The 72,089-nt window shown below is 35.5% G+C and overlaps 6 protein-coding genes and 1 long non-coding RNA gene across 8 annotated transcripts; 6 read left to right on the top strand and 1 right to left on the bottom strand.

Moving 5' to 3' along the window:
- Positions 1 to 4,130: 4,130 nt before the first annotated feature.
- Positions 4,131 to 5,457, top strand: LOC109802973 (proline-rich protein 4). The gene is made up of 2 exons (XM_020364416.3): positions 4,131 to 4,391; positions 4,486 to 5,457. Exons 1-2 carry the CDS (start codon positions 4,220 to 4,222, stop codon positions 5,166 to 5,168), a joined length of 855 nt encoding a protein of 284 aa, XP_020220005.1. The 5' UTR covers positions 4,131 to 4,219; the 3' UTR covers positions 5,169 to 5,457.
- An 18,174-nt stretch (positions 5,458 to 23,631) lies between these two features.
- Positions 23,632 to 24,333, top strand: ROC3 (rotamase CYP 3). The gene has a single exon (XM_020382415.3). The coding sequence runs from the start codon at positions 23,651 to 23,653 to the stop codon at positions 24,164 to 24,166; it is 516 nt and encodes a 171-aa protein (XP_020238004.1). The 5' UTR covers positions 23,632 to 23,650; the 3' UTR covers positions 24,167 to 24,333.
- A 3,557-nt stretch (positions 24,334 to 27,890) lies between these two features.
- LOC109817185 (putative magnesium transporter NIPA6) lies at positions 27,891 to 31,369 on the top strand. The gene is made up of 8 exons (XM_020382400.3): positions 27,891 to 28,191; positions 28,265 to 28,355; positions 28,435 to 28,595; positions 28,683 to 28,810; positions 28,888 to 29,025; positions 30,228 to 30,320; positions 30,428 to 30,545; positions 30,836 to 31,369. Exons 1-8 carry the CDS (start codon positions 28,011 to 28,013, stop codon positions 30,928 to 30,930), a joined length of 1,005 nt encoding a protein of 334 aa, XP_020237989.1. The 5' UTR covers positions 27,891 to 28,010; the 3' UTR covers positions 30,931 to 31,369.
- A 19,986-nt stretch (positions 31,370 to 51,355) lies between these two features.
- Positions 51,356 to 54,380, top strand: LOC109817188 (Pollen Ole e 1 allergen and extensin family protein). The gene is made up of 4 exons (XM_020382404.3): positions 51,356 to 51,493; positions 51,609 to 51,767; positions 52,794 to 53,235; positions 53,850 to 54,380. Exons 2-4 carry the CDS (start codon positions 51,617 to 51,619, stop codon positions 54,199 to 54,201), a joined length of 945 nt encoding a protein of 314 aa, XP_020237993.1. The 5' UTR covers positions 51,356 to 51,493; positions 51,609 to 51,616; the 3' UTR covers positions 54,202 to 54,380.
- Positions 54,381 to 55,024: 644 nt separating this feature from the next.
- Positions 55,025 to 58,589, bottom strand: LOC109817184 (uncharacterized). 2 transcript variants are annotated; one of them, XM_020382398.3, is made up of 6 exons: positions 57,856 to 58,589; positions 57,337 to 57,644; positions 56,912 to 57,180; positions 56,720 to 56,786; positions 56,556 to 56,640; positions 55,025 to 55,651 (listed from the first exon to the last, which is right to left on the bottom strand). In XM_020382398.3, exons 1-5 carry the CDS (start codon positions 58,508 to 58,510, stop codon positions 56,590 to 56,592), a joined length of 1,350 nt encoding a protein of 449 aa, XP_020237987.1. In that variant the 5' UTR covers positions 58,511 to 58,589; the 3' UTR covers positions 55,025 to 55,651; positions 56,556 to 56,589. The 2 variants fall into 2 exon arrangements, with proteins under 2 accessions (XP_020237987.1, XP_020237988.1); XM_020382399.3 differs by having other exon boundaries at positions 56,993 to 57,180; positions 57,856 to 58,585.
- LOC145957555 (uncharacterized) lies at positions 58,445 to 61,457 on the top strand. Its single transcript, XR_014433582.1, has 2 exons — positions 58,445 to 58,579; positions 60,834 to 61,457. It is a non-coding gene; the product is annotated as an uncharacterized LOC145957555 (long non-coding RNA).
- An 8,453-nt stretch (positions 61,458 to 69,910) lies between these two features.
- LOC109817189 (uncharacterized) lies at positions 69,911 to 71,381 on the top strand. Its single transcript, XM_020382405.3, has one exon. The coding sequence runs from the start codon at positions 70,258 to 70,260 to the stop codon at positions 71,209 to 71,211; it is 954 nt and encodes a 317-aa protein (XP_020237994.1). The 5' UTR covers positions 69,911 to 70,257; the 3' UTR covers positions 71,212 to 71,381.
- The last annotated feature ends 708 nt before the right edge of the window (positions 71,382 to 72,089 follow it).

Genomic DNA, 72,089 nt, shown 5'->3' with positions numbered 1-72,089 from the left:
TTTGTTGATTTATTTCTGAGGTGTGCCTCGTTAAAACCTTCCTTGGCCAAAAACCCTTTTCTTTAGTGGGAAAAAAGGCTGAGGAGGAAAAAGAGTACATCACTTGAATTTACAAGTTAAGAGAAATAAAATTTGAGGTGGGTGGAATTCCAAGTTCCAAATTTTCCTTTGGAGGGGTCTGTTCTTACTTCTCCCCGTAATCGCCAAACAAGGTCGCCAACTTTAAATGTTCGTGGCCTGACCTTGGTCTTGCTTTCCTTGTGGTTTGTTGCGAATTTCCTTGCGAAACTCGGCATGCTCCTTCATCTGGATGTACCCAGTAGCGCGAGCTCGGAGCTCGTCCATGTCGGGAGGGGGTCGTCGGCAAAGGCTGTCGACGAAAGGTCCTGGCTTCAACGCGATGAGCATGGAGTGCAGTGCTACCTCGGGGTTCAGATTCTGGATCTTTACCGAGATGGCAGCGAATCGTTCCATGAACGTTCGGAGTGGTTCATCGTCACCCTTTCGAAGACTGGCCAGGGCAGCTGATGTTATGTGATGAGGTCGGCTCGTCGCATACTATGCTGTGAACCGTCTGACCAGGGTGTCGAAGCTGTCAAGTGACTCGGCAGGTAGCTGGGTGTACCAGTTGAGCGCGGCCCCTTTGAGTGAGGTTGGAAGAACCCTACACAGAATAGCATCGTTATTAGTGTAGAGGTTTACCTGCGTTGTATACAGGTCGATGTGCTCATCCGAGTCCGTCGTGCCGTTGTAACGGTCGAGGTGGAGAGGTTTCCATCCGTGAGGGAGCGGCGTCTCCATGATGCCATCTACGAAAGGGTGACGGCGGAAGGTTGCTTGATCCCCCGTGACATGAGTAGGGGCCTTGCTGAGTTCATGGGCCGACTTGTTCGTCGGTGCATGAGACCGATGCGTGGCAAGTCGTGGAGTCGGTGCCCTAGTCACAGTTCGGGGCTGAGAGACCGAATGCCCTTCTTCCTCGTGGAGGTTGCTCGCCTCAGGAGGATGATCAAAGGGGCGTCGAGGGAGCTGGGCGCGAATCCGCTCATTTTCAGTGCGTAGTGCCGCTAGATCAGCTTCATTGGCGGTCCGCATTGCGGCTAGGTCGGTTTCGTGCTTGGCACGCATGTTTTACAGATCGACGTCGTGTTGTTGCCGCATCTGTTCGACCTGTTCGATCAGCCTTGTCAATGCCGCTTCGTTGTCCATGCTTGTCGTGCGATCTGTGTCGTCTGTTGCGCGTCTACTATGGCTTCGGGTGAATACCATAAGCGTGGCCGATAAGAGCTATCTTGATCGGCCCCACGGTGGGCGCCAAATGTTCTTACCAGAGATCTGCTGTAGAGATGATCCGCCTAGTAAGATTGGTGAGCCTCCTTTACTGGTACGTTGGTATTCCAAGATGGGGGTGATACCTGCAAAAGAGACTCCGATGCTAAAATTAGGGTTTGTGTGAATATGAGTCTCGTATAAGTAATGCACGTACCTTGGTGTGAATTAGGATTTTGTTGGGCCTTGGGCCTGAGATCAGTTTATGACCTAATTAGATAGCGAGCCGATGTCGCCTAGCGCGTGTCCGAGGTCGCTCCGCGCTGTGATGCCGAGATCGAGCTCGGCATAGTGGTACGGATAGTACAATAATTAAATTTATACAGGTTGAATATTATTTTAAGTTAAGCTGATCTGACCTATATTATTTTTGTATTATCATTTTTTGGTCCAATATGACTCATGTCGGACCATCAAGACAAATTGACTTAATTAAAAAATTAAATATAATTTAAAAAAAATTATAATAAAATTAATTGATACTAGCTATATACTAGTTACAAATGAGTAATCATTCAATCACATTTATATAACTTTAAGTAGTCATAGATGTTTATATATTAGAAGTCAAACATATTCTACCTTAAATAGTAGTTAACAATTTTTTTAGATTTTATTTTTTAATTAAAAATATTTTATTGCAATCAACTGTTGAAGTGTTTTTACAATTGAGTTTAAAATCAAGATTTAACACTTTATTTATTACCCAAATCCTCCAAATTCAACATAAATATATGAAAGATCAGGCTTGATAATATAACTAACAAGTACATCTCTATAAGTCTTAGGATCAAATTTCACTACTTCAATAAACTTTGTTATTCAACATGACTCAAATATCTTGGTACTTAGTAGATCCAATACATTTAATAATATAATGTCTTAAATGATTGATACCTAGAGCTGTCAAAACAGGCCAACCCGGCCCATGTGGGCTGGCCCACCTTGACCCACTTTAAAAACGAACCAACCCAACCCAGCCCACTTGTGATTTTCTATAAAAAAAATTGGTCCGGCCCGACTCACCACGGGTTGGTGAGTTATACAGGCCAGCCCACCAACCCACCAAAAATTAAAAAAAAAATATCAACAAAATTCAAAATTTTAAATTAATTATAAATTAACATAATAGTCATAAAATTAACATCATTAATACTCATAAGTCAATATTCATCATACAAAATTAAATACAAATCATGATAAAAGTCTAAAATAAAAATTTTCAATATCTCATCATACAAAATGGAAAAAATTACTTATTTTAGTGAAATTTGGAGGGAGTCTCAATAAATGAGATATAAGATGCATAAAATCTACGATTTTCAATTAGTTTCTGTCGATAATAAATATAGTGTTAGAAAGAGTCTTAAAATTTTTAACTATATATCATTTTCAGTAGTTGATGCTCATGTTAGGAGGATTAGCGTTTAGCAGTAAACAAAAGCATATATCAAGAACTGAACCAGAATTCCCAAGTGGCTGATTAATTCAGCGATAACAATTGCTTAATTAACACAACAATTGTAGCTGTATGTAAGTTGAATATATCTGTGCATATCATTAGACACCAAAGAGAGTCCAATGGAAGAAAAACAGGTAGTTTAATCGCAATGATCATTAAAGTGATATTTGGAAGTGACACATCACACGGTCGCAATTAACGATATGAAAGATCGTCATGGGTAGAATTTCATTGCAATTGCGACACAATGAAGTTGCTCTCCACGGTCACTGAGACCAACAGCTTAAATTGTTCATCGCACATTAGAGACTGGGGAATAATTACAATTTACAAACTCTGTAAAAATCGTCACTTGCCTCGGTATTCAATGACATAGTTATATCGTTATAGTTATAAACTTATAGTGTTTATGTATTCTAGCAAAAAATCCCAGCAGCTTCATATAATTCGAGCGCTTCCTGTTTTTCTTCAATTAAATCCATGTGGCGCTTCACATGGTTTAATTGAGACTAACAGATTAAAGATCAACTAACGACAATAACTAATGTCTACTCTGACATCAAGTTTGAATAACTGATGCATGTGTCGTAAAATTGATAGAACAGATTAAATCACTAAATGTGATGGGGTGTCGTAAAATTGAGTTGGCTCAGGTGATCGAGGGGGATATACAGTCTAACGTTCTTAAATGTACAAATCAATGGAACATAAATTTGTACTACTACTAGCACCCCGCCCTTTTTTATTTTCGTTTTTTAAAGTATTCTTTCACTTCCTAGACATAAACCCTTTTTCTTCGAGACAATATGTGTTAAGTAACAAATTATATCTGAAAAAACCTTTCCAATATAGAAAATACGAGTCACCTCTCTTTTAAGGGGATTTTTTTTATATATAAAATAATAGATATTGAAGATGACATCTATAAGACTATCAATAAATGTGGAAGTTACATATACATTTTAACTAATAATAAAGTAAAAGTCGGAAATTACTTGGGCTCCCAACCAACCTTAATGTAACATAACCAGTTTTTTTTTTGTTCTTTTGGTTAAAAAAAGTGAACAATTAAGTAGCTTGTAATATTGTACAAATGTTTATTATAACTTTTTGGTAGGTTGAGACAGATACTGTACATAAATCTACATTTAGCATGCGGTTGAGGACTGATGCATTGAATGATAAAAGTCATTTACTGCTGGCTTGCACGTTAATATCATTTCCCTTTAAGCATCCAAGTCACGTAAGGGCCACTAGCCCCACGTACGTGCCTGCTTGATTAGGAGTCGGTGAGCCATCCAAGTATGAATATGATTGTTATAAATTAAGCTTGGGAATCTCAATCTGCATCTCTCAATTCCAAGACTGCCTCATTCTTCTGTTATTGTTTATTGGCATTGGGATCCATATAACCGCAATTATATACCAATGCGAATTTTCATGGAGCGCCAAGGAGCACTTGCGTGCCTCTGGTTGTTGTCTGTGTTTTTAGTGGTAAGAGGCCTCAACAATGGTGACCACAGGACAGTCGAGGTAGTTGGCCTAGGAGAATGCGCGGACTGCAGGGAGAACAATATTAAGACTAGTCACGCTTTCTCAGGTACAATATAAGTTGTCTCATAGTGGTACATTGAATATGTTATATGTATTGAAAATGTTAATTAATTATTTCATATACATAATATTGTTTGTAGGGTTACGTGTAACGGTAAATTGCAAGTCACCACATGGAGAGTTCAGAACGAGAGGGGTTGGTGCCCTTGATGAATATGGAAACTTCAAAGTATCCCTTCCACAGGACATGGTAGAAGATGGTGAGCTAAAAGAAGATTGCTATGCCCAGCTGCATAGTGCATCAGCTGAGCCTTGCCCTTCCCATGGCAACTCCAAAATAGTGACAAAGTCAATATCTGATGACAAGAACAAACACACCCTTGGACCAGCTGCTGGAAAACTCAGATTCTCGTCAGCTTTGTGCACTTCAGCCTTTTTCTGGCATTTCTTCAAACACCCTAACTTCCCCTTCCCTCCTAAAGACAATGGGAAGCCACCTGTGGCAGCAGTGCCAGTGAAAAAGAAACCCCCAGCAGCAGTGCCAACGTATAAGAAACCTCCTTCTACTTCTACTCCATCTCCGGTTGTAAAGAAACCATGCCCACCAAAGAAAAAGACACCTTCTCCCACTCCCATTTACAAGCCACTTCCTCCTCCAACTCCCATTTCCGATCCCCCTCCCACTACGCCACCATTTTTTAAATTCTTCCCTCATCCTTTCCAATTCAAGAAGCAGCCCTGTCCACCTCTTCCCAAGATGGAACCTCCAAAGTACTTTTACCAACACCCTTGGTTTGGAAACTGGCCTCCCTCTCACTCATAAGTCATAAACTATATTGGAGTGTAAGACGCGTACTTGCATCTTTTCTATCTATTACTTTTGTGTTACCAAGGACGTACGTTGAGATTGATTAGTTCCGAATAAAGTCCATATCCGTGGATAGAGAATGTCAGCTATGAGAATAGAGAAAAACAAATGATGAAGCAGGGTCGTTTAGTTTGAGGTTTGTTGATCAAGTTGAATGTGTTACGAGTGAAGATTTATCTGTTGATGTTGTAGACGTATATATAATATAAATGCTTTATGAACCATATGTATTGTATGGTCATCATATCTAGTTTTTTTTGGTAACGTTATTCCTGCTGCCTAAACTGTTAGGTTGACAATGAAGACGGTCATCTCTCAATGAGTGCTGAGTGTACTTGTGATGCAAGGCTGCTAATAAGTAATAATTTTGATTAAATATATTTTTTAATTTTTTTAATTAATTTTACTCCATAAGTTTTTACCAATTTTTATTTTTATCCTTTAAATTTTTTCTTCGATTAACATTTTGGTCCCAGACATAAAAATTCATTGTTTATAAAGGATAATTTTAGGAACTACAATCTTTTAAAACTAAAGGAAAATATAAACTTTTGTTAATTAATTAACAAAAGTTTAGGAACTACAAACATATTTAATCTTAATAATTTAACACATTTTTTTTTCTAAATTACTTTTATCCATACTTTTCCTTCTCATTCTATAATTAATAATATTCTGTTTTAATATTTATACGTATCATTTTAATATTATTATTGTATCTGTTGTTTATTGCTATAAGAAATAAAAAGGAAATTTATTAATTTATAAAATAAATAAAAGTAAACAAAAATTAGATATATATGAACTAAAATATAAAAAAAAATAACTATAAAGGTTATTATATAATTTATGACACTATAGGACGACAACAAAATAATTAAACCTTGACTTTTCTTTGCTACAACAATTAGGACTAACTTAAAATACTACTCAAATTTCTCATCACTAAATTAACTTGAAATTTTTAAATTACTTAATTAGAATATGTCAGGTGTAAAAAAATATATATGTCAATGTGCTTTTATATTGATATTTTACGTTTATTATAAAATTAATTCTTCTGAGAGTAGAAGTGGAAATTTTTTTATCATCGTACATAAGAGGAAATATGACTAATAGTAAATTAAAAATAAAAACACGAATAATAGTAAACTAAAATTAAAAACCCGAAACAACTTAGAGATATTCAAGTTTTTATTTTAAATTTTTTTAAAAAAATACTAGCTCTTAAAATAATCTAATAAAAAAATCATTTTTAAAACAAAATATTTAAATAAAAACAAGGAACAAGTTGGACGGGTCCATCAAGCTAATGGCATGTTTGAGCCTAATAGATATTATTTCGATATATTTAAAAAGTCAAACGTTTTTAAGTAGTGTTATTTCTTATTTAAAAAAGTTAAGAATGAATTAATTTATAGTTTATCTTTCTTCTCAGGAAAGACTAGTGAAATTGACAAAAGAACTTATTAAATTTCATAAAAATAATACTAATAGTATCACATGTTTGATTGTAAACTTTTTATAATTATTTATGTACTGACCGTACCCGGGTTCCGAGCCCGGATTAGCGATACAAAGTCACCCCGGGCACACGCTGAGCGACATCAGCTCGGTATTTGGGCAGATCATTCCCGAATCCGGGGATCTCGTCCCAGATCAGAACCGCCCTCCAATTATATCATATCATATCTCATCATATCATATCATATCATATCATATGATATCTTATCATATCATGTCTTATCTTATGCCCAAGGCCCAAGACAACCCTAATTCACACAAAGGTATGTGCATTATTTATATGAGACTCATACTCCCACAAACACTAACTTTAGCATCGGAGTCTCTTTTGCAGGTACCACCCCCATCTTGGAGCACCAGCGTACCAGTGAAGGAGGCTCGCCGATCTTACCCGGCGGATCAGCTCTACAGCAGATTTCCGGTAAGAACATTTGGCGCCTACCGTGGGGCCGATCAAAACCAGCTCTTATCGGCCATTCTTATGGTTTTCACTAGAAGCCATAACAGACGCGCAACACACGACCAAGATCGCTCAACTACCATGGATAGTGATGCAGCAACATTGAGGAGGCTGATCGACCAGGTCGAACAGATGCGGAAACAACACACCGCCAACCTATAAAGCATGCGTGCCAAGCACGAAACTGATCTAGCAGCAACGCGCACCGCTAATGAAGCCGACCTAGCGGCACTACGCGCCGAGAACGAGCGCATTCACACCCAACTCCCTCGGCGTCCCTCAGATCAACCCCCTCCGCAGAGTAACCTGAATAAGGACGAAGGGCACTCGGTTTCACAACCGCCAACACCGGCTAGGGCACCGACTCCCAAGCCTCCCACACATCGGTCTCACGCGCCGATGAACAGGTCGACGCACGACGTCAGCAACGCCCCTGCCCACGGCACGGGGAATCAGACGACCTTCCGCCGCCATCCTTTCGTGGACGGTATCATGGAGACACCTCTCCCCTTTGGGCGGAAGCCTTTCCACCTCGACCGCTACGACGGCACAACCGACTCGGACGAGCATATCAATCTATACACCACCCAGGTAAACCTCTATACTAATGAGGATGCTATACTGTGCAGGGTTTTCCCAACCTCGCTCAAGGAGGCTGCACTCAACTGGTATACCCAGCTACCCGCCGAGTCAATTGACAGCTTCGGCACCCTGGTCAGACGATTCACAGCGCAGTATGCGACAAGTCGGCCTCATCACATAACGTTAGCTGCTCTGGCCAGCCTCAGACAGAGCGATGACGAACCACTACGGACGTTCATGCAACACTTTGTCAGCATCTCGGTGAAAATTCAAAATTTGAATCCCGAGGTCGCCCTACACGCCATGCTCATGGCACTCAAGCCCGAACTGTTTGTCGACAGCCTATGTCGCGAAGCTCCTCGCGACATGGACGAGCTACGCGCCCGTGCTGCTGGATACATCCAGATGGGAGAACACTCCGCCTTCCGTGACCAGGATCGCGGAAAACCACAAGGAAAGCAAGACCAAGGTCAGGCCACAAACATTTAAACATTTAAAATTCTGAGGTCGAGTACGAACCTTAAACATTCTTACCCGAGGTCGAGAATGAATGTTAAGTCTCAATTTTACCTCTTTTTGGATGAGACTTATTGAACAAATTCCACTCATCCTTTGAACCATTGCAATATATTTGTTCTGTTTTTGGTTCATTTTGTCTACAGATATAACTAACCCAAATTCAGCTAACAATACCTTAATACACCTCATTTTTTGTGCAGGTATTGAGCTAGTGACTTGAGGATTGAAGACTCTTAGGATTGGAAACCTAAGAAGCTAAGGAGCAGAGAAGAGGTTCTGCGCCGGCCTCAATATAACCCGCGCTAGGCGTGACAAAAACAGAGTATTTCATCTCTGCCAGTTATATTGCGCCGGGTGCAAAAGGAATTAAGCCGGACGCAAAAGGAATTAAGCCGGGCGCAAAAGGAATTAAGCCGGGCGCAAAAGGAATTGCGCCGGGCTTGTGTTGAGACAGAGAGTGCTTGACTTCTCTGGAAGAACTTGCGCCGGGCGCGAAGAATTGTGCGCCGGGCGCGGAACCCTAATATGATCTCCCAGGCTCGTATTTGAAGCCATTTTCGGGGATCTTTCTCTCCATTCTCACATTGGGCGTCTCCAGGAGCTGCGGAAGGGATTCCCAGGGCTTGGGATCGTCCGTGTGCGGATCTTTCCTTCGGTTCTTCACTTCCTCTTCCATCTCTATTTTGTATTTGCCCTCATTGTTGTGAGTGGTTTCACCCATTTTGTGGGGTTAGATGTAACCAACGTACTCTATTGTAATCTTTACGGTTTTAATGATATATATACATGTTTTATTCTTTGTTGTGTTTGTTTCTATTCGTAATGCTTGCTTTGGATTGATCACCCTTTGCATGATTTAAGGTTCCATGGGTATTGGAAAATAACCTTTGAAACTAGTTCTAAAACATATGCCTAGTGGTGATTGTATCTAGGGATAGAGCTTGACCCATTAGTAGTCTTAAACCCTAGCCCGTAATGCGGGTGTAGATATTGGGTACTCAAGGGATTGATATTCAATATCCGCACCTAGGCTCTTTCTCTAAGGGATTAGGTTTGAGTAAACTCTTGGGTTGACTAAGCAATGAATTCAACAAGAGATTAAGGATACATTAGTGTTACGTTTGGTGAAATCTGACCCCCACAACCTTACAATACCACAATACCTTTCCTTACCTTTTCCACTCACAAAACAATATTTATTTACAGCTTTCATTCCAATAGTCACAACCTTGCATTCACTGCACAAACTATGAAATTGGAATTATTCTTTAGTCACGAATAGTTAATAAATGCTTATATTACCTTCTAATCCCTGTGGATACGATATTTTTACTACTTGAACGGCCGGTATACTTGCCGTGTTTGAGACCGTTGATAGAATTAAACGAATTTACAAATATTAACAAAAGTGTTTCAACGGAAATCTCAACAAGTTTTTGGCGCCGTTGCCGGGGATTAGAATGGCGATTTAGTATTTATAGCTATTTGTGATTTAATCCTTTATTATTTTTTGTTATTTTTTTGTTAGCAATGAATTGATGAAGCTAACTTGTGTACTCTAGTCTTCAGCTTTCTCTTGTATGCAAGGTACTGTGAACTAAATTGACCAATCCTTCTGAGCCGCTGTTGAGCAATCATGAGGTTGAACACAGGGCAAAGGGGAACAAGAGCAACAGGAGGAGAAGGAGAATCAGAGCACTTCAAGTTGGTCATCGTCAGGCTCGGGACAATAAACAAGCGCTTCCTGGGAGGCAACCCAGAGATCTGAACTGTGTTTTAGATTTTTGTTGCATGTTGTTCTGTGTTATAAGTGTTGTTTTGTATTATGTGTTGTGTATTGTGTTATATGTTTTGTGGTATATGTTGTTTGTGTTATGTGTTAGTTGTTAGAATCATGTTTGAATGGGTAAATATAGGGTACATTTTGTTTGGAATGTGAGGAATGAGGCAATTCTGTGTCTAGGTGGAAATAAGGCCTGATCCTAATTTAAAATCTGGGCAAATTGACCTTTTAAAGTGACTACGCGCCGGGCTTGACTCTTTTGCACCCGGCCTAGTACTCAATTTTTGGTCTCTGGAACCACCACGCCGGGCGCGTTTAACGCATGCCCGGCGCGATATCAGATTCTGGACCTCGTTGAGTTTTACTGATATGAAGCCCGGCGCATCTGTTCTGCGCCCGGCGCAAAACATTCCTGATACCTTGTATTTAACTATTTTTCATTCATGTTTCTTTGTGTTCTGTTTGTGTTGCATTGTCTTAGTCCATTTCCGTGTACATGCATTTTGTGCTTAATTTTGGTCTAAGGATATTCTCCATTGTGTTATAGTTGCTTGGTCATCACTATGTATACATTTTTGTGCTCACCATTCTTTTTCATGCTTATACTCCGCGACCACTCTTGGTTTCTAGGACTTTCAGGCATATACTGGTTGGCCTGGGGACCAGGCTCCTAAGTTTGGGGGAGTGGAGCTGCTGATGCAGACGGAGCCGTTGATGGTGGAGCAGCCCCTAAAGATGATGATGACCAGACCCCATAGAGGGAAGTATAGGGAGCCTACCTTAGTTTACCTTTGTCTATTGCAAATTATTTTTTGTCTTTTAATTTCAGTATTTTAAATGTTTTTATATTTAGTTCTTTTTTGGTGATTACTTTGTTGGTTCTTTTGTGAATAGTCTGCCTTAGCATGGTTTTTAATCTTGTTGATACTTGTTCTGCTTGTGATCGATTCTGGATTATAGTTTGCTTGATGTTTATGGTGTGTGTACCTTAGACATTTTCAAGTCACATTAGATCTTTAGTTCATGACTAGTTGCATACGGGTTTCAATGTTGATCATAGAACTGAGCTGAGTTTGATAATTTGTGGATGCATAGCCGGGTGAGGTTTGAGCCTAAAACACTTATGAGTGAACTACGCTTAAGTTGCATGATAGACTTTGCTTGAGTTTCCCTGGTGGTTTTCTTATGTTGTGCACTTATATGATCAAGGCATTCATACTCCTCTATTTTGTAACCATCTAAGCCAAAAAGCCATCTCCACTCTTCACTTGACCCATACCTTTCTAAGCCTAAACACCACACCTTCCACTTGTCCCAAACCATGAAAAATTAACCATAACCCTTGCTTTGGTTAAGAGAGCAAAATGATGACATCAAATAAGTTTGGGGGAGTTGAAGAATGGAAAATTTTGGGAAGAAGAAAGTATGTGGTCAGCCATTACAAAACAAAATAATAAAAAAAAAAGAGAAAAACAAAGCAAAAACAAAAATATTAAGATGCAAAAATGTAAATATGCATCTCATAAAGGCTAATGGCTTGGATCAGGTAAAGGGCATGTGCCAAATTGTTGTAATGGGGTATGGAGAGGGACATCATTGTAAAATCTTATTTGCTCTCTTAAGCTATAGCACCTTCAATCCTTGAAAAACCATAAAACTGCTACCGCTTGACCCTGCTTGACCCAGATTGTCCTAATAAAGACCTTGTGATAAGTGTCTGCATTTGTTTTACCACTGGTTTCATTTGGAAACGAAGAGCAAAGTTGAATTATGTGGCGTGAGTAGTAGACTAGAGAGAAACACTCACCCTGATACACTAGTGTGCATAGAGAGAAACATTTTCCTAGTGAGGATGCATACACAGATAGTCATTACTCTTCTCAGCTCTTTGATCTCTTTTGAAACCTTTGTTTGCACCGTGTCATGTTCTATTGCAATAATTGTGATTGGAAATTCATCTGAGGTTCATGCTTGCGAAAAGAAGATACAAGTGAACTAGGATGTAGAAATTGACTCACTTGCATTGCTTGTTATCTGCTAGATTAATTACCTTTTGCTTGAGGACAAGCAAGGTTCTAAGTTTGGGGGAGTTGTTAAGTCTCAATTTTACCTCTTTTTGGATGAGACTTATTGAACAAATTCCACTCATCCTTTGAACCATTGCAATATAATTGTTCTCTTTTTGGTTCATTTTGTGTGCAGATATAACTAACCCAAATTCAGCTAACAATACCTTAATACACCTCATTTTTTGTGCAGGTATTGAGCTAGTGACTTGAGGATTGAAGACTCTTAGGATTAAGCCGCGCTAGGCGTGACAAAAACAGAGTATTTCATCTCTGCCAGTTATATTGCGCCGGGCGCAAAAGGAATTAAGCCGGGCGCAAAAGGAATTAAGTCGGGCGCAAAAGGAATTGCGCCGGGCTTGTGTTGAGACAGAGAGTGCTTGACTTCTCTGGAAGAACTTGCGTCGGGCGCGAAGAATTATGCGCTGGGCGCGGAACCCTAATATGATCTCCCAGGCTCGTATTTGAAGCCATTTTCGGGGATCTTTCTCTCCATTCTCACATTGGGCGTCTCCAGGAGCTGCGGAAGGGATTCCCAGGGCTTGGGATCGTCCGTGTGCGGATCTTTCCTTCGGTTCTTCACTTCCTCTTCCATCTCTATTTTGTATTTGCCCTCATTAACTACAAGAAAAAGTCAAATTTCCCACGGATTATTTCCCACGGACCAAAATCCGTCGGAAATTTCCCACGGATTTAGATCCGTGGAAAATTTCCGACGGAATTTCCCACGGATTTTTACATGAAGGAATTTCCGGCGGAATTTCCGACGGATTTAAATCCGTGGGAAATTTCCGACGGAATTTCCCACGGATTTATATCCGTCTGAAATTTCCGACAGAATTTCCCACGGATTTAAATCCGTCTAAAATTTTTGACGAAATTTCCCACGGATTAAAATCCATCTGAAATTTCTGACGGAGTTTCCCACGTATGAAATTATTAAATAAAATTTAAGCCAATTATTTTTCAAATGCAACCAATCCTAATCGCATCAATACACACAACAATGCACTATATAATGTTTTCATTATTATATGGGTGTTTTCAAAATATAAATAAGATAAATATAAATCAAAGTGTGTGAGGTATGACTTATATTACCTATATATAATTATATGTTTAGGTTATTATAAATTATAAACTAATTAGCGTAAATGTGTTTTTTGTTACTTATCTTGAAAAATACCAACACATGATGTTCAAATTTAAGAATAACACACATCTTTTCTTTAATTTTTAAAAATCACTCATCTCTTTGAAAATAACGTTATTAATTAAATAAGGGGGAAAAAGTTAAATTATGTTCTGCAAATCATATATATGTATCTATCATTTATTTCTAAATTACATCCAATACTATGTCATTTTGATGAAAACTTTCATTGATCTTCAATTTAGAAAATAAGATTTTTTTCAATTCATTTTTAAAATTATTACTTAAATTTAATATATTTTTTTAAATCACAGTGTGCATGATATTTAAAATAAATTTCAAAAAAGTTGAAATAATGAAATAAGAGATCAAATCTCATTTAATTATTGATATTTGTATTAATAAATTATTTTCTCTTAATAGTATATAAACAGTATTATCTTATATAAGTAGTTATATGTGCCTCTTAAATAAATAAATAAGAAAATTAATACTCACTTAAAAATTTGAGAAGAGATATATGTATGACGTTATTGAGAAAAACTTCAAGTAGGGGTTAATGAAATTTTTTCTGGATTAAATCTTCTTTATTTAAAACTTAAAACATTAAAGTTAAAATAATTACACTAAATAATTATTTTTGTTCCTAATAACTGATTGATTTAAAAATCTCTTTAAGTTGTAGTAATTTCTTAAATTTACATTTTATTTGATTTCTGAATTTTATATTTAAGTAAATCAGTAAAATACAAAGTAACGAGTATAAATATGAGTATAAATATGAGTATTTAAAACTTCAATGAATCTATATATAGAAAGTAGAGATAAAGACAGAGAAAATGAATAGAAGAAAAATAGTTAAATATATAGTTGTTTGATTATCTATAGTAATAGATAAAGGGTAATATACGTCATCTTGTAACTGATTTTGTCTAATTTTATTTGTAATAATATGATTATATATTTAAATAGTTTAATTTTAATAATTTTTTAACTATATTTTTGTCTTTCACTTAAAATATTTGAATTTCTATATTTGAATTTGAATTATTTTTTAAGTATATTTTTGTCTTTTTGTCTTAAATTTTTGAATTTCTATATTTTAATTTTAATAATTTTTATTTCTATTATTTATTAATTCTTTTCATTTTAAATATTTTATAACATTAATAAAATTTTATAATTTTAATCTCTCTAATTTTATCTTACTTTTTATTTTATAAATATAATTTGGATTATTCATTTTATAATTAAATTAAATTTTTTAAATTTTTTTATGAGTTTACATTCTAAGAATGTATTGAAATTCCTCAATATTTGATTATTAGATAGCAACAATATAGATATTCTGATTATTAGACATTATGTTATAATTCTACTACTGATCGTACTATATGTTATTTTTAATTTTGAACTCCTAAACTTTATTTGTTATGTATGATATTTTATTTTGTATGAATGAATTTGTTTTGATTTACATAATTATGATTGATTTAATATCTTTAAATAGGATAATTATTTAATAAAATTTTGAATTTAAAAAAAAATAATTTTTCACAGAATTTCCCACGGATTTCCAACGGATTTATCCGTGGGTAATTTCCCACGGACTAATCCGTGGGTAATTTCCCACGGATATATCCGTGGGAAATTACCCACGGACAAATCCGTGGGAAAATCTGTGGGAAATTACCCACGGACTAATCCGTGGGAAATTACCCACGGACAAGTCCGTGGGAAATTACCCACGGACAAGTCCGTGGGAAATTACCCACGGATAAATCCGTGGGAAATTCTGTGAAAAATAATTTTTTTAAAATTCAAAATTGAGGAGTTTCAATACATTCTTAGAATGTAAACTCATAAAAAATTTAAAAAAATTAATTTAATTATAAAATGAATAATCTAAATTATATTTATAAAATAAAAAGTAAGATAAAATTAGAGAGATTAAAATTATAAAATTTTAATAATGTTATAAAACATTAAAAAAGAAAAGAATTAATAAATAATAGAAATAAAAAATTATTTAAATTACAATATAGAAATTCAAAAATTTAAGACAAAAAGACAAAAATATACTTAAAAAATAATTCAAATTAAAATATGGAAATTCAAATATTTTAAGTGAAAAGACAAAAATATACTTAAAAAATTACTAAAATTAAATTATTTAAATATATAATCATATTATTACAAATAAAATTAGAATATATAAAATAAAAATCAGTTAAGGGTATGATTATCTATTATTTTTTAGACAAAATCAGTTACAAGATGACGTATAACTTTATATTAAATGTGAATTTTGTAAATTCAACTGTTAAATTAAAAATATTTTACTCTTAAATCATATATACAAAATTTTATATTAATCAAAGATGATTTCTTATAAAACAAAATTAAATCTGTTGAAAAATTTATATTTTCGATGAGAAAATTTTTTGTAGGAAAAGCTATATTATTGATGAAATATTTCAGACAAATTTATATTTGTCGAAAATGTAAGAACTGGTTTTAAATTTGATATGAAAATATTATGATATTATTAGATAAGATTTTAAGTTAGTATTTTATTAATAGTTGATAATTAAAAAATAAAACAAGGATAAATACATTTTTTGAATTTTATATGTTTGATTTAAGATAACTTATAAAATAACTCTTTGGTAAAGTTATTCCGCTCAGTAACTCATGGCGTGTGTTGAAATTTATCGATCTAATTAATTGTTAAATTAAAAGTTACTAAATTTTACTAATAATTAATATAAAAAATTAATTAGTTTTGGAATAAATTATTTGTGAATTAACAATATAATTGAAACATTAATTATTTTAAATTATTTAATAAAATCTTATTGAAAATTTACTATATGATCTTAATATTTTTGTATAATTAATATCTGGTTTTACTATATGATCTTAATATTTTTGTATAACTAATATCTGATTTTAAATTTGATATGGGAATATTATATATAATTAGATAAGATTTTAAGTTAGTATTTTATTAATAGTTAATAATTAGAAGAAAAAAAACAACAAGGATAAATACATTTTTTGAATTTTATATGTTTGATTTAAGGTAAATAAATATATTAAATTAATTAATAATTTATTTAAAATATTAAAATTTAATTTATAAGTATGTATTAAATAAATATTTATAATTTTTTAAATTATATTATCATTATAAATTATAAAATAAAATAATTTAAATTATAATTTTAAATAAAAATAAGTAGACGTTAATTATAAAAGTAAGTACATATAAATAAATAATAATTAAATATATTATTATTATTAATTATTATTATTTGTAATATAAAATTATTATATATTATTATTATAGTACAAATATGAGATTGTATATTTGAGAATGACTTAAATGAATTAATTTGTACAAGTTATACTGACAACATACATATACATTTCGGTAGCTTACTCATAAGAACTTCACAGTTAAGCGTGCTTGACCTGGAGTAGTACAGGGATGGGTGACCTTCTGGGAAGTTTCCCAGAAATTGCACAAGTAAGGATAAAACACACTAAACAATGAAATATCGTGAAATAGAACCCTTGAGAGGCCAAATATGAGGGTTGTTACATTAATAAATTTATTAAAATTAAAAAAAAATTATAATTTTCGGGTAATTTCCCACGGATTTATCCGTGGGAAATTACCGACGGATAAATCCGTGGGAAAGTTACCCACGGATTAAAATCCGTGGGAAAATTTCAGACGACCAATTTACCGACGGATTAGTGTCCGTCGGTAATCCGTCGGAAATGCCTCATTACCCACGGATTTTGGGCATTTCCCACGGATTTTTGCCGTCTGAAATACCGAATTTTCTTGTAGTGATTGTTGTGAGTGGTTTCACCCATTTTGTGGGGTTAGATGTAACCAACGTACTCTATTGTAATCTTTACGGTTTTAATGATATATATACATGTTGTTTTATTCTTTGTTGTGTTTGTTTCTATTCGTAATGCTTGCTTTGGATTGATCACCCTTTGCATGATTTAAGGTTCCATGGGTATTGGAAAATAACCTTTGAAACTAGTTCTGAAACATATGCCTAGTGGTGATTGTATCTAGGGATATAGCTTGACCCATTAGTAGTCTTAAACCCTAGCCCGTAATGCGGGTGTAGATATTGGGTACTCAAGGGATTGATATTCAATATCCGCACCTAGGCTCTTTCTCTAAGGGATTAGGTTTGAGTAAACTCTTGGGTTGACTAAGCAATGAATTCAACAAGAGATTAAGGATACATTAGTGTTACATTTGGTGAAATCTGACCCCCACAACCTTACAATACCACAATACCTTTCCTTACCTTTTCCACTCACAAAACAATATTTATTTACAGCTTTCATTCCAATAGTCACAACCTTGCATTCACTGCACAAACTATGAAATTGGAATTATTCTTTAGTCACGAATAGTTAATAAATGCTTATATTACCTTCTAATCCCTATGGATACGATATTTTTACTACTTGAACCGCCGGTATACTTGCCGTGTTTGAGACCGTTGATAGAATTAAACGAATTTACAAATATTAACAAAAGTGTTTCAACGGAAATCTCAACAATGAACCTCGTTAAAACTCCAAGGTCGAGTTCGAACCTTAAACATTCTTACCCAAGGTCGAGAACGAAACTCGTTAGAATTCTGAGGTCGAGTACGAACCTTAAACATTCTTACCCGAGGTCGAGAACGAACCTCGTTAAAATTCTGAGGTCGAGTACGAACCTTAAACATTCTTACCCGAGGTCAAGAACGAACCTCGTTAAAATTCTGAGGTCGAGTATGAACCTTAAACATTCTTACCCGAGGTCGAGAACGAACCTCGTTAAAATTATGAGGTCGAGTACGAACCTTAAACACTCTTACCTGAGGTTGAGAACGAACCTCGTTAAAATTCTGAGGTCGAGTACGAACCTTAAACATTCTTACCCGAGGTCGAGAACGAACCTCCTTAAAATTCTGAGGTCGAGTACGAACCTTAAACACTCTTACCCGAGGTCGAGAACGAACCTCGTTAAAATTCTGAGGTCGAGTACGAACCTTAAACATTCTTATGCGTGGTCGAGAACGAACCTCGTTAAAATTCTGAGGTCGAGTACGAACCTTAAACATTCCTACCCGAGGTCGACAACGAACCTCGTTAAAATTCTTAGGTCGAGTACAAACCTTAAACATTCCTACCCGAGGTCGAAAATGAATCTCGTTAAAATTCTGAGGTCGAGTACAAACCTTAAACACATAAACCCGAGGTCGAGCACGAACCCCGGTACTGTCCTTAAAGGTCGAATACGAATCTTAATCAAATCATTCATGTAAACCCGAGGTCGAGCACGAACCCCGGTACTGTCCTTAAAGGTCAAATACGAATCTTAATCAAATCATTCACGTAAACCCGAGGTCGAGCACGAACCCCGGTACTCTTACTCAAAGGTCGAATTCGAACCTTAATCAAATCATTCACATAAACCCCGAGGTCGGGTACGAACCCCGGTACTCTCGTTAAAGGTCGAATACGAATCTTAATCAAATCATTCATGTAAACCCGAGGTCGAGCATGAACCCCGGTACTGTCCTTAAAGGTCGAATACGAATCTTAATCAAATCATTCACGTAAACCCGAGGTCGAGCACGAACCCCGGTACTCTTACTCAAAGGTCGAATTCGAACCTTCATAACCTCAATATTTTCACTTAAAGGTCGAATCCGAACCTCAAACACATAAATCCGAGGTCGAGTACGAACCTCAATATTCTCACCTAAGGTCAAGTCTGAACCTTCGTCCATCTCAATTTGAGGTCGGGTACGAACCTCAACATTCTCACTTAAAGGTCGAATTCGAACCTTCATTAGCCAGTTTATCACAAATTCGAGGTCGAATGCGAACTTCGACATCCCCACAAGATCGACTTCGAACCTTAATCAAACCGCTTCGCTCATCACTTAGCCAAACCGTCTAACCCATAATCCGAGGTCAAGTCCGAACCTCGTTGAAATTGTAAGGTCGAACACAAACCTTAAATACTCTTATCCGAGGTCGAGTCCGAACCTCGTTGAAATTATAAGGTCGAGCACGAACCTTAAATATTCTTACCCGAGGTCGGGAATGAACCTCGTTAAAATTCCAAGGTCGAGTTCGAAACTTATTACGCCAAGGTCGAGTCCGAACCTTGAGACTATATTTTCTTAACCAAGGTCAAACACGAACCGTGTTACGCCAAGGTCGAGTCCGAACCTTGAGACTATACTTTCTTAATCAAGGTCGAGTTCGAACCTTGATATGCCAAGGTCAAGTCAGAACATTGAGACTATATTTTCTTAACCAAGGTTCAAGTTCGAACCTTAGTTCAAACGTTCCATTCGAATTTGAGGTCGGATACGAACCTCGATACTTTCACCTAAGGTCGAATTCGAACCTTAGTTCAATCGTTTCACTCGGTTTGAGGTCGAATACGAACCTCGATACTCTCACCCAAGGTCGAATTCGAACCTTAGTTCAATCGTTTCACTCAAAGTTGAGGTCGAATACGAACCTCGATACTCTCACCTAAGGTCAAATTCGAACCTTAGTTCAATCGTTTCACTCGAAGTTGAGGTCGGATACGAACCTCAATACTCTCATCCGAGGTCGAATCCGAACCTCGTTTAAAGTTCAGCCATCTTTAGCTTGAGGTCGAATATGAACCTCAATACTCTCATCCGAGGTCGAATCCGAACCTCGTTAAAATTCATCTAACATTAGTTTGAGGTCGAATACGAACCTCAATACTCTAATCCGAGGTCGAATCCGAACCTGGTTAAAGTTCAGACAAAGACCAAACAGAGAAACCAGACATCAAATAGAAAAAGCCACAGGCCACACCACTCACATCAGTAGCTAGAGCGACCTGCTCAGCAACTTGGGGCTCCACCTCAGTATCTCACCCGAGGTCAAATCCAAACCTCGTTAAAAGTTCATCTAACTTCAGTTTGAGGTCGAATACGAACCTCAAAACTCTCACCCAAGGTCGAATTCGAACCTTAGTTCAATCGTTCCACTCAAAGTTGAGGTCGAATACGAACCTCGATACTCTCACCTAAGGTCGAATTCGAACCTTAGTTCAATCGTTTCACTCGAAGTTGAGGTCGGATACGAACCTCAATACTCTCATCCGAGGTCGAATCCGAACCTCGTTAAAAGTTCATCCAACTTCAGTTTGAGGTCGAATACGAACCTCGATACTCTCACCCAAGGTCGAATTCGAACCTTAGTTCAATCGTTTCACTCGAAGTTGAGGTCGGATACGAACCTCAATACTCTCATCCGAGGTCGAATCCGAACCTCGTTAAAAGTTCATCCAACTTTAGTGTGAGGTCGAATACGAACCTCAATACTCTCATCCGAGGTCGAATTCGAACCTCGTTAAAAGTTCATCCAACTTTGGTTTGAGGTCGAATACGAACCTCAATACTCTCATCCGAGATCGAGTCCGAACCTCGAGATCACATTTTATCAACCAAGGTCGAGTTCGAACCTTGATATGCCAAGGTCGAGCTCGACCCTTAAAAATCACATCTACTTAACAAGATCGAATTAGAACATTCAAACATCAAATTTGGGAGCTCCTCAGAAGCCCCTTTGCTCTTACATCACTCGGTGCTGGGGGGGCAAGTGTACTGGCCAGCAGAGTTGCCAACTTGTCCCTCACCAATCTATTGACCCGGTCAAAGGTTTACTAGCCTGACCAAGCAGCAAACTCATTATTGTCGAGTTCCTCAGCTCGGCCATGAAACATGGATATCGAAATACCACATCGGCCCAAAGATGCCACGTCATCAAATGAATAAAAATACAATTTTGTCACCGCACCACAATCACAAGGTAAAACCCTAACAATTCCAATGTGCCGGTAGACAGTAAAAACCCTAATATTAAATCATTTTACTCAAAATTTGAGGTCGAGTACGAACCTCGTTAAAATTCTGAGGTCGAGTATGAACCTCAATAGGCTCACTTGAGGATCGAGTTCAAACCTTAACGCGTTTATTTGAGGTTCGAATACGAACCCTAAACATTCGGTCGAGAACGAACCTTGTGAAGGATTACCTAACCCTATCTCAAGGTCGAATACTAGCCCGAACCTCGTCCAAGTTTGAGGTCAAACACGGACCTCAACACCCTTATTTAAAGTCGAGTACGAACCTTAAGTTCGTTCAGCAGAATTCAAACCCGAACCTCGTTAAAGGTCGAGGTCAAATACGGAGCTCAACATCCTTATTTAAGGTCGAGTCCGAACCTTAATAAAATCGTTTCAACAAAATCTGAGGTCGAGTACGAACCAAATCCGAGGTCGAATACGAACCTCGACACTCTTGTTAAGGTCAAGTCTGAACCTCATCATCCGAGGTCGAATACGAACCTCGATGCCCTCGCCTAAGGTCGAGTTCGAACCTTAATTAAATCATTTTACTCAAAATTTAAGGACGAGTACGAACCCTAACACGCCCATTTAAGGTCGAATACGAACCTTAACACATTCATTTGAGGTCGAATACGAACCTTAACACGTCTATTTAAGGTCGAGTACGAACCTCGACATGTTTATTCGAGGGCGAGTTCGAACCTTAGTATGCTAATCTGAGGTCGAGTTCGAACCTCAGCATGATTAAGGTTGAGTCCGAACCTTCACAAAAATTATCTAACAGAAAAATCCAAGGATGAATTCGAACCTCGGTATGACAAAGGCTAAGTCCGAACATTCGCAAAGTTACTTAATGAAAAATCCGAGGTCAAATTCGAACCTCGGTATGATTGAGGTCGAATCCGAACTATAGTACGATTAAGGTCAAACACGAACCTTAACACGATTATTCGAGGTCGACTACGAACCTTAACACGTTTATTCGAGGTCGAATACGAACCTTAACGTATTTGTTTAAGGTTGAATATGAACCTTAAACACGCAAACTTGAGGTCGAGACCGAACCTCGAAATGATCGAGGTTAAATCTGAACCTCGACACTACTACTTAAGATCAAGCTTGAACCTTCACGAAAATCTAAGGTCAGGTTCGAACCTCGGCTTATTACGGTCAAGTTTGAACCTTCACAAAAATTACTTAGATCTAAGATCGAATTCGAATCCTGGTTCGATTGAAATCGAGTTCGAACCTTCACGAGAAACTACTTAAAATTAAGGCCGAATTCGGATCTCAGCGTGAGCTTTCACCAAAAATGAGAGTGTACAAGAGACATCGAACGTGTGTCTCAAAATGTGTGCAAAGCAAAAACCAAACGCAAACACATAAAGGCAGAAGAAAAATATGCATATACAAACAAAGTTCCCAGAGTTCAACGCTTGAATTCAAAACAGAAAATCAAAGCAAAGGGAAAATTAAACTAGGTTATAACAAAATTGGCCTACGTAGAGACATTCTCGCAGGAGCTATCCTCCACGTCGTCCTCCTTGACGAGCTCGGTCTTAACTCCTCGACCTACGGCCTTCAGAGCTCGGGGGGCTAGTGTACTGACCGTACTTCGCACCCGGGCTCCGAGCCCGGATTAGCGATACAAAGCCACCCCGGGCACACGCTGAGCGACGTCAGCCCGGTATTTGGGGCCCGGTATTTGGGCAGATCATTCCCGAACCCGAGGATCTCGTCCCAGATCAGAACCGCCCTCCAATTATATCATATGATATCTCATCATATCATATCATATCATATCATATGATATCTTATCATATCATGTCTTATTTCATGCCCAAGGCCCAAGACAACCCTAATTCACACAAAGGTATGTGCATTATTTATACGAGACTCATACTCCCACAAACACTAACTTTAGCATCGGAGTCTCTTTTGCAGGTACCACCCCCATCTTGGAGCACCAGCGTACCAGTGAAGGAGGCTCGCCGATCTTACCCGGCGGATCAGCTCTACAGCAGATTTTCGGTAAGAACAATTTATATATATCAAACTTCTAAAACTCATAGGTGATCAACTATATCAATATATTATATTATTAAATAAATAAAGATATTGTGACTGTGCATAAAGAATGTACCAAATATAATGAATTTTATAGTTTAAAGTATTTAGCATGTAAATATTTTATTCTATTATTTAGCTTTTAAAAAAAGAAAGCATTTTGTAATGCATTATTTTTGGAATTGGATCCAATCTGCCCTCACGAATCGTAGTCAATTCTAAAAATAACAGTAATGACTTACGCTTCTCAGAATGCGCCACGTGTCCCAATGGAACCAACATTGCACTATTTATACAGTGAGTCTTCCTTAACAATCCAGTAAAACTCAGGAGTTTTCTTTGCAACAATGAACCCTAAGGTCTTCTTCGACATGACCATCGGAGGCCAACCAGCGGGGCGCATAGTGATGGAGTTGTTCGCCGACACAACTCCACGAACCGCTGAGAACTTTCGAGCGCTTTGCACCGGCGAGAAGGGCGTGGGGCGGAGCGGGAAGCCCCTCCACTACAAGGGCTCCACATTCCACCGCGTGATCCCCAACTTCATGTGCCAAGGCGGGGACTTCACCGCGGGGAACGGCACCGGCGGCGAGTCCATCTACGGGTCGAAGTTCGCCGACGAGAACTTCATCATGAAGCACACAGGGCCCGGCATTCTTTCGATGGCAAACGCAGGACCAGGAACCAATGGATCTCAGTTCTTCATTTGCACCGCCAAGACGGAGTGGCTGGACGGCAAGCACGTGGTGTTCGGCAAGGTGGTCGAGGGTCTTGACGTCGTCAAGGATGTCGAGAAGGTGGGTTCCAGCTCCGGCAAGACCTCCAAGCCCGTCGTTGTTGCTGACTGTGGACAACTCTCTTAGACTTTCTCCTTTTCATCTGCTTTTTTTTTCACTCATGTTGCTCTCAAATCTCAATCCTTCGTGTTGAGATCTTTCTTTTTCTCATTTACTTTCGGATTTCTATGCTCGACTCTTGTTATCATAAAACTCATGCTACTTTAATAAAATTAGGGTTAATTAATTGTTAATACATGCTTTTTTGAGAGGATCGCGCTTAACATAGGGAATCTCACCCTTAATGTGGATTAGCGAAAACCACAAAATTAGAGTTTTACAATCTCTCTCATCACACTTAATTATATCATAAGTTTATGATACGGATGGTAATGGGTCGCATGCCGCTCTCGTCTTGCTATATGAAAATTGTTTTCATACTCATGACCCTATATTCGTACGGGTATTTATTGAGTGAGTATCTATAAATTTCTTGAATACTCACGGATATTCATAGATATTTATAAATTTTTTAAGAAATTAAAAAAATTATATTACAAATAATTTTAAGTCTATATTTAATATTATTGAAATATTAAAAATAAAAATTTAATGTTAATTTTGAACTTGTATTTAACGTTAATTTTGTTGAAATAATAATAAAAATATAAGATAAAAAATACATAATCAATCTCACAAGTAAGTTAAAGTCTCATCACAAAGTTACAATAATTCAATATCATAATTTCAAACGAAAGTAAACAACTTAAAATATATAAATTTTATTGGTCCAATCAAAGTTAAAAAATTAATCAAATTATATCCAACATAATTCTATAACATGCTTAACAAATGTTGGTAACTTCATCAACCTCACTTTTGTAAGAAAATAAGACGAGAGAGTGTAATTTTAGAGTTGTGTGGTACAAGAATAATTAGGATATTTAAGAAATATTATTAAATGGGTATCCGCGGATATGTATATCATCATACCCGCCCCCGCCCCATTTATAAACGGGTAAAAAATTATTCGTCTCCATTATTCGCTAGTATCCAATTAGCCTATCTATTTATTATCCGTAGCGAATTTTACCCGTAGGTGCGGGTATTTTTGTCATCCCTAGTTTATGACTACAATTCTAACGCATTATATAACTTTTATCGTTAATTTATGCAATACACACACACACATATATATATATATATTATTTAATATTTTATAATTTATTTTATACTAATATTGATAATATATATATAGTATGATATGCTGATTTATTTTTATAATAATTATATTTATTGTTATTACATTATAATAATTATTTATTATTTTTAATAATAAAATATTTATCAAAGGTGAAAGTAAACATAATTATTCAAATTTACCATTAGGTCAAATTAGTACACTTGTCATATATAAATAAAAGAACCACATGTTATCGTATATTTAATAAAACTGTTATTATTAATATTTGTTATCTAAATTGTCAATGTTATTTTAAGTATATAAAACATATAAGGATCCAAACGTTATTGGGAGTACCCATTCAATCTCAACCTGACTTTGGTTAGATTTGTGTTTGAATTTTCTCCTACTTCAAAAATTGGGTTCGAGAATGTAGCTTTCCGTTCTCTTATGAGTCATGACCATAACCACTCTATTGTATTTTTTTAATTCAAGTATATATATATATATATATATAATTTACTTTATAATTTATTTTTATTATCATTAAAAATATAAATTAATTTCTTTATCAGTTAAATAATTTAAATTATGACAATAATTAGATTACAAGCTTATCATTATCCTTTTTATTTATTATATTGTTTTAAAGGGTAACTTTATTAAAATGTGGTACTCAGTTTTTAAAGAGTTAAACTTATTTTAGTCGAGTCAAATTTAAATTTGGCCTACCTTAATTGAGTTCCACTTACTTTATCTCCTTTCCTTACTTTTTATTTAACTTTTGGGGCTTAACTTTTTGGGTCAACATTTGGGCCAGAGTTGGAGTTATATATTTTTCCACATCTCAGAGATTTGGGCTGGGTTGTAAATCGAGCGTTTCTGGGTCTGGGTATATAGCTAGCTATCTTTAAGGCTTTAGCAGTACTTAGTGTTCATGAACTTAAAAAGAAGACGTCAAATGAGGAGGTTTCCTTTAAAATTATAATAATATCAAGTGTCACATAATGTATGTTTTTTATGTCTGTATTGCTATACCCCAAACATGAAACTAACTTGTTAATTATTAATTCACTTGAGTATCAGCGTGTCGTTGGGATTACGAGTGAGTGACGTGAACGACTCTCTGTGAGCTTCGAAAAATTTAACCCATCGATTAACATCGTGACCATATGTTATTTGATTTATCACGTGAAATCAATTGAAAAAAAAAATTATTATATCTGGATCTACTGTTTCACAACGTTAAACCAAACTCCCACCACGTACTTTACTTTTTTTCCTTTTCTTATCCTTTTGGAACATTGCTGTGCTTGGATACATTTTAGGAGTATATATGGCTATTGTTCTTTGTTCATGCTGGGAAATGCCTGCAAGAAGTTTTCAACCGGATGTCTTCAGTTCTCTCTTCCTCGGCTCCCCAAAGTAGAGTGGTTTGTCACTATAATTAAATGAAACTTTAATGTCCAAGTTAATAAGTGTTCAAAATAATTTAGTATACAATATATGATTATGTAGCTTATTATGATGGTCCAATGCAAATATATTTATATATAAATAAATGTTATCATTGAGGGTCTCATTATTCGGCATATTTAATAATTTATTATTATTATTTTGTAATCGTCCAGTATTATTTTTCATAATAATAACAAAGGTGCAACTTTAGCCGAATAATTTTGGACAATACATCGTAACTGTTCCAATATCGATAACTAAATACTAATAATGAATCTTCAAGCACTTGACACTCAAAAACTGATATATTATCGACCTTGAGACCTATGTGATATAGCTATGAATATTATCGTGCATTTCAGCTCATGCCATTGTCAATCACTTTAAAATTTTAAAGTTCATAAAATGATGCACTAATAGATTCAGACCACTGGTAGGATTGTTACAAGGATTGAAAAATTTTAAGCCATTTATGTTGGTTCCGGTTAATGAATATTAACATTAGTCTACTCTCCACTGTAAATAACACTGAATAAATTAATAAGCACAATCTCAAATAGAAAATTAATATAAAATTGTTAACAAGATCAGTAAAGCTTTATAATGTACCTTATTAAAACAAACTAAATAAATGTTATAAAATAGTATAAATAATTTTCTAAGTTAAAAAACTCATCTAAATATACTAAATAAAGAGTCAAGAGGCACTTACATTTATCATACAGATATATTTAAAGTAAAATTGCATCATTTTTTATGTCATGAAAATTAATTTTTTATTATAAATCTAATATATATATATATATATATATATATATATATATATATATAAAGGAGGGTTCAAATTTAAATTTAATTATATAAATAAATAAACAATTATTACATCCCAAAATATTAGTAATTACTAATTAGTATGTAAATATCGCACTAGATATTTGTCTAATTCGAATTTGTTAGCAACTTTTATCATAAAAAGAATAGTTTATTATATTCCAGTGATTACAAGATAAAAAGTAAAAAATAATTTTTGTTATAAAAATAACATACTAAATATTTACTTTTGAAGTAATTCAAAATATTTAATATCGTGAGTGAACGGATATTGCGAGAATCAACGGATATTTTAGAGAATAAAAAGTTGAATATTAACGGTACGTAACGTAAGTGAAGAAATAGAGAAGTGAGGTGACAGGTTGCAGCATGAATCTCTGTCGCTGGCGAAAGGAAGCTTCCGCAGAGGGAATCATAAAAATAGAGTGTTTGTGTTGAGATTGCATAGTGTTAGAGACAATGGGGATTGCAGAGAACACAAAGGGTTTGGTTCTTGCGGTGGCTTCGGGTGCCTTCATAGGAGCAAGCTTCATCCTCAAAAAGAAAGGTCTGAAGCAAGCTGCTACTCACGGCACTCGCGCTGGTGTTGGCGGCCATTCTTATCTGCTACAGCCACTCTGGTGGGCTGGCATGGTTACAAGTAAAGTAACTAACTTTCTCTTCTTATTTCCATGCTTTCACTTTTCTCATATTCTAATTCCTCACACTCACAGTGTTTATTGGAGAGGTTGCCAATTTTGTCGCTTATATATACGCTCCTGCGCTTCTCGTTACTCCCCTCGGTGCACTTAGTATTATTGTCAGGTACCTTTAATTACTTTCAACAAAGTTCTTGTGACTTTCTGTTAACACTTACTTGTTCCATGTTTATCGATCGGGATAGTGCTGTTTTGGCGCACTTCTTGCTCAAGGAGAAGCTTCAGAAGATGGGGATTTTGGGATGTGTGTTCTGCATTGTGGGCTCAGTTCTCATTGTCATCCATGCACCTCAAGAGCATACTTTGACTTCTGTGCAAGAAATTTGGGATCTCGCCACTCAACCATGTCTGTTTTCACCCTGTTTTGTTTATTTTTAATTCATTTCCGGTCTATGAAGTGGTGTTTCTCATGATCTCTTTTTTGTTTCAACAGTATTTCTAGTTTATGTGGCAGCAACAGTTTCGGTAGTTTTAGCCTTGATTTTGCATTTTGAACCTCGCTATGGACAGAAAAATATGCTTGTCTACTTGGGAATTTGTTCATTAATGGGCTCACTTACGGTACTTATGTTTTCACCAATCACTTTGATGGGTATTGTAATGCACAAACTAACTATATACTAAACTAAACTATTCAGGTAATGAGCACAAAAGCCATAGGGATTGCAATCAAGCTCACATTAGAGGGAATAAGTCAAATAACTTATCCTCAAACTTGGTTTTTTCTTACCGTGGCTGTCATATGTATCGTTGCACAGTTGAATTACCTGAACAAGGTCAGTGCATAGTTATCAAATTTAGTCTGATGCAACCCATAATTAAGACCATAAATTATTGATAATCAGTGTACTGAAGGTCACCTTTTTTCTATATTTGTTGAATCACTCCGCAAGTTGGTTACCTTCTGCAAACAAATTGATGTTAGCTCTCTTTATTCAGCACTGCTTGTGTTGATTGACGTTTAGCCATGTGCATGCCATATATGATAAGTAGATGCCCCATCATCTTTTTAAAATCTTTTCTGAAGAGGTTCGGTAGTGCAATTTAAGGAGTTATTATAGCTAAAGTATACAGGGCAATAGAATCATGTCTTAGCATTCATTGTGCTTCCAACATCAGTACATGGAAATTACAATCCTTTCTTGATCCTTATACACTAGACACAATTGAATGGGAAATTGCATGTTCACACTTTCCTTCCGTAACAAACCAGCCTCATGGGATGCATCAATGTTTCAAGTTAGACATCAATATAACCCTGAATAATTTTAAATTAGTCATGAAAATTATGCTCCTAGCTCTTAGGAGGTCTTCTATTGCCAAAATCAAAGTTCCGCAAGCTAACTTGCCAGTTGTACTCCTTCATAAACTCTATAAGTTGGAACTTCTTTACTCACAATTGTTAATAATAACAGTCCACATCTATATCAAAGGCCTTACGCCGTTAGTCCTTCAAAGCTGTGCTTCTAAAGGGAAAACCATTCACTCAATTAGAATTGTCTACACTGTAATGTTCTGGATGCTAGTCAGAAACCTTTCTCGTCCAAACCTTAGATAACTATAAGAGGCTATTCAAGATTACTGGTGAGAATTGCATTGTGCTTGATAACAAAGTATTAATGTAGTTGGCATCAGATCAATCTTTATGAATCTTAATATTTTTGTGCATGAAAAAGTTGAGTTTCTTCTGTTTTTGCATTTGAGGCAAACTTAAATATACAGCCCATTGAAAATAGTACATATGATAGAAATATGCAATAAAATCTTTTTAATGGTGCTCTATTGGTCTTTTAGCGTGTCTATGATCCATAGTTTTATTTTTATTATTTCAATACCAAGTTACAAACAGGCTACAGAATTCTTTTTTTACTGCCCTAATATAATTTTACATTGCTTATCAATCTTCTGAGTCCTATCTTAGTTTCCTTGATCTTTTAGCTAATCTTGAGCATTTATGCATTATGGAACTATTTTTCAGGCGCTGGATACATTCAACACAGCAATTGTCTCTCCCGTGTATTATGTCATGTTCACAACTTTGACTATTATTGCGAGTGTGATAATGTTTAAGGTATCATGGCACATTCTTGGATTCCTTTCGCGCCATATCGAAGGTCTTCTTCTAGCTGAAAAAATAGGACAAGCTAGGCTTTTTAATTGCTTTAATCTTCTGTGCAGGATTGGTCTGGTCAGAGTGCGAGCAGCATAGCCTCTGAGATATGTGGATTTGTCATTGTTCTTTCGGGAACAATCTTATTGCATGTGACAAGAGAACACGAAAAATCTAACATGCAAGGTAAAAACTACATGTTACTTTCCAACAATTGCGCATGCCCACTTACCTATTATCAATTTGTTTGTTGTTTAAAATGTGTGCATTCCTGTTAGTTTTAGATGTCCAGGCCCAAATCCCTTGAATTATGGATTAAAGATTGTAGCTTCTATTTACTACCTAATGACTATCAAATGTCCCTCTTCTCTTATTTCCTGTAATTATCAATTATCCTTAGATTCAGTCTCAAGTATGTCTTTATAGGGAGTAAACCTGATCCGATGATGATCACTTTGAATTGCAATTTGATGCAGGGTCCTTGACATGGTATATTGGTGAGGACTTAATGAAGGGCATTGAGGATGAACACCTGAACCTTATGCATAGTTCATATTATGTTGAAAAGTGACTTTTCCCGAGGTTGATGTAAGAGAACATGTTCTCCTAGCATCTAGCAATGACGTAACCTGATTTGGTGCATTTACAGGGCAAGGATTAGAATCATTAGATTCGTGCAACCTGTGATGCTATAGTTTTCTGACTATTTCACCTGCTGACTGTTGCATACAACTACCAATAGGAATCAAGAATCATCTTATACAATGTTCTATTCTCTAATTGCGATTCAAGCAATCTTTTTCAAACTGAAATGGGGATTGCTACCACATTGCAACACTGGATATCATTAGAGTGATTTCATGGTATGTTTTAACATCCATGATAGAACGTTAGCTCGTATTTGTTATTCAGTAACTAGATTCTATTGATTATTTTATTGATAAGGTGTTAATATGTTGATTCCTGTTAAAGATATTTAAATTTATTGTTATCATGATATTTTGTAGCAATTATGGATGAGTTAGTTGGTGGATATAGTTTTCTTTTGTCAATTTTTCACGATTTTATGAGATGAGCAGAGCAAAAAAAGACGACCTGCTATGAACATTCCTTATGAAATCGAACCAGTATGGGATTTTAGAGAACCATGCCTTGTTAATTACTGAAAGAACAAAATAGGAATGTGACCCCAGCATAATGTTGGGTGGTAGAGCATTGCTAATGTTGCTTGTTCATAACTCATGAACTGATGATTAATTTCCGAAAGTTCTGAATTTTATAGTGTGCCCTGATATCAACAAGAGTCAGGGGTCCAATAAGAACTTGAGATTGGGCAAGTTTGAAGGATGAAAAGGGGAATTCAACGAGAGTGGAACCTCGTTTATTGTGACAATGGCTACAGAATTTTCATCTCCCTTTGGAACCTAACTGCTTCTATTCTTAACTGTATCAATTAACCTCACTCCTGATCTTAACAAAACTTTTGGGCTTTTACTTTTGGATAAAGCTTAATAGTGCGGATTCAAATACTTGAAAACGTTAAACTGTTAAAGCAACTCCAAAACACTGCAAGAAGGCAGATGATAAACACACCTCCACTCTCGTATAAACACACCCCTTTTTTAAAAAATATACACAAAATATCTAAATTACCCTTAAAAAAAATGAAATTTCAAAATTTACACCCCCTTCCCCGCACCCCTGTACCCCGCACCTCCACCCCACACCCCAACTCAGGGACTGAATCTTGACGGCGGCGCAAGTTTCCTCCGCCGAGCGCCGGTCCTGTGGCGTCGTGGCAGGGCGGCTAGCGAGAGCAGCGGTGGCGGTGGTGAGCCTGACGACCTCGGCGGCGGCGTGTGCGGCAGCGAGAGCGGCCTCGGTGACTGCTGCGGTGGCGGCGGCGATGGCATGCTTGTTGGCGTTGAAAGAGTGGGTGAAGGGAGCAGAAGAGGTGGTGGGGTTGTGGGTTGCGGTGTGTTTAGAGAAGGGCCAAGTTTTTTTGGGCTTGGGAGCGATGGTGTGGGGGTTTGGCGGATTGCGGTGTTTTTTGGCGCCGAAGAGTCGACGGAGAAAGGCCATGAAGGGAGTTTAAAGCATTGGAAAGTGAAAGAGAGATAAGAGAAGTAGAGAAGGAGTGGAATGAAAGAGTTGGAAGAAGGTCAGACTTAAAATGGAGTTTGGATTTGGAAATGTGTTTACTGTTTTATGCTACCTTCCCACGCGCCTCTGCTTATCACGCGCTGATGCGGGGAAGGGAGGTGCGGGGTACAGGGGTCGGGGAAGGGAGGTGCGGGGTATAGGAGGGAGGGGAGGTGTAAATTTTAGAAATTTTTTTTTAAGGATAATTTAGATATTTTATATATATTTTTTTAAAAAGGGGGTGTGTTTATATGAGAGTGGAGGTGTGTTTATCATCTGCCTTGCAAGAATGGATCTTTGGGTTCTCTCAATTCTATGGCCCAAGAAATTGATTTTCAGTAGAAGTTCTAGCATTTAATAATATTTACTTATTTAGACTAGATTGTACTTTTAGTTATTATTTTCATATAATTTTATTATTTTTATAAGATAAAAATAAGAATTAAAAGTAAAATTTAACTTAAGTATTATTAAAATATGAATTATTATATCATCTATTTGATGTTTTATTAATTGTTGATACAATCACTCAAATTTTTACCTTTTTTTTTTTTAAATTTTTGCTGCTACCCATTTACATCATGACTTTTATATGAAGTTTTGTATTTAAAGTTTAACTTTAAAACAAATAATTGATCACTAAAAATTGAGAATTTTATTCTTTATCGATGTAAATTAAGGTTTAAATTTTATAAATTGAGTTTCTAAATATTTAATTATTTTTTTTTGGTCCCTCAAGTTTTAGTAGTTTTTATTTTAGTCCTCTCAAATTTTAGTTACTTTTATTTTGATCCACTTAAATTTTGATCTCTAAATTTTGTTTTTCTTTGTCACATTTAACGACTAATTTGATGGTAAGAAAAAAAAAATAAACAAAAATAATTTACAAAGAAATTGAAAAAAAAAAATAGATTAAAAAGCTAAAAGCAAAAGCCTCTATTTTATATGGACGAAAAATTTTGTAAGTAAAAAATAATATTAATATTAATATATAGTTATTAAATTATAAATTTTTTAAAATATATTTCATTTTACTTTAAATGAATAGAAACATAATTTAAACTAGTGTTTTAGTTTATATAATGCACAAACATATTTATTATATAATTAAAATTTATAATAAATTATATATATATGTTCTGGCTAAAAGGTGGACTAGGGTTTCTTCCTAGGTTAAGCCTTAGAGTCAGAGCATTCAAAAGTGTAATCTGCTCTCTTAACTCTAGGGTTTTTAGTTTTATAGTTTCTTGTTTACGGGCTTCATGGGCCCCGAGAATATAGGGATTTCCTTAACCGTTCTAATTTGGAAAATATTTGGTGAGAGACAGTGGGGCTTTGTCCTTACTATCAGACAACCCCTTCATGCGAAGGTGGGATCAGCCATCGACCGAATAGCCTCCTATTGAGTGTTTAATTGGATAATAGCCGAGTAAACTCTTTTAGGCGAGTGAGGTCGGCATCTGACCGATGCCGCCTACCCAGTCGGATATATACCGAGTGAGTCTGAGAGAGTGAATCAGCCAGGCTGGTAGTCGGCTGGAGTGAGGTCGGCATCTGACCGACGTCGCCTACCCAGTCGGATATATACTGAGTGAGTCTAAGAGAGTGAATCAGCCAGGCTGGTAGTCAGCTGGTAGGATGAGAAGGATCCAGGTCAGAAACCGACTGGGACGGTACACTTTCCTTCCAGCCCTAAGCCTGTAAGGCGTAAGGGCTTTAATTGTCCTGAGCTCGAATCCAGGTCGGATTCCGACCGAGATATACCCGAATGTGAGGTTAGATCAGGAATATACCGACCTCACGGTACACTTGCCTCCCAGCCTTGAGCCTGTAAGGCGTAAGGGGTTTAATTGTCCTGAGCTCGAATCCAGGTCGGATTCTGATCGAGCTTTATCCGAATGTGAGGTTAGATCGGGAATCTACCGACCTCACAATACACTTGTCTTCCAGCCCTAAGCCTGTAAGGCGTAAGGGCTTTAATTGTCCTGAGCTCGAATCCAGGTCGGATTCCGACTGAGATTTATGATGACCACAAGTGTGGGCTTCGGGTAATCGCGAATAGCCATGTTAGTATGACCTCACGTCTCCCCTACTCGGGTATATCGTACGTCGCGACCCCTTGTGTGTTAACGCAGGAGACATGCATTTAATTCGCAGCCGTTTTTTGCAGAGAATTGAATGATTGCCATGCCACGTGGCTGAAACGTTTGGGTTGAGTGGGTGAGTGCCCCCCCCCCCCTGTGGTCAAAAGTTGCCTCGTTCCACTCAAAGCCCCAGCTTTAATGTTGCGTTTCCCTCGAGACGTTGCGTTTTGATGTGGCTTTTCACATACGCCACTCGCGGCCCATAAATATAGGCCTATTTGGGGTCAAAAGGGTTTTGTTTTCCCCCTCCTTCCTTCGGCGTTTTCTCTCAACGGTGTGCCTTTGCCCATTGATATACTCTGGTGGTCCACGACGGCCTTCAGCGTTCTGGTGGCTTTTGTTGAGTGAGAAAGGGTTATTGTGTGTCTTTAGGTACGCCTATCTAACCTATTTGGCCTTTTTTGTTCACAGAGAACCTTTAGTTGCCCTTTGAGTTTGAATTTGTTTATGCCATGGCGGTCGTAAGTTATGGGGAGGCATATAAGTGGGTTAGGGATGATGTGCTTCGTTGTGCGTCTTTAATGAATTCTTGGGCTGAGATGGATAGTTTTTGTAGGGAGCATGTGGTGTGTAGTGGGGGTGATAATATGCTTGTTTGTGAGCCGTGCGTAGATAGGGAGCCTGTGTGTATTGGGGGAGACTCTGCTGAAAATTTCACCTTTTGCTATGCGACCCTCATTTCTAAACTCAAGGTCAGGTGGCCACTTACCGAGTGCCAAAAGGGGGTGTTGAATGCACTAAATGTGGCACCCACTCAACTGCATCCCAACAGTTGGGCGTTTGTACGGGCTTTTGAAATTTGATGTATGGGACTCGGCGTAATCCCGACTGTAGAAAAGTTTTTTTATTTTTTTGAAAGTCGCACCAATAAACGTAGTAGTTGGGTGTCTGTCCATGGGGTATCAGGTCGGGGAATTTTGAATCTTTTCCAGTCATCCTACAAGGACTTCAAAAAATCATATTTCCGAGTTTGTTGTACGCCTGGCAACGAGGACTTACTAAGAGGGTATCCATTGTACTGGAACGAGAGAACAAATCCCTTTGGTGGACTAAGTCCCAAGAAGGTTCCTGAGAGGGATCAAGATGATGTTAGGAAACTTGAGGAATTGAAAACAGTCTTCAACACTGCCAAACTCCTAGACTTAGAAAATAGGCCCAATGAATTGAAAATATATATAGGTAATCGGTCCCTCGCCGATCACCCCTTACATTATTCCATTTCCTTGTGATTTATATGTTTTGTTGCAACATGATGTTTATTTGATTGTTTCGTAGATAAAATGGCAAGCATGAGCAATCGGGAATTGGCCAAGCTATGGAAGCAGCAAAAGGCTTCCCAAGTCGCCGGGGTGGAGGAATCGGCTACTGAGAAGGTCGGTGAGACTGGCAGGCCGACCCCCCTGGTCAAGAATGTGGTTGAGACGTCCCACAAACGTCGCCGAGAGTCCGAGAAGCATATTTCGGTGGTGAACTTAGAGACAGTTGTAGCTGTTGAGGGCGATAAAGGCGACACGGAAGTACAATCTGCTGAAAGGACCATAAGCATGTGCCTTGGGGAGAATTGGGACCCAGTGGATCGTGGCACCGATCACGGTAAGGCCTTATCTTTTTGGGATGAAAAATTCAATCACTCCGCCCACCTCCGCGAGACCGATTTGCTTGCCGGCGACAAGGAAGATTTGGAAAAGATGAGTGCCTTTTCCATTGCCAAGGGAGTTGAGTCCTTGACCAATCGCCTTTCTGCCCTTGCTTTGATCAACGAGGATAAGGTTCGTAGGTTAGTGAGGGAGACCAAAGTACAAGGAAAGAAAATTTCTTCTCTTGAGGAGAGCCTTAACAAAAGCAAGGCCGACTTGAAGTGGGTGTCTACTAAACGTGATAAACTGCTTGAAGGTCGCCGTACCTTCGAGGAGGAGAGGAAGGCTTGGGCTTCCTAGAAGGCGGTTTTCAAGAAGGAGCTTAGGGAGATCCGACTGGCCCGAGACAAGTCAGCCGATGTTGCCAACGTCTTTGAAAAAGACCTCACCTTGATGAAAGTTAAAGTTGAAAAACTTCAAAATGATCTTCAAGCGTCTAAAATGGACGCTCTGACCAAGTTCGTTTAGGGCTTCGATGCGGCGACTACCCAAATTAAATTTCTGCATGCTGATCTTGATATTGGAAGAATGGGGTACTTCAAGGAAATCGTGAATGGGGAGTTGGTGGATTCGCCCGAGGAGGATTGAATTTTACTATAAAACCTTGTATTTTTCTTTGTTTTTGTGTTTTTGTTTGTTGTTTTTGAGAACTTGTTGTGATCTTTTTTTTTTTTTTTGGAATCCTTATATGAATCTTACTCATTGCTTTTGATATAAGTTGAACAATTCATTTGTGTGAAGTTAGAAAATGGAACTTTGGCGTAAGCAATCATCCAAATCCCGAATCAAATAACAAATGAAAATTTTTCCAAGTTAAAAGAATTGGGTAGCTAATCGCCCATTTACCGAATCAAATTTTTAGCGAAAAATTCGCTAAGTTTGAAAATGGAATTTTGGTGTAAGCAATCATCCAAATCCCGAATCAAATAACATGAAAATTTTTCCAAGTTAAAATGAATTGGGTGGCTAATCGCCCATTTACCGATTCAAATTTTTAGCGAAAAATTTGCTAAGTTAGAAAATGGAATTTTGGTGTAAGCAATCATCCAAATCCTGAATCAAATAAAGAATGAAAATTTTTCCAAGTTAAAAGAATTGGGTAGCTAATTACCCCTTTATCAAGATAAAACTTCAACCTCAATGATACAGAGGAGTCGCCCAAAATTCGACTCATGTACCTCGAGTTGCCCAAATTCTGAGTAAGAAAAGAATATAATTATTCTAAGTTCAAAGTGACGTTTGAATCAGGTTTCGCCTAAAATTCGAGTAAGAAAAAATATAATTATTCTAAGTTCAGAATGGCATTTGAATCACGTCTCGCCTAAATTCCGAGCAAGTAAAGAATAATTATTCTAAGTTCAGATTTGAAGGTTTCGAACCATGAGGAATCGGCCTAATTCCGATTATACTTTCCAAGAAACCCAAAAAGATTTCAAGTTCAAATTTGAGGGTTTTGAACCATAAGGAATCAGCCAAATTCCGATTATACTTTCCAAGAAAACCAAAAAGATTTCAAGTTCAAATTTGAGGGTTTTGAACCATAAGGAATCGGCCAAATTCCGATTATACTTTCCAAGAAACCCAAAAAGATTTCAAGTTCAAATTTGAGGGTTTTGAACCATAAGGAATCGACCAAATTCCGATTATCTTCTCAAAAAATCAAAAAGATTCCAAGTTAAAATTTGAAGGTTTTGAGCCATAAGGAATCGACCAAATTCCGATTATCCTTTCCAAGAGACCCAAAAAGATTCCAAGTTAAAATTTGAAGGTTTTGAACCATAAGGAATCGGCCAAATTCCGATTTCTTTATCCAAAGAGGCAAAAGTTGGAGTGTTTTCCGAGAGCAATCGGCTCAATGCTGAGTAAATTTTTCTACGTAAAAATCTTGGAGTATTTTCCAAAAGCAATCGGCTCAATGCCGAGTTTCACAATCAATTTTCTCATTTATAAAACTTGGAGTCTTTTTCACCAGCAAATCGGTCCAATTTTGTAAAATAAAGAAGTTGAAAAGGTGTTCCTGAATGATGTTACATCGTTCTAATCCTGACTTCATATGTTTAACAATGTTGTCGTCCAAAATCCGATCAGATAATTGAAACGGTTGGAAAGGGTGTGCGTCGGAATTTAACTGATCAATCACAAGTTTTGTCTTCGAGTTATTTATACTCGCCCAGTCAGATTTTAACAGATCAATCACGAGTTTTGGTCTTCGAGTTATTTATACTCGCCCAATCAGATTTTTACTGATCAATCACGAGTTTTGGTCTTCGAGTTATTTATACTCGCCCAGTCGGATTTTTACCGATCAATCATGAGTTTTGGTCTTCGAGTTATTTATACTCGCCCAGTCGGATTTTTGCCGATCAATCACGAGTTTTGGTCTTCGAGTTATTTATACTCGCTCAGTCAGATTTTAACCGATCAATCACGAGTTTTGGTCTTCGAGTTATTTATACTCGCCCAGTCAGATTTTAACCGATCAATCACGAGTTTGTCTTCGAATTATTTATACTCGTCCAGTCAGATTTTAACTGATCAATCACGAGTTTTTGTGCCCTTAAAATAACACATGTTATAATCATAGAAGAAAAATAGGGGATGACAATTATTAGGATTGAGGAATTATTGGTTTGTGGTGCCTCATTAAAAACCTTCTCAGCAAAAAACCCCTCTCATTTTTATGGGGAAAAAATACTGAGGTAGGAAAAGAGTGCACCTGATACAAATGAAAGATTGGCTATAATAGAAACGTAAGTTTGCAGCGTTCCAAGTTCTCGGAATCTTCCCTCCATCTAGGGTCCTTAGTCGGTAAGCTCCTTTGCCGACCACATCATCAATTTTGTAAGGGCCGACCCATTTGGGTGATAGTTTGTTTCTCATTTGAGTCAGCTGAGCGCGCTTCAAAACGAGATCTCCTACCACAAAGTCTCTTGGAACGACTTTTGTATTATACTTGAAAGCTGCCCTTAGTTGTGCCGCTACTTGATTTATCCTTGCTCTCTCTTGTTTCCGCGATCAAATCCAAATCAACTCGCCTCCCCTGTTCGGATTCCTCCTCCGAGAAGCATGTGGTACGTACCGAGGGTTCGGCGATTTCAATCAGTATCATTGCGTTTGTCCCATACACTAGATTGAAAGGGGTGTCCTGGGTCGATGAATGAACAGTCGTGTGATATGACCATAAAACTCGGGGAAACTCCTCCACCCATGAAACGCCTGAGTCTTGGACGCGCTTTTTCAGTCCCAAGAGTATAACCTTGTTGGCCGACTCCGCTTGGCCGTTAGACTGGGGGTGTTCGACGGAAGTGAATGTCATTTAAATTCTGATCTCTTGACAAAAATCACGAACTCGCCCACTCGCGAATTGCGTCCCATTATTCGATACGAGTACTTGGGGGACACCATATCTGCATACCACATTCTTCCATAAAAATGTTCTTACCTTCTCCGCCGAAATGGTTGCTACGGGCTCCGCCTCAATCCACTTGCTGAAGTAGTCTACAGCCACTATCAAGAACTTCAACTGTCTTACCGCGATCGGAAATGGGCTGAGAATATCAATACCCCACTTGTTGAATGGCCAAGGAGACAAGATTGAATGGAGTCGTTCAGCTGGAGAGTGGCGCAACGTTGCGTGTCTTTGACATTCATCACACTTTTGAACCCAATTGACGCAGTCGTTTCTCAAAGTCGGCCAAAAATACCCTGCCCTTGCAACTTTGTATACTAGTGCACATCCTCCGATATGACTTCCACACATGCCGCCATGCACTTCATCCATCACTCTTTGCGCTTGTGATGTGGTCAAACATCTCAAAAGGGGATTGCTGAAACCCCTTCGATATAACCTCTCATTGATGACCACAAACCTAGGTGACTCCCTTTGTATCAATGACGCCTCCTTCTTGTCCTCTGCAACTCTCCCCTTGTCAGGTATGCAATATACAGTCCCATCCACGAATCGAGTTCTTCTTGGATGAAAAGAACACTCCCCTGTGGAGCATTAATGCTTGGCTGAGCTAAGGTTTCTTGGATAACCGACCGAGTGGCTCTTGGCTTCTTTGTGCTTGCAAGCTTGGAGAGCAGATCGGCCCGTGAATTTTGCTCTCGTGGTACGTGGTTAAGTGTGAGCTCTCGGAAATTTTCCGATAGGAGTTTGACCTTTTCCAAGTACTTGGCCAATTGAGGATCCTTCGCCTGGAAGGTTCCAGCCACTTATCCGGTGATCAACTGGGAGTCGCTTCTAGCTGACAAGCTCGTCGCTCCCATCTCCTTTGCCAAACCCATTCCTGCCAACAGTGCTTTGTATTCTGCCTGATTATTGCTCACCCAGAACTCGAAGCGTAGTGACTGTTCCAACAATATGCCCCCCAGACCTTCCAAGACAATTCCCGCTCCGCTTCCTCCGAGATTCGAAGCACCGTCTACTGATAGAATTCATTGGGTTTCTCCGACACTCCCCGCCCTAATAGGAGGAGTTAATTCCATCAGGAAGTCGACCAAAGCTTGAGCCTTGATTGCTCCTCTCGGCTCATACTTGATGGAGAATTCCGATAGCTCAACCGACCACTTCATCATTCTTCCTGCCAGGTCGGGCTTCTGTAAGACTTGCCGGATCAGGTGGTCGGTTCGGACTACTACTTCATAGCTCTGGAAGTAGTGTCTCAATTTCCTTGCGGTGACTAATATTGCAAGAGCCAACTTTTCAATCTTCTGATACCTCGTCTCCGCTCCCTGTAAGACCCTACTCACAAAGTAAATAGGAACTTGAGAAGCTTCTTGCTCTTGTACAAGGACCGCACTAACTGCTCGGTCGGATGCCGATATGTAGATCAACAAGGGGATGTTCGGACGTGGTTTTGTCAAAATCGGCGGCGATGCAAGTGACCTTTTTAGTTCCGTGAAAGCTTCTTCACGCTAGGGTCTATAGCAAGTTTGTGGCACAAGAAATCTGGATCAATGTCAGGCATGTCGCTGGAATGCCATGCAAACGCCGACACATTTTCTTTTAGAACCCTTACCAACCTCTCTTCGTCCTCGGAAGTTAAAGAAGTGCCTATCTTTACATTTCTCCCTTCCATTACCTCCACTTCCTTGATATCTTCTGCGGGGGCGGGTCGGTGATCGAACTGACCCATTCTAGGATCCAGTTCAACGGAATGGATGTGTTTCTCAGCTGGAGCGGTATATAAATGCCTTCTTGCCTTCAGACTGTCCTCGTAACACTTTCGAGCGACCTCTTGATCTACTTTGAGGACCCCGACATCCCCATTCGGCAATGGATACTTCACCTTCAGATGTGATGTTGACACTATGGCTCCCAGTTTGTTCAACGTAGGTCTATCGATAAGTATATTGTAGGACGACTAAGCGTTCACCACTAAATATCGGATAGTTACCGTTTTCATCTGTGAACCCTGTCTGAAGGTTGTTTCCAAATTGGCGTACCCTCTAGCCATAACCTGGTCTCCCGCAAAACCTACTAAGGTTCCCGTGTAGAGTACTAGTCGGTCGTTGGAGATCTTCATTCCCACGAAAGCCTCCCAAAAGAGGATGTCGGTCGAGCTTCCCGGGTCGACCAGAACGCGCTTCACATTATAGCCCATCACTATCGTCGAAATGACGATAGGATCATCCTCGTGAGGAGCTACCCCTTCTTAGTCGGCGTCCGAGAAGGAAATCGCAGGTTGAGGTGGTCGGCGTATTTCTGACACGGACAGGACAGAGCGGGTATACCTTTTCCGAGCAGCCGAGGTGACTCCTCCTCCTGCAAATCCTCCTGCCACTATGTTGAAATCCCCATGAATTGCTTGCTGATGGACCTCCGATGACTTTGTTGGAGTGTCCTTGGGGGGAGTTCTCTCTCTATGCATATCCCTCCTTGTGTCGTTGTTAAGTCTCAATTTTACCTCTTTTTGGATGAGACTTATACAAGATTTAATGATCAAATTCTTCCATTCTTTGTATCATTGCATATAATTGTTCTCATTTTGGTTTCTTTTGTATATGCAGGTATTCAAGTAGAGAATTGAGGATAACAAGGCTAAAGGAGTGGAAATCAAAAGAATTAAGGAGCAGAGCAGGCAACCGCGCCAGGCGCCGTGTTAATCGCGCCGGGCGGGCATAAAATAGAGTACTCTCAGCCTTTGGAAACCTCGCGCCGGGCGCAATTTAGAATTGCGCCGGGCGCAATTTAGAATTGCGCCGGGCGCAATTCAAGGCCGAGAACACATTGAGCATCAGGGGAAGCCCGCGCCGGGCGCGAAGTGTAACGCGCCGGGCGCAATAACCCTAATTTGTCTCCTCAGGCTGCATAAAAGGAAAATTTCGAGGGTTTTCTCCCTCATTCGCCCAGGGGCGCTTCCAGGAGCGCTGCAGGAGGGATTCTCAGGCTTCGGAAGCCTCCCACGGTGGATCATTCCTTCGGTTCTTCCTTTCCTCTTCCATCTCTATTTTAGTTTTCCCCTCTTTGTTTTGAGAGGTTCTATCCATTGTATTGGGGTTTTGATGTAACCAACAAACTCTATTGTAATCCTTTTGTGTTTAATGTTATATATGTTTTGTTTCATTCCTTGTTGTGTATGATTCTATGCTTAATGCTTGCTTTGGCTTGATCACCCTTTGCATGATTTAAGGTTTCATTGAGTATTGGGAAATATCCTTGAAACTAGTTATGAACATATGCCTAGTGGGAATTGTACCTAGGGATAGGGCTTGACCCATTAGTAGTCTTAAAACCCTAACCGGTAATGCGGGTGGAGGTATTGAGTACTCAAGGGATTGATATTCAATATTTTGCACCTAGGCTCTTTCTCTAAGGAATTAGGTCTGAGTAAATTTATGGTTGACTGAACAATGGTTGTAACAAGAGACATAGGATTCACTAGTGTTTGTTTGGTGAAATCAAACCCCCACAACTTCAAGTGTCCATTTTACCATTTCTCACCCCATTTCATTTCTAATTCATTCATTTGTGTTTTAACAATTCCAGTAGTTTTGTTCTTAAATTCATATTCATATTTATTGGGATTGTTCTCAAGTCACAAGTAGCCAATGAATGCTTAGTTTACCTTCTAATCCCTGTGGATACGATATTTTTACTACTTGTACGGCCGGTACACTTGCCGTGTTTGAGTCCGTTGAGGGAAGTAACCTAATCTATAATTATAATAAAAAGTACTTCAACGGAAATCTCAACAAGTTTTTGGCGCCGTTGCCGGGGATTAGAATGGCAAATTGAGTATTTATAGCTATTTGTGATTTGTTTGTTTATATGTAAATATGTTTTGTGTTATATGTTGTTTGTGTTATGTATTGTTTGTGTTATTTGGTAAGTGTGTGAATCATGTTTGAAATGAGTAAATATAGGTTATACTTTGTTTGGAGTGTGAGAAATGAGGTAATTCTGGTTCTGGTTGGTTACAAGGCTCCTTTCAAAGCAAATTTAGGCAAAATGTGACCATTTCAGAGTACCACGCCCGGCGCGAGTTTGTGCTGCGCCCGGCTCGGTATCAGAATTTGAACCTCGTTGGCCTTTTACTGATATTGCGCCCGGCGCGAGTTTGTGCTGCGCCCGGCGCGAGCACTCTCCTGAACCTATATTTCTCTGTTTTCAAGCATGTTTCTTTGTGGTTAATTTTGGTCTAAGGTTGTTCTTCATTTTTGATATAATTGTATGGTCATCATTGTATACAATGCTCACCATGTTCTTCATGATTATACTCTTTCACAACTTCTGGTTACTAGGACTTGCAGGCATATACTGGTTGGCCTGGGGACCAGGCTTCTAAATGTGGGAAGTGGAGCTGCTGATGCAGATGCGGTTGAGCACTTACTGAGGAAGATGACCAAATTTGATGGAAATAGATGAAGCTCACCTTAGTTCACCTCTGTTTGCAATTTATTCTTCTGTTGTTATTTTCAGTATTTTAATTGTTTTTGGATTACTCTGGTTGGTACATCTTTTTGAATATCCTGCTAGAGCATGGTTTTTAATCTTGTTGAATACTTGTTTTGTATGTGATCAATTTTGGATTGAGGTTTGCTTAATGTTGATGGTGTGTGTACTTTAGACATTTTCAAGTCATATTAGAGCTTTAGTTCATGATTAGTTGCATACGGGTTTCAATGTTGATCATAGACTGAGTTGAGTGTGATAATCTGTGGATGCCAACCGAGTGAGGTCTGAGCCTAAATACTGATGAGAGAAACTACACTTATGTTGCATGATAGACTTTGCTTGAGTTTCCCGGGTGGTTTGCTAGTGTAGTGCAATTACATGATCAAGGCATTTCTATATTTTGATAACCATCTAAGTCAAAAAGCCATATTTATTTTTCTTTTGACCCATATCTTCCTAAGCTTAAACACTCAACCTTCCACTTATCCCAACTTTGAAAAATTAACCATAAACCTTTGTTTTGGTTAAGAGAGTATATTGATGACATCAAATAAGTTTGGGGGAGTTGAAGAATGAAGAAATTTTAGAAAGAAGAAGTATGTGGTCAGAAAAAAAAAAAAAAAAAAAAAATGAAATAAGATGCAAAAGTGTACAGATGCATCATATAAAGGCTAATGGCTGGAATTGGTTGAGGGCATGTGCTAAAATGATACATTGGGGTATGGAGAAAGAAATTATTGAAGAAATTTCAAGTACTCTCTTAAGCTATAGCACCCTTATTCCTTGAAAAACCATGAAACCGCTATGCTTGACCCTAATTACCTTAAATTGCCCTAATAAAGCCCTTGTGATAAGTGCCTGCATGTGTATTACCATTGGTTTCATTTGGAAACGAAGAGCAAAGTTGAATCCTGTGGCGTGAGTAGTAGATATGAGAGAAACACTCACCCCTATACACTAGTGTGCATATGAGAGAAACACTTTCCTAGTGAGGATGCATTCATAGATAGTCATTAGCTTTTCTCAGTTCTTTGATCTCTTTTGAAACTTTTGTTTGCACATTGTCATGTTCCATTGCAATAGTTGTGGCTGAAAATTCGTTTAAGGTTCATGCTTGTGAAATGAAATTGTAAGTGAACCAAGAATAAGGAATTTGACACACATGCATTGCTTGTTATCTGCTTGATTAATTACCTTTTGCTTGAGGACAAGCAAGGTTCTAAGTTTGGGGGAGTTGTTAAGTCTCAATTTTACCTCTTTTTGGATGAGACTTATACAAGATTTAATGATCAAATTCTTCCATTCTTTGTATCATTGCATATAATTGTTCTCATTTTGGTTTCTTTTGTATATGCAGGTATTCAAGTAGAGAATTGAGGATAACAAGGCTAAAGGAGTGGAAATCAAAAGAATTAAGGAGCAGAGCAGGCAACCGCGCCAGGCGCCGTGTTAATCGCGCCGGGCAGGCATAAAATAGAGTACTCTCAGCCTTTGGAAACCTCGCGCCGGGCGCAATTTAGAATTGCGCCGGGCGCAATTCAAGGCCGAGAGCACATTGAGCATCAGGGGAAGCCCGCGCCGGGCGCGAAGTGTAACGCGCCGGGCGCAATAACCCTAATTTGTCTCCTCAGGCTGCATAAAAGGAAAATTTCGAGGGTTTTCTCCCTCATTCGCCCAGGGGCGCTTCCAGGAGCGCTGCAGGAGGGATTCTCAGGCTTCGGAAGCCTCCCACGGTGGATCATTCCTTCGGTTCTTCCTTTCCTCTTCCATCTCTATTTTAGTTTTCCCCTCTTTGTTTTGAGAGGTTCTATCCATTGTATTGGGGTTTTGATGTAACCAACAAACTCTATTGTAATCCTTTTGTGTTTAATGTTATATATGTTTTGTTTCATTCCTTGTTGTGTATGATTCTATGCTTAATGCTTGCTTTGGCTTGATCACCCTTTGCATGATTTAAGGTTTCATTGAGTATTGGGAAATATCCTTGAAACTAGTTATGAACATATGCCTAGTGGGAATTGTACCTAGGGATAGGGCTTGACCCATTAGTAGTCTTAAAACCCTAACCGGTAATGCGGGTGGAGGTATTGAGTACTCAAGGGATTGATATTCAATATTTTGCACCTAGGCTCTTTCTCTAAGGAATTAGGTCTGAGTAAATTTATGGTTGACTGAACAATGGTTGTAACAAGAGACATAGGATTCACTAGTGTTTGTTTGGTGAAATCAAACCCCCACAACTTCAAGTGTCCATTTTACCATTTCTCACCCCATTTCATTTCTAATTCATTCATTTGTGTTTTAACAATTCCAGTAGTTTTGTTCTTAAATTCATATTCATATTTATTGGGATTGTTCTCAAGTCACAAGTAGCCAATGAATGCTTAGTTTACCTTCTAATCCCTGTGGATACGATATTTTTACTACTTGTACGGCCGGTACACTTGCCGTGTTTGAGTCCGTTGAGGGAAGTAACCTAATCTATAATTATAATAAAAAGTACTTCAACGGAAATCTCAACAGTCGTCCTATACACGCCTGTGTCGCCTATCCGATGAGCCTTCTTCTAGTTTTCTTGCCACAAACTTTTTCAGACGTCCCTCCTTGATCAAGCATTCGATCTGTCTTCCAAGGACGAAACAATTTTTCGTGGAATGCCCGTGAGTCCTCTGAAACTCACACCAATCGGTCTTGAAGGAACCCAACTGGCGCTCCGTCGCTGCTGGGAACTCGAATAGCGACGCACTGTTGACATCGTGAAGTATCTGCCTCCTAGGGACGTTGAGTGGAGTAAACTTCTCATCCTCGTTGGCTTGTGTCCACTCGCCCCTTGGCCGACTGCCATGATCGGCCTGTCGGTAATTGCTCTCCTTCATATTATAGCGATCACGTCGCTTATTCCAATCTAAACGTGGTCAAAGATATTTGTTGCTCTCCTTATTGCTACCCCCTGCCTCCTCTCGGTTTTCAGCAGCCCTTTTGTTAATTTGTCCTTCCTCCGTCTTGATGTGACTTAGGGCGAAAGCTCTCACTTCCGACATTGTTTGACAATTTGCTCTTTCGAGCGCGATGTCGAAAGCTCCAGACCTTAGACCCTTCTAGAACACAATGACAGCCATCCTTTCATCCAACGACGCTATCCTCAAGGCGACATCGTTGAACCTTTGCAGAAAGTCCTTCAACAACTCCTCGCGTTGCTGTTTGAGGTCGAACAAGTCCGACCTGATCGGCGGTTTCTTCTTGTTAGCAGCGAACTGTGCTATGAAAAGCCGACTAAAGACATCGAAGTCGGTGATTGATCGGTCAGGGAGACCACTAAACCAATCAAGTGTTGCCTTCTTGAGGGTGCCCATGAACAATTTGCAGCGGACTTCCATACTCCCTCCACAAATCAACATTTGAGCTCGGAAATCCGTCAAGTGTTGATTGGGATCCTGTGTTCCATCAAAAGGTTCCACCTGGGGGACCCGATGGTCTCTCAGGATGATCTCGGCCTCTATAGCCTCCGAGAAAGGTCGGAAATCCCTATGAACTTCCATCATGACATCTTCCTCCGCCGTTCGGGTGTTGGCCGTTATCATGGCCTGCATCTCATCCGCCCGCCTCCTGATCTCCTCGTTTTCTCGTTGGATGGCCTCCTCTCTTTCCCTGGATCGTGCATTCTCCTCCCTTAAGCCATTGATCAATGCCATCATCTCCTCCATGGTAGGGTGCTGTGAGTCATTGTTATTGTTTGATGTGCCGCCTCTCGCCATGGTAAAATGCAAGTTCTTCTATATGACTTGGGGCGTAGGAAAAGTTTCACCGTAGCCCCACGGTGGGCGGCAAAATGTTCCGGCCAAAAGGTAGACTAGGGTTTCTTCTTAGGTTAAGCCTTTGAGCCAAAGCATTCAAAAGTGTAATATACCCTCTTAACTCTAGGGTTTTTAGTTTTATAGTTTCTTGTTTACGGGCTTCATGGGCCCCGAGAATATAGGGATTTCCTTAACCGTTCTAATCTGGAAAATATTTGGTGAGAGACAGTGGGACCTTGTCCTTACTATCGGACAGCCCCTTCATGCGAAGGTGGGATCAGCCATCGACCGACTAGCTTCCTATTAAGTGTTTAATCGGATAATGGCCGAGTAAATTCTTTTAGGCGAGTGAGGTCGGCATCTGACCGACGCCGCCTACCCAGTCGGATATATTACGAGTGAGTCTGAGAGAGTGAATCAGCCAGGCTGGTAGTCGGTTGGTAGGATGAGAAGGATCTAGGTCGGAAACCGACTGGGACGGTACAATATATATGAATAAATATTATGTTGCATATATAAATTATATTTAAAATTTGTATAAATAAATATTTTTAAATATATGAGTTGTATTCTAAATTTATGATAAATAATTTATATTATAATATAAATTATTTTTATTTATTAATAATTTATTTTATAATATTAATATTTAATTTATAAAAATTATGATAAATAAAAAATTGAATTAATTAAAAAAATTAAAGAAATTCATAAAAACTCTCTCAATTTTTTAAAATATTCTCACACTATGAATCTAAGATAGCGATATTTAATATAATAAATTCATAGATTGATGAGTTGGTTCGTTATCAAAACACATTTTGAATTTTACATTTTGATATCCATGTAAACTAACATTTGGTTCAGTCCACTTATTTGGGCGGTGAAACAAGTTATGAACACCTCAATAATTCCCATCAAGTTTTTCAGTAAAAACGTTTTATTTATTAATTTACTAATTATTACCCTTAACCAATTTAAATAATATGTATACATAAGTTATAACAGTTTAAAAATTTAAAAATTAAAGATATTTTACAGCATAAATTTTAAGAAACTATATTAACATCAAAATTATCATATGCATAACTGATAGTTTTAAGTTATTAAATTTAGAACTCGTACATAATATTATTTTTTTAAAAACTATTATGTAGTTGAGAATGCTTATAATGCTAAAAAAAAGCCTCCAAAATATATTAAATGAATGTTAACCACTAACAAGACAAAGTTAATCACTATCAACCATTTTAATCACTTCATGACAATATTAATCACTTGCAATATAATGTTAACTAGTTCTACATGTATAATTAATTATGTTTGATACTTGATAATTTCATGATATTATTAATCACTTGTGATCCAAAATTATCCATTTTTTTTAGATGACTTCGTGACACTATTAACCATGCATCAATAATTTTTTATACTCATTTGTTTATTTTTAACCTCTTATAAAGCAAAAATATCATGTTTATATATATAATTAAACCATATATGCTTCTAGATGGATGTGAAGTGTACAAAGTTTAAATGCATGATACTCTTTTTATAAGAGTAATGATATTTTCACATTCAAATATTTCAAACACTTTAATATCCATGTACATATATTCATGAAGTATTTTCCTTTTTCAATACAGATAACAGTATATATATAATAATTATATTTTTTTAATTATAATATTATTATTAAGTATCTATCATAAAAAATAATGAATAATTTCTGTTAGAGATCATAGACATATATAAGGTGGATATTTATCTTTTTATACTCAAAATAATTCAAATTTTAAATGATTTGATTAAAAAAATACAAAATGCTTAACACGACTATGAATATTGTATTATTTGTGAGGAAGTTTTGCTCCCATTTAATCTGTATGTTTCCATCACATAATCGAGGTTGCTTGAGAAGAATAGAAGAAGAAGAAGGTATAGTGTGGAAGTAATAAATGGTAAGATTGACATGTGATGCTGTGGTTGGAAAGGAGAAAAGAATCATAAATTAGAAGCAGATAGAGATGACAGAAGGGGAGACAACTGGGTTGGGGCCTGGGGGATTCATCACATTAATTAATATTGCTCGCTACCTACCTTCACGGCTCATCACTTCCAACGCCTTTACAACCTTTGCTTCTATAATTTCACATATTATTAGTTGACATTCCCCCTTCTTCGTTCTTCCATCCTTTCTATGGAATAAATGTACTCTACACCACATGATTTACTGTTAAAACAAATCAAATTTAATATAGTCAAAGAGTGCCACTCCTGAAGGAGCACCTCCACCTAATTGCAAACTATAGATATATTTCAAATTTTCTAAATTTTGATTAACAAAATAATTTAACCTGATTTTAGCAGTTCAATAATAAAAGTTTTCTTCAATAAGTTTATCAATTTATGAAATGTCGTACTCCAAGTAATATAATAACATTATCACATGACTCTGTAAAAAGATGTTCAAAAATTAAAACTGTATAAATAATGTGGTAGTAAATAGTAACCATCGTATTGTTTCAAACGTGTGCATTAATTTGAAGGATAAAACTGATGGTTTTTTTTAGGTGGTGTTTATTATTATAATGAACTGTCAACAATGTTAATTTTTTTTTATTTTGATATAAAGATAATTTTCTGTGGTTTAAGTTTAACCCTCGTCCTTCATAAAGTCGTACGAATGGTGAATTATTACGGACATTAACGTAAGACTGTCGGTATGGATCCAAAATCCAAATCCATTGCATCTTAGGGCATTTTATTTATGGTTTTATTTCTTATTTTTATTATTTGTTAATATTTCAATTAAAAATTATCACCTAATTTTAAAAATGTTATAGGATTGAATGCACATTTAGTCTATAAATTATCATAAAAATCAATCTTTAGTCTCTAATTAAAAATATTCTATTTTAGTTTAAATATATATAATTTTTGTTTTTTTTAGTTTCTATTCTCTATTTGTTATACGAACTAAACTAAAAAACAAAGTTTATACTTTAGATATTAAAAGGAACAAATACGACATATTTATATATATATATATATAGAAATAAAAATAAAATATTTTAATTATAAAAAAATAAAATGTAAAGTTTATCAATCTATAAACAGTAATAATTATTTATTTTTTTAAAATAAGGTAATTTTATAATAAAAAACAAAAAATAAAAAGAACAAATAATTACGTTATGGGGTTTTATTTTTTAAGACAGTCAAATTCAATTATTTAGATACACCTTTGGGATACCCATTCACATGACTAAAATTTTTTCGCAAAGTAAATATTATATATTTTTAGTTTATTAAAAAATAAATAAAGGTGTTAGAGATGTTTTTGTCTTGTAATGAGTGTTAATGAAAGGAAACATTTTCCTTATGTTTTCCAGTTTTCCACACGGTTCTATAGCATTAATGAATACCGTACTTCCTTCATAGTTTCACTCTCATTTGAAAAAATGAATTTTCTTACAGCATTAAAGGTAGCAGTTGTGGGTTAGGACTCAGAAATGTGCGTCCATTAAGTGCTCATTCACTTTTTTCCTCACTTGCATTCAACTATTTAAAGTCTCCATAACATTCTGATGTCTCCAATCCATTTCTTTGTTTTTGGTTTTGCTTGGTAGTGGACTTCATGGACTTGCCGGAGAAGCTTTTCTTTGCAGCATTTCTCATTCTTTCAGTGGCCATTGATGGGACGCAGGCAGATACTATGGTCACTGGCACTGTCTTCTGTGACCAATGCAAAGACGGACAGAGATCCCTTTTCGATTATCCTGTTAATGGTGAGATCTAAGCCCTTCAACCTTTTTGTTCCTGTCCATTGTTGAAACTTCCAAGTAATGTACTCCAAATGCACCAAACATTCTGTGCTCCAGAATTGGATTATTCAATCTTTTTGAAGTATGCTTTGACAAATGTTTACACCTCACTTTTTGACACAATATAAATGGCGTTTAGTAGTTGCCTTCTACTTATGTGTTTATTTTAGTTTTTTCTTTAAAGAATAATCATTTTTTTGTCAAATTCTAAACAGCTTAGAAAAGGGTTATTTCCTTAAAAATATTTACAACGAAACATATGCGCATGTGCTTAGTCGTAAAAAAAAAAAAAAAAAAAAAAAGACTTGTTATTTGTATTGGCATTTGCAAATGCATTTTTTCTCACATACATAATGCCAAAATCTTTTTTTCTTTTGTTAGAATAAATGTTATCTTGAAAATATATTTCCTCAATGTAATTATATTTAGGAAAATGCTCACTTTGCACTCGTTATAAACTCAAAAGTACAAACTTTTTTATTTATTAAAGTGTAATAACTATATCTCAATTTTAATGTAATTTTTAATAATAAAAAAAAAAGAATTACACATTGATCCCTTAATCGGGTTACTGAATACTGACTAGGCCGTGTATTTATATATACCCTTTTATTTATTTTTCTTTATATGCATTTTATCTCTTCCTTTCTCGTAATATTATGAAAGTCCTGTAAACATTGAGAGGAACATTCATGTCTTTTCCTATTACTTATTACATCCTTTTTCCTATACTATTCTCCCAAAATTGAGGTGGACATTCACCACTATCCTTCCACCTCTAATGTAAAGTGAGATAGAAAAAGAAATATGAGGCAAGTCTTTTTCATTCTTTCAATAAATGAAGTTGGAAAAGATTACAGGTAGCCAACTGGCCATTAAGATGTTGAATAAATATTGTTGGGTCACAATCTATCCGTTTCCTTTTACAGATCAATATTCTTAAACTTTTTTTGACCGAAGTTATTGCCTTGCACCCTCTTGCTGCTACAGGTGCAAAAGTAACTCTGTCATGTGCTGACAGTAATGGGCAAATTATAATGTCAAGAGAAGAAACAACTAACTGGTTTGGAAGCTACACAATGAGGTTCGATGGCGCACCCGACTTGAGTGGGTGTTCTGCCCATGTCTCTGGCAGTGGTCAGGGGTCAATGGGTTGTGGTGAAGGAGCTGGTCCTTCACAAAGTCCTAGACTCATGTTTAGAATGTTTGAGATGGAGATGTATACGGTGGATTCTCTCCTTGCTCAGCCTGCCCAACCCATGCAGTACTGCTCAACATCTTCCAACCCACTGCCCCCACCTGTCACACCACCCAAGTCTCCTCCACATTTCAAGCTACCTCCGGTGCCCCAACTTCCAACATTGCCTCCACTGCCATCACTACCACCTCTACCACCAGTCATTTTTGCAGAAGCTTCAGCATGTCCATCAGAGTAAGTTTCTATATTCATACTCCACTCAGAGTGCGTTTAGATACGAGTTAAAAAGAGTTTTTCAAAGTTTATCTATTAAAAAAATTTATTTTTAACAAGAAAAACTCTAAAGTGTTTTTGAGTTGTATTAAAAAAAAAGGGCTTTATGCATGGGTATATATTTCAGGTTCAGGTAGTAACTGATAATAACATTCTCTAGTAGTTGTTGAAAGTTGAAACTAATTGAATCACCTGCATGCATGCCTATTTTACATTAAAGCATGCCTAGTTTCTCCTGAAACCCAGCTCTGGACATATTACGTGTGCTTTAAGGTAGGACAAGTGAAACCGACCCTCATATCCTATCAATGCATGTTTGACCGGAAATTAGAGTACCAATGTAAGTCTACTTGGAATATAAGTGACACGGGAGAACTTAACAAACACAAAACCTAGCCGCCCCCCCTTCTCTCTCTCTCTCTATATATATATAGGAGTATATAAGTTTTGGTCTTCTAAAATTCATAATCTTATACTTGTCATTACCTAATTGAATTGCATTTTCCTCATAAAAAATCAGGACGTTTATAAACAAGTTTAGTTACAAGAACATCAATGACTTGCTAAATTTGCAGGAAGTGGACATTGCCAGAATACAAATGCTACTGGAGGGGTGTGAACAGGGACACTAAAGTTGCAGTAGCTTTTGGAATGGTTGCAGCAAGGAGATACGGGACAGACATTACACTATGGCATGGGTTGCAAGGGAGAGGAGACCCTTACAGAACTCTTCTCAGAGAAGGGATCACTGCACTTCTTAACTCCTATAACAGCTTTCAATTCACTTATCATCCACTTAGTGTGGTCGAACACATGAATTTAGCTTTGATGGGCTCAACTAGGAGTGTCCTACTTACTGCTCTACGCTTCAAGAGGGCCAATTCTGGTGCTGGAAATGTCACCTGCAAATTCACCACTTGCAAATAATTTATAGGCTTCTTCCTATTATTAGCACGTTTGGAAAGGATTATTTTGGGGGAAGTAATGAGTTTTATTTCAAAGGCTCTCCCAAAAAACTTTTGATTTAAAGGCTTTCAACCTCGAAATAAGCCAATTCAAAAATGCACAATAGAAAATTGAATATTCATCTACAAGTTTTGTTTCTATCTTTATTCTATATATGGAGGTTTGGTGTTGTATGGTTTATTTTACCTATAACAGCACCTAAAAGAGCAAAGCATTTCCTTAGGCTTATTATACTATCTTCGATGGTCTTTAAGAGTTACAATTTACAAGAATCGAAAAGCTCTACCAATACAAATTTAAGCACCGTGCTATAGTTCATAACTTTAACATCGTTTGAATGAGAATGCATGTTGTCAAGATATGAACATGGCATGCCTTACCCAAGCAATTGCTATTTGTCACTCCATTCTTCTCATGACCCGTGTCAAGTTAAATGCATTTTTCTTTTAAGTTTCTATTTACCCACAAATATATTAATAAAATTACCTTAGAAGTATTAATCACATTGATACTTAACTATTAATTACAACCTAAATTGGAAGTTTACACTAGTATTATAACAAATACGCATACAAAATTCACACAAATAATTAGAAAGCATTTTTAAGTTTCTATTTATCCACAAATATATTAATAAAATTACCTTAAAAGTATTAATCACATCGATAATTGACTACTAATTATAACCTAAATTGAAGGTACACACAAGTGTTATAACAAATAAGCATACGAAATTCAAACAATAGGTTTTTTTAAGGGAGTAAACTTGTCATTTCAGTAAGAATAAGAGAAAAATTACAATCAAGTATATAATGGTAAAAATAAAGACTAGCATTGTCAATTGCTGCTCTATCACGCGTATATACAACATTAACTCCTCCTAATAAACCCAACACAAAAGTGTTGAAATTGAGTTAGGATATGATAATCATTGAAAATAGAACCAATTTCAAAACTATCAGGCTCTTATCAAGCAGCTTATCTACAACTTTACAATCCACTCAAAAATCACATTAGATAAATTCAAATCTGCAACTCCATTTAAAGCTTGTAACAGATCCAAAGCTTCTCCATCCTCTGTCTCAACACAAGGTTGCATCCAATGTGTTTTTCCTTGGATAAAATTGCCTAGATGATCACGAATGCAGCAAACCCAGCTGGTGAGTGGATACCAGCATCAACATTACATTTCCAAAAGCCAACAGGAGGTTTATGCCAAGCTGCTACAACAGGCAAGCCACTGTAATTGCTGTCATTAGGAATGGTAGACGCAACACATGATAAGCACGCAGCAACACTACATTAGCAGCTGACTCTTTACCATCCCATAGCTTTTCGTTACGATGCTTTCAAAGGCTCCAAAGAATCACGGGAAATTGTGGAGCTTGGTCCGCATTGAAAAGAGACAGAACTGAAAAAACAACAGCCTCAGTACTTTCCAAAAATTTATTACACTTTATAGGGTAGGATTATAAATATATTTCAACTAGTTTTGTTTACACTTAAGTTTTCTTCCAAAAATATTTTCGAAATATTTTGATAAAATTATTGTCTGAAATTAAAATAATTTAAACATGTACTGGTATCTTAATAAAAAAATAAAATAAAAACAGTTCTGCCATAAGAAATTGAAAAAAACCTTTATGGTGCATGGAATAAAATAACTCTGAACTAATTAATAAGCGATATAATAGATTTATATAACTTTGCAAGTGATATAATTGTTAAACAAATTATACATCAGCATTTTAACTATGTAAGAAAATAATAACTATTTGTTAAGGATAAAGCACCACCACAAAAATATATTTCATATAAATTTCTAATTTTTATAATTATTTACACATATCATGAATCTATGTTACACTAACACAAGGCACTTATTTCTTTTTTAAAGAAATGAATTTGTACTTTGACAAGATTCTTACAGATGAATGTTTGGAATTTAATTTAAACTTAATTATATTATCATTATATTATACAATGCACTTTTTCCTTTTTTTTCTATTTCGAAAGCTAATAAAATTAGATGAATTTATAAATAGGTGCAAGTTATCCCAAAGTTACAATACAGCCAGTGAAATGAAAACATAATTGTATACTCTTTGAGTTTGAGCAAGCTTAAACACCAAAATCTTCTTAGTTTTCATAAACTACACTTCTACAAAAACTAATAATCTTCAAAAACTATCAACTATTTTCCAATGATCATAATCATTTCCAGTAATAATACCATTCAGTTTTAATCATACATAACCTCTACTGTTCATATTGCTTAACAGTCTCAAACAACAACACAAAAAGCATGGAAATACCTCTTTGTAATATTCAAGAGGTGAAATTTCTGATTCACTTGGATCCATACCGTGTCATGTTTCTCCATTTATCCTTCAAATCAACCTGAGAAAAATAATTTGATTTAGTATCAAAATCACGAGTTTAGAAGAAAAAAAAAATCCGCTAGTTTTAGCATGCTTACTTCAGTTCTTTCTTCAAATATATCTTTGTGAGAATTTAAGATTATTTTCCAATTTCCCTTGCCAAATCTGTATATATAAGACAAACTTTAATGAGAATAGGAAACAGTATTGAAACTGTAATTAATTCTATTTATAGTCTCAAATGAAGCAGAAAGGGTACCATAGTTGAGCCAGCAACTCAAAACACTTACAGTGGTAAAACAGCAGAACAAGCACATACTTGCATAATCAAAATCCAGAGTGAAAATATAATTATAAGAACAAGCACATACTTGTCTACAGCAGTCTTTAGAGTCTCCATTTCCAACGGACTCCATTTTTTTGCTCTTCTCCTCATTGTAATCTTAGTGGGTACATACTTCTTCAATGGAGAAAGCTTTCTGACCTTGGGGCTAGGCAAATGAAATCTTCTTTCAGGATTTGATGTTCCACCCTGCATGCCATCTATGGACTCGTCCCACTGTAAAAAAGAACCAATTACTAATATAGTAATATAAAGTCATGTCGAAACAAAGATTGACTATCACAAGAGGCATAAAAAAAGATGTTGACCCTTTAACTTCTAAATTGTCAAAATGAATCAACCACCAAAATAAGAAACTACAAGCATAACTACCTCATAAATACGAGCAGCAGTATTCTCTTCCATCAAACTTGGCTTTTGAACACGAATATGGGGGACAGGAGCTTGATCTTTTTCCGCCATATCAGCCTCGTTATTATTAATAACATCTGGACATGGTATATCTGCATCTCTACTCTGTTCTTCAACATGTGCTTCCTCATTGACTTCTGATGAATTAAGTAGAGAATCCTTGACCAATGTTTGCAACCCTGATGAAGCGCATTCCCCAACCTTTTGGACTTCAATAGTTGTTGCTAAAGGTATTTGCTCATCAGCAGCATTGCTACAGTCCTGAATTTCTGTTGGAAACACTAAAAAAGTTTAACTTGCATACATTGTGAGCGTAAAAATTAACCAATCATCAATGGTATTTCCTTAAACGGTGGGTATAACTAGTACAGTAGTTCCTCTAACAGTTACCAAACTAAAGATAGTGTAAAAATGGCATATACAAATGAAATCCATGATGACCATATTGGTTTGGCAACATAATAATTTTTAAAAATCGACCTCTCTCTTGGTGTTGGTGTTGGGCCTCCAAGTGTTCTGTAGTTGGGGCCTTGTTTGTGTGCACGGACGCAGCTACCTCAAGAAAGGAAGGGCCCAAATTGGCCCATTCCTCGGCCAAGTAAACCCTAAGCTTGATGATGGCGTCTCTTCTGGTATCAATGGAGGCCAGCCTCTCCCTCAATTGCGAGTCCGAAAGAGAAGCTTCGATGTCGCTGCTCCACCGCTTCAACTCCTCGGTGAACATAAGGCTTCCTTCGAAGTCGCCGGATCTGTTCATGTGCGGAACCCTAGCGCGCCATATCCTTTCCACAGCATTGAAGTAGAAGGGGTTTTTACCGTGGTCTTCCAGTTGTAGGTACTTGAGCGTGCACTCGACCGCGACGGCGCAGTAGGCGGCACTCATAGCGGCGGTGACCGGAGAGCCATCGATACGGTGGAATTCTTCGAGGATTTCGAGGATTTGGAGAAGGGGTTCAGGGATGGAGAGTGCGAAGACGTGGTATTGAAGGGCTCTGAGGAGAAGGGTCTTCTTGAGGCGAGAATCAGCGTCTGAAACGGGGATTATAGGAAGCACTTTTTCAATTAGGTCATCGGCTACGAATGGGCTCCGAAGAAGGAACTCCAACGCCCAACGTCGAACGGCATCACTCTCCATCGCCTTCCTTACAAATGTTGTTTTGTTTTCGCCCAATGCGTTGGCTGCCTCAGAAATGGAGTTACAAAGGTAATTATGGCTGCCAGGGATGACCGATTCGTTTTTTTTTTTTTTTTTTTCTTTTAATGCATCATTTACGTTAAAATATCTTTTTAATCTTATATTTTTACTTACTTTATTTTTTTTACTTTCTACAATTTAAAATTTATTTATATTTATTTTTTAATATTTTTTAGTTTTCATAATTTAAGGTAAATCTTTTTTTTTTTTCTATACTAGTTTTTTTAGTTCATAAATTTTTTGCACTATTGTCTCTTTTAGTTGATATGACTTAAATATTCAAATCTGCGTTTTTTATATCGAGTTTAATTTGCTGAATTTTTTTGAAATTGGGTTCCCGGATATTTTGTATCTCCTTTTTTTTTTTTACCATTGTTGAGAAATCCTAAATTTGAAACTATAAAATTTTATCACGTTAATATAAAAAATACGACATTATAGAAAAAAATGAAATAGAGATTAAATAGGATTAAAAAAGGATAATATATAAATTAAAAAGGGATATTTTAAATAATAAGAACTACAATGGATTAATACAGATAAATATAGGACTAGAAATATTTATTTTAAATTATAAAAATTAAAAGATAAGCGAAACGGCTAAAAAGATATTTTAATTTTTAACTTACTTTACATTTTTCTCCTTATAATTTAAAATAAACATTTTAATCTTATACTTAACTTGTTTAATCTTCTTAGTCTTTATTATTATTTCTTGGTAAAGTTATCTCTTTTATGATGATATAACAAAAGGTCTTTAACTTTATATTTTTTTATTGTAGAATATATTTTGTTAGAATTATCTTAAATGAAGTTTCTTAACATTTTATAACTTTTTTTATTCTCACTTACAAAACCTTTTGTTGAGACGCACTCCACCAACAACATAAACACCATCGCACTCTACCAAAAACAATGTACGCTTTCACAAGGCTACAACAAAACAACATGCCCTTTTTCACGTAAGAGCCCTAAGCCTCTAACCCATTGCTCCACTACAAGAGAGATGATAAAAATAGGTTTTTTTTTTTCACCTGCTTCACAAGCAAGTTAATGAAGAGAGAAAGAAACCTTATGATCGAAGACTCTTTACTTAAAGTGATTAAAAATGGTAACTATAAGAATTAAAAATGTCTATTTTACACAAGACCGAAAGATAAAGTAAATGAAACTATATAGACAAAAAAAATGTTTTAACCAAATTTAAAATTTTGATGTTTTGTAGTCTAACACCACAATTTTGGGTTAGTGTTACTCTTTAGGGTTTAATTAACTTCTTTGATAGGTAACCATGGTATATTGGTATTGATACAAATTAGTTGTCGCTTAAAACATTGACTAATCTTCATTAAAGATCATGAGTGTACACAAGGTAGATGTTCTCATCCCAACATAGTTTATTCTTTATCTAAGATGAAGATTCAAATCCTAAATAACTTAATAAATAGACACAAAATATCGGTTATAAAATATTATATTATTTGACATTTCAATACTTTTTTTTTATTTGATGCTTTCTTTTTAATCAGAGTAAATCATGTAACATTGTACATTTTTGTTAATTATTGATTTTATCAATAATTATGTTATGGTGATTCTTAAGGTTAATTATTGACAAACTTTGAGAATTGAGGAATTCTTGTGGGTTTTAGGTGGTTTAGAAGTTTTTTGGATAGATGTCTAACTTAACCCTAAGATAAATGTATATAAGGTTTCTTTTAAGATTTGAGCTTTGTAAGCTAATTTTTCAAAAAACCTTAGTGAGAGAATATAGAAAGAAACTCTAGATTTTTGAAACCCTTATTCTTCTTTATAGCCCCTCGAGAGCCGTAGAAGCTCTCAATTGAGTAGCCGGTTGGTGATTCAAAGTTGTTAGAGTTGAGAATCATAGTTGGTAAGGAGTCCTAGTGTTAGCTTGGAGTCATTCTTCTTCTTCCTTCTTCCTTGTTTCACTTTGGTTTTGAGGTAAGGGGAGTTAAACTCCTAATTTTTGTTGGATTGTTTTGGTTGCATGTTGGTTGATTGCATAATTTCATGGTTGCATGGTGGAATCCTGTGTTTGAATTGAAGTATGTTGATTTTTGATTCTTTGGAGCATGTTGGGTTGAATGTTGGTGATTTCTTGACCTATTGTTGTTGCATGTTGCTAATTTGTTGATAAATAGGTTGTTGATTATAAGTATATATGAATTATTGTAATGCATGCTTGGTTTCTTTTAAGTTTTAGGTGGATTAAGCAATTTTGTGATTATGCAATGTGCAGAAATCATCATCGCGCTAAGTGCGTCTTTATGGCACTAGACGTGACTCAAATCAAGGGTTCTTTACTTTAATAACGCTAGACGTAAAATTGGTAATGTCAAGCATGGGGAGAGAAAGATATATTTGACTTGGTCACCCCATATGTGGTTTGAATGGCATCAACCGTTAGGAGAGAAAAACGTCTCTAACTTGGTGACACCAACCCTGGTGGAGGGGGTGTCAAGCGTGATCAAGATAAAGTCTCCTTAACTAGACAATGTCAAGCACCAATTTAGTGATGTCAAGCATAAATTAGACAAAGGCTCTTTACCTTAAATGAGGTCGAGCCTGAAGTTTGGCCACACTAGACGTGAGAGCAAGAGAGGCTCTCTATCCCATCCACGTCAGGTGCAAATTGAATGGCGTTGGACATGGTGAGCCCGAAAACTCTTTGTCTCAATGATGTCAGACACAAGGAGATTGACGCCAGGCGTGAATTGTCTTATGAAAATATGTTGTTTTATTGATAAAAATGTTGAATATGTATGTGGTAGTTGTATCTATTACATGTTGTAAGTTGATATATGTTGTTAGTTCTTTATACATTAATCTAGGATAATATATATTAATGATTAAATTGTTGATAGTTGAGTATTGTTGAATGGTGTTAGTTTTATGTATATTGACATAGGATAATGTATATAGATGATTAATTATTGAGCTATTAAAATGATGATATTGAGAATGTTTTAGACATTAAGACACTAGGGTGCGTTGTGTAGATTGACTTAAGACTATAAAAGAAAGTGCTTTAAATTAGTGTTTTGTAATAAAGTATTATTTATTATATTTAATTAATATAATGTAAGAATATGTATATTAAATATATATTTTTAAATAAATAATTTTATATTAAAAAAATTAATATTAAATAAAATATAATTATTACAAAATTTAATATATATATATATATATATTAAGTTATATTATATATGTATATTTTGATGTATATATATTAAAAAACATACATATATTATTTATTTTGTATAGTTTCTACTTTATTTATTATTTTAATAAAGCAATTTATATATTTTTCATTTTTTTAATGAAGTGAATGAATGATAATGGAAATACTTTAAAATATATTTTAATTAAAAGTATACTTTTTATGAATAATTATATTAAAAATATTTTTAAAATCATTATAATGATGATTCCTTAATAATATTACATTAATATAATAGGAGAGTGATAATATAATATGTGTATATTTAAGAAATAAAAGTATAATTTATTTAATATTTTAATATATAAAAGTTGAATAGTATAATACTTACATTTCTCATGAAAAAATATAATTTATATTAATGATATTAAATTAAATAAATTAAATTATATATTTTATTATAAAAAGGAACAATATCTTAAAAGTTAAAAGAGAGTAATTTACTTTTTTAATTATTAAAATAAGTTTCTTGTCAACCCTTTTATAGTCAGATACTTATTTTTTTTTATTGGATGATGTGATTAATATCAAGAGCTTTTATAAAATCTAAATTGATAAAAAAAAAAATTTTATAAAAATACTTATCTGTAAAAAAAAATGACGAACGGAGTAAAAGAATCTTGAATTTTTTTTGAAAAAGTTTTTTTTTTCCAATTACAACTGATTTTGATATCTTATTAATTACACCTTTTTAATTATCTTAATTAAGTTTTTATGGTTTTTATACTCTCATGTTTTTATTTCACTTAATTGCTTACTTTCCCCCCCTCAACTTTAGCGATTTTGCTAATTATGTTATTGATTTTTCTTTTAACATATTCTATTCCTTAATTTTCAAACTTTATTACCCTAACGTTAATTGAATGTGTCTTTGTTAATTATAATTTGAAACGTGATGATGTACATAATTATTGATGCAATAATTTATGCGATAAAGGATTAAATTGTATTTTGTCTCTTATTTTTAAAATTTTACATATTTTGTTATATAATTTTTGTTTTTGCACATTTTACATTTTATCTTTCAAAAAATTGAATTTTTTCCCTCTATATTGTAATTAAACACCTTTATTTAGAATTAAACAATAAAAATAGAAATATGAAATACATAAAATAGAAAGTGAAATACATCAAAATAAGTAAAATAATAATAATAAAAAATATCAAAACATGTTACAACAATATCATGGTTATTTTTTTATGAATAAAATATATTTTTTCCAATTGTTTTATCCTTTTTAACGCCTATCACTCAATAATACACTTTTGCAATTGATTAAATACCGGTATTTATCTATTAAATCTAGCACTAATAATATTAATAAAATTCAACGAAAGAATAATATTAAATATTTTAAAATATAGGATTGAATTAAATATTTTTTTTAAAAAATAATTTGATAATGTAAATAACAAAAGATGAAAAAGAAACAATTTAACTTAAAAATATACTATTAGTTTAGTTGTTATTTTTGCGTATCCAAAAAAGATGACGTGATTTTGTAATCGAGATTAAGAGTTATTTATAAATATATTTTTTTCTTAATTCATTGATGTGTCTTTTTAAGGAAAAAAAGTATAACAACTCAATAAGTTTCAAATTGAATAAAATTTGAGATGGAGTAAGTGAGTAACTCTAATAATACTAACCAACTTATTATTGAAATATTGGTACTAGAGGAAGGGTTTAAGTCACTCTTTTCCCTTAACCTTGATTGATGGACTTGTTCATGTATGGAAGTCAAAAATGTCTCATTGTGTCATAGTTGAGGCTAAAAGTTATTTGTAAACATTCTCATTCCTTAACTCAACAAAAATCATTTTCAAAGATAAAATTGTGACAGTTCAACGAATGTGAAAATAAATAATATCTTAGAATAGTGATTGTAACAATATCAACAAACTTACAATTGAAACAATTGTTAAGTGTTTTTGTTTGAGTTGAATGTAGGGAGTTTTAATTTCATGTTTAAAGATATTTTTTTCTTACAAAAAAAATTTAGATTAAGGTAATAGACAGAACCAACTTGATTTGTAAAATATTAATTTAACTACGAGAAATTTGTAAACTGATTTGTACCTTTTTTTTAGTTTAATTTTGCATTTAATCAGGGAAAATAATAGAAGTAAGCGGATTATATATCTACTATCATGAATAAATAGAAAGTTTTAATTTCTCATTGTTTACTCATAACAAATTCAAAAATATATTAATGAGAAAGAAATAGTTTTTTTTATACATCATATATATCTTTTATTGGATCGTTTGAATCATGTAAAATTATTATAGTTCTAAAAATCTTTATTCTAGTATTTAATCCAATTATATATTAATTTAAGCCTCAAACTCAATATTATTATTAAGTTGAAACAATCTCATGTTAATTGATTAATATGATCATCAGTATAAAAAAATAGTTTAAACAAACACTTAAATAAAAGATGAGGACATTATGTGACTTTTTTAATTAATTATTGTTTAATTAACATGAAATATGAAACAAGTTATAATCATTGTTTAATATACATTAAAACTACAACTTAACTAATAAATCATGTTATCAAAGTAAAGATTATATATGAAAAAATTAGAGCCGGTCGAAGTTTTAGTAATATATATACAATTTTAAATTTTAAATTTTTTTCTTCTGATTTTGTAATTCTTACTTGTAAAAAAATGAAAAATTAGAAAACAAATATTAAATATTTATGGTTTAATACATATACAAATGCTGTAGATATTTCTTACATTTTTTCAAGTCAATGAAAATATATTTTAAATACTTCATGTATTAACCAGCTTCCCTTTCTAACTTCACTTAATAGATAGTAATCAAGTAATTATAAAAAATATATTTATACAAGTCAATAGTTAAATAGCATCAGAAAAGTAAAGTTAAAAATTGATCATGTGGTGCTTAGAGATCCAGAATAAGAGATTACTTTGTTTTTTCTGATAGATATTTTCTCCTTAAAGCAACAAAACTGGGCAGTGAGGGACAAAGAACATGCGATGATAATAAATTAAGCAAGACAAAAGCCACACTAGTGACTAGACTGGCAGTGGCAGATTAGCATATATACATGCCAACAAATTATTGTCACCTCGAAATCAATGGATCCAACAAAACAGGGTAGGATTGGATGCGAAGTTTTGAGGTTCTACTTTACTACTTTTTTTACTTACACTTGCATACTGTATTTTAAAGTCTTATATATAAATTAAAAATAAAACTATATATATATATATATATATATATAAGTTTTTAAAATAATTTAATATTTAAATAAATGTTTTATTTTTAATTATAAAATTTAAATAATCTATAAAATAACAAGTTAAAAAAATATAATTAATATTATATTAAAATATAACAACATCAAAACATCATTCATTTTGAAATATCAATATTAAAACTTAAAACTTCAATCATTGTGAAACTGGAGATAAATCTGTCAAACTCTAGATGAAATTCTCCAAGCTATCCACATGTCTAATTGATATATGGTCTCTTTGAATTGCTCTTCAATATCCCGCATTCTATGAAAAACTATTAGTACTCACTTATAGTATCGGTCGATATATGCAATAATAATTATAATTTTTTTTAATAGACAAATCTACAAATTAATTAAAAGGAGGGTGATTTTTTTTTCTTTTTTTTATTTTCTTAAATATTTAACTTTTAATAAATAAGTATTTACATATAATATTTGCCAAAAAAATATTTTCTAGTTCTATACATGGAATTGAAACTAATTTTTATTTTAAATCATGATGGCCTTCACCAATATTATAATAATAACATGAATTATTATTACTAATTTTTATTTTTAACAATAATAACCTTTATTGATAGTTCACATAGTCTTAAATTAAATTTTGATGTCATTATTATAATTTTAATATAAAAAATATAATTAATTTTATACTAATCGATCTTAATCATTATTGTAATAATAATCTATGAAACTAATTTTATGCTAACTAACATATATATTGTTGAAAAATATTCAAATGTTTAATTTTAATTTTTTAAGATATTTCTTAAATATAAAATGATATTATTTGTCTATAAAATTGTAATTATTTTATGAATTTATTTTCTCTTTTAAAATTAGAATGTTAAGTCAATAAATAAAAGTTCTTTAAATAAAAAAAATCATTTGACTTATAGAGGAGTTATCACTCATCATCCTAAATGAGAGAGAGGTCATATGAATGAGATTTTACCAAGTTTCACCATAAAATTTGTAAGGACGATTTTTCAAGTTATATCTATCATAAAATTGGTGTTGAGAGTTTTCAAATTTCGTCTATCATAAAATTTCTGTGAAAGGTTTTTAAGTTTCATGAGTTATAAAAGTTGCGTTGAAGGTTTTCAAGTTTTGTTCGTCTTAAAACTTGTGAGGAGAGTTTTCAAGTTTTAATTTATAAAACTCAAAGGGAAGATTTCTCAAATATATGTAATATATTTGTAGATAATAAAGATATTGTAGACGTGTGCATGAAGAGCTAAATTACGTTAAATGATTTGATTTTTCTATTTCTCTTATGATGTTTCTTTTTGTGTTTCCTCATTGTTGTATGTAAAGAAAAAAAGTTTTTTTTTCCAATATAATGATTTGTCATGACCTCTACACTTCATGAAATCATCAACTAGCAACAGGGTTATTAACATACTTAAGGTTTTATACTCGCTCTGCACGGATATGCACACTATAACATGTATATAAGTATGAGTACAACTAAAAATAATTCTATAAATATATATATATATATATATATATATATGTATATATATAGTATATGTACAGTCATTTAATAAAACATAGTATAAAACCTAACTTAGTGGTCAAGTAATGTCTATATGAATCAACGAAATGAGTAGTCATCGACGACATCACCAACATGAACCTATAACATCTCTCAAAGCTCACTTTGGCTAACCCTTCCCTACTCCCATGAAAATTATGATCATTGTGATCCAAATTACATGAAAAACATGTAAGGGTATGTTAGATTTAAAAAAATACAAGTATAGAAAAAAAAATCTATACTACTCATCAACAAGTAAACCATCAAACCAGTTCTTCATGACACACCTCATACAACCATCAAGCAAACATCAACTGTTTGAAACTTACACATCAAGTAGCCAAACTCACATCAAGTCATATCATATAATAAGATATTCATCCAATGCATATGAATACACCAATCAACGACACATCATATACATACATATCAACTAATGCGCCATCAGACATTTACCTACAAAAATCTTGTAATTCACTTGAGTAATTTAAATGGCTTGACCCTACAAAATCAACACTGACCACTTTCATGCCATACGCGCCTATTGGATCCACAACTAAAATGAGATATCAATCATTCCTCTGATTTCTTAGGTGTCGTCACTTACACTATAAAAGTTTGGTTCTACCATTAGGACTAATATAATTGGATATAGGCACCTCAAGACCTTTGCCTGCATTATTCAACTCTACAAGTATAACATATTAATGCTTATTCAACTCTACAACCATACAATTGTAACATCAATGCTCAACAACAATTCAAGCATACAAAGTGTAGCATATCAATGCTTATCAAGGGCTCCACCATACAAGTATAGCATACTAATGCTTATTATCATCATTCTACATCATACAATATGCAGTAGATTCAAGCACTTAATTCATATTCACATTACAATATTTAATTATCAAATTAAATCATTATCAGAATTATCCCAAATCAATGTACAATCAACGTACAAGGTATTAAATTAAACTTTCATTCAAACATTCAATTTATACAACAAAGAGGGAACCAAGCACTTCAAGCACCCCAAGCCTCACCTTGAGCGATGCAATTTCACTCTAAGCTCCACAAAACTCACTTAGAGAGAGCCTAGATAAAGGGCACCCCTGGGAGCTTCAATTTGGTCACTTCAAGTGACATTATCCTCGCTCTAGGTGACAAAACTCACTCAAAGCGTTCACAATCTACTCTAAGCAAGCCAAGTAAAAGACTACCCTAACCTAGTCACACCCTCTCACTTTGAATGACCCATGTAGGCGTTTTGAGCGAGCAAGCCCAGAAATCTGCAAAATCGCACAAACAGTTATCACTTTGAAAAATACAACTTACAAATAAAAAACCTTGCACCCTAGATTCAAATTTCAACGTGCAATCCATCGTGTATCACCAACTAACCACATACAATCCAAAATGGGAGGAAATTTGAACATGCAATGAGAAATTAATTAGGATCATCAAAAACATCTTAGCCATTCTAAGAAGAACTAAACCCACCCCTTCATCATGCAAAATTTGAAAACTTCTACTATACACTCTTAATGAATCATAAATACAACATGCAACACCACAAATCAACCATCCAAGGCCAATCCTAACTTCCTTTACCTTAATTCTGAGCTTCCAAAAATGAAGAAAGGAAAGAAGGAGACGATTTTGAGAAATTTTGCACCAACACTCACAACAACCTGCTCAAAGTCATTTCAACTTGATTCCTCCCCTCTGGAGCTTCACTAATAACCTCTACAACACTTGGAAAGGAGAAAGAGAAGAGAAAAGTTGGTTAGGACAAAACTTTATTCACCACCACTATAAAACACTATGCTCACACTACCAAATGCAAAGTGTCACACCCAACATATATACACACACACACACACACACATATAACGAGGGGTTCACTTACTCCAAAAATAAGTCTATCTAAATTTACCCTACTCATAGCTCAAATTTAACATCAAATTTCAATAATTCAACCGCTTAATTAAAAGTTCTTAAAGTATAAATCAAGTATATAAATTTTTAAAAAATGAAAGCTACTTGACACTCTGTTTCATCAATTTAAATTGACAGATAATCATAAAAGTATTTTATACGTTGATTTGAATTAATGAAATCAAGTATCAAATAATTTTTAAATTTCTTAAAACTTTGCATAATTGTTCTATGCATTAAGAACTTTTAATTTAATTGTTAGATCATTTAAATTTGATTTAGAACATGATTTATTGAATGAAGTAAGTATAAGTAAATTTACTCTTGAAGTAAATGGATCTCTCTTCTATAGATAGAGAAAAGATCCATTAACTCCAAGAGTAACTTTTGGTAAAGTTACTTCACTTAATAACTCATAGTGTATCTTGAATTTCAATGGTCAAACTATTAAATTAAAATTTTTTAATGTATAAATCAAGTCTACAAATTTTTAAAAATTTAAAAATCATATATGATATTTTGTTATATAGATTCAAACACTTTTTTAATTGAAGTATGATACACCCTACATTATTAGTGTATTCTAAAATAATTATAATTATAACTTACTAGTTACTAATAATCTCTAATTAAAAAAATACATAAATATACATTAAACAATTCTATTAACATCTGTTAATGTATATACACTTGTTTTTTTTAATTGGAATACAAATTATACTATTTGTGTATTTTAAAATAATCAAGTTTGTAAAACATTATTGTTGTTTGCTTAAAAATATCATTAAATATGAGATATTTTACATTTTTTTATCATGATACATTGCATAAGAGATCATTTTTGTCTAATGGTTATTATAATTTTTTTTTTCTCTTTCGGCTAGGATATATATATATATATATATATATAGCTAATCTATTAAAATTATTTATTGATATTTAATGCAAGATCTTAAGATTTTATTAATAAAATCATTTTTTATAAAGAGATATAATTTTTTTTTTTACCAAATCTACTCTTATAAAAATAAAATGATTCTTCAAATCATAACTTTATGTTTAAATTGATGATGAAATCTTAATTCTTAATTATGAAAAACAAATTCCAAAGTTGTTTAAGAATTTTAGTGAATAGAATTACTCTAACAATTTCACCTGCAAGAGAGCTTAATAAATAAACCAAAACAAAGACGAAGACAAAAAAGTTTGTACAGCTCGACATATACAAGTGGACCAATTAGAAAGATGAGTCACCATCAATAATGACTAATGAGGACGATGGCTCTCCACATTATAAAAGATAATTAACAGAGGGGCCATTCCCATCCCAAATCAAAATCCTTCAAGATATCCAAAGAAAAATTGTGTGAAGAAAACACCCAAGTCATGATATCATGATTTCACAACAATTGTCCTCTTTTCAAGCCTTTTATTTACAATTTTTAATAAAATCTATTTTGACTTTCCCATTCTTGATCTACAGTTGTCATGGTGGCTTAAAATGAAAGAGAAGAAATAAAAACAATTAATAACCTCTTGGCATAAACTTGTATCTGTATAGATAATATATATGGTCATCATGTATCGTGATTAGTTGAGCTGTGAAACGTCAACAACCTACTCCAGTCTCCAGCAGAAGGAAAGAGTTGAGGAGAAGAGGTGGTACTCCGAAGAGCGAAGATGGGTTCTCAGGTCTCTAAACAGATGGAACGAAGAAACCAAATCCACACTCAAAAGAAAACCCTGTGGGATCTGAAAACCTCCGGAGAAGACTACCCAGGCTCCGAATACCGCCCCCAAGACAGGAAAAACTGGATGGCGGGTCTGAACCCGGAGAAACTCCGCATCAACCAGATCGTGTGGCCAGGAACCCACGACTCCGCCACCAACAAAATCGGCATCCCTCTCGTGACTCGCCCTTTCGCTCAGTGCCAATCTCTCTCCATTTACCGCCAGCTGGCACTCGGCACCCGCCTCCTCGATATCCGCATCCAAGAAAACCGCCGCGTCTGCCACGGCATCCTCGCCACTTACAGCGTCGACGTCGTACTCAACGACGTCAAGAAGTTCCTGTCGGAGACACAGTCCGAGGTCATAATCCTCGAGATTAGAACCGAGTTTGGCCACGAGGACCCGCCGGAATTCGACAAGTACTTGGAGGAGCAGTTGGGAGAGTTTTTAATTCCGCAGGACGACCACGTTTTCGGTAAGACCGTTGCGGAGGTTTTGCCCAAGAGGCTTATCTGCGTGTGGAAGCCCAGAAAAGCGGCCCAGCCCAAAGCTGGAAGCGGGCTTTGGAGCGCGGGCTTTCTGAAGGACAACTGGATCAACACGGATCTGCCTTCCACCAAGTTCGACGGCAATCTGAAGCACTTGAGCGAGCAGGCTCCTGTTACGTCGCGCAAATACTTCTACAGGATCGAGAACACCGTTACGCCCGTCGCGGATAACCCCGTTCTCTGTGTCAAACCCGTTACTCGGCGCATTCATGGCTACGCTAGGCTCTTCATCGCTCAGTGCTTCGCTAAGGGCTTCGCCGATAGGCTCCAGGCCTTCTCCACGGATTTTATAGACGAGGATTTCGTTGACGCTTGCGTTGGCCTCACTCATGCAAGGGTTGAAGGGAAAGCCTGAACCTCGTCATCTGCTTCCTCTGTGTATTGTTCTCTTTTTCTCTACTTCTCATGTTTTGATGGTGTTTGTGTCAGCAATTCTGCTCTTGTATTTTTTATTTGTTCCTATGTAAACAAACGTGTATAGATTTGATTGTAACTCGTGTCAAAATAGATGTTGTACTTTTAGAATTGTTGTCAGAGAATTTTCTGAGACTCTTCCTGCAACTGCAAGTTAAATAAAATAAACTGTCAAATGTCTAACAAAAAATAAATCAAAATCATATTTCAAGCTAATAACTATATAAGGATATTATCAAATGGTCATGCGATAGCTTTATACATTTTCTTTATATCTTATTCAGATCTGAAGCTAGCTCCTTTTGAATACCGTCAAATCTGGAAAACTACTTTTAATCTGTTTGGATTTATTTCATTATGAGAAATGAATAATTATGTTTTTATAATGAAATGAAAATTTCTATTTTTTTTGTGTGATAACACTGTAATTTTGGGGGTAAACTTTGTTCATAATTGTTAAATACTATATTATACACCATATTCGTGTTTAGGAAAATAATAAGCATGAGTTAAAAGCTTTTAATTTTATGCTTCGAAAAAAAAAATATCATATCTTGTACCTCAGGGTTATTATTTTCTTAAAATGAATATGATCATGAGCGTAGTATTAAGAGTCACAAAATTTTGATTCCGACTTATATTTAATACAACTTGACTCCATATCTTTAAGTATATATTATTTGAGGTATTTCTGAAGTTAGTTTATCACATACTTATTAGGTGTCGATAATAATAATTGTACCAACCTGGCTTGAGCTGAGCTTAACTAAGTTTATAGGTTAACTTGACCGAGGTGATTACTTAGACAAGCTAGAGTAA

This window comes from Cajanus cajan, chromosome 4, assembly GCF_000230855.2.
Source record: "Cajanus cajan strain Asha chromosome 4, NIPB_CcT2T_4, whole genome shotgun sequence".
NCBI lineage: Eukaryota > Viridiplantae > Streptophyta > Magnoliopsida > Fabales > Fabaceae > Cajanus > Cajanus cajan.
This window is presented reverse-complemented; position numbering and strand designations above follow the sequence as displayed.

Bases quoted from the DNA above. Each gene is read 5' to 3' on its own strand.
- LOC109802973 (XM_020364416.3), top strand. From the start codon at position 4,220: ATGCGAATTTTCATGGAGCGCCAAGGAGCACTTGCGTGCCTCTGGTTG. The intron at 4,392-4,485 runs GTACAATATAAG...TATTGTTTGTAG, and splicing joins GACTAGTCACGCTTTCTCAG to GGTTACGTGTAACGGTAAAT.
- ROC3 (XM_020382415.3), top strand. From the start codon at position 23,651: ATGAACCCTAAGGTCTTCTTCGACATGACCATCGGAGGCCAACCAGCG.
- LOC109817185 (XM_020382400.3), top strand. From the start codon at position 28,011: ATGGGGATTGCAGAGAACACAAAGGGTTTGGTTCTTGCGGTGGCTTCG. The intron at 28,811-28,887 runs GTACTTATGTTT...TAAACTATTCAG, and splicing joins CATTAATGGGCTCACTTACG to GTAATGAGCACAAAAGCCAT. The intron at 29,026-30,227 runs GTCAGTGCATAG...ACTATTTTTCAG, and splicing joins AGTTGAATTACCTGAACAAG to GCGCTGGATACATTCAACAC.
- LOC109817188 (XM_020382404.3), top strand. From the start codon at position 51,617: ATGGACTTGCCGGAGAAGCTTTTCTTTGCAGCATTTCTCATTCTTTCA. The intron at 51,768-52,793 runs GTGAGATCTAAG...TTGCTGCTACAG, and splicing joins TTTCGATTATCCTGTTAATG to GTGCAAAAGTAACTCTGTCA. The intron at 53,236-53,849 runs GTAAGTTTCTAT...CTAAATTTGCAG, and splicing joins GCTTCAGCATGTCCATCAGA to GAAGTGGACATTGCCAGAAT.
- LOC109817184 (XM_020382398.3), bottom strand. From the start codon at position 58,510: ATGGAGAGTGATGCCGTTCGACGTTGGGCGTTGGAGTTCCTTCTTCGG. The intron at 57,645-57,855 runs GTCGATTTTTAA...TGTTTCCAACAG, and splicing joins ACACCAACACCAAGAGAGAG to AAATTCAGGACTGTAGCAAT. The intron at 56,641-56,719 runs GTAAGCATGCTA...TATTTTTCTCAG, and splicing joins TATTTGAAGAAAGAACTGAA to GTTGATTTGAAGGATAAATG.
- LOC109817189 (XM_020382405.3), top strand. From the start codon at position 70,258: ATGGGTTCTCAGGTCTCTAAACAGATGGAACGAAGAAACCAAATCCAC.